Source organism: Patagioenas fasciata, chromosome 4 (genome assembly GCF_037038585.1).
Source record: "Patagioenas fasciata isolate bPatFas1 chromosome 4, bPatFas1.hap1, whole genome shotgun sequence".
Lineage (NCBI taxonomy): Eukaryota > Metazoa > Chordata > Aves > Columbiformes > Columbidae > Patagioenas > Patagioenas fasciata.
The window spans coordinates 15,017,115-15,089,203 of NC_092523.1; the positions used below are offsets into that span (position 1 = coordinate 15,017,115).

Genomic DNA, 72,089 nt, shown 5'->3' on the forward strand with positions numbered 1-72,089 from the left:
CTCAATTCCTGCTGGTTTTAGACCTAGAAAGGTGTGTTTGGGAGGAAAGTGCGACACAGACATTGGGCTGTTGGGCAGAGAGGAGCAGCTGGAGGCAAGAACATCCCTGGGTGGTCTGAGAGGACAATATGGTCTTACCAATGGGCTAAAACTGCCTACAGGTCTTTGCACTGTACTCTACAGCATTGTGTGCATGCATCCATTTTGCCAGTACCAAAAATAAATGAAAGCAAAGACAGGGAACAGAAACAGCATTCTTAAATTAACTTTGAAATGTGCAGTGTGTAGCAGGTTGTATCAAGACAAATTAAGACCAGAGAACTAAGATAATTAAATGACCCTTGTACAGCAGGTTGTTTCAACTCAGCCTCTTTAAAATCTGCCTTTACTAGTGTGCTGTTTCATCAGTGGTCTGCCCAATATAGTGAGATTAATGAGAATTTTGACCTGCTTCATCGCTTCTGTAAACAAGCAGATTCGATAAACTTCAGCTTGCTCATTGACATAATTATCTGTGTCATCTGGAGCTTGACCAAAGCCCAATGAAAATCAATGGAAAGACTTTCATCAGCTTTAGTGGATTTTTGAATCCTGCCTTTGGAGCTTGGAATAAAGATGACTGCGAGGAAGAAATCCACTTCTGATAATAAATATAATAGATCATAGTACCATATTTTGTTTTGATCAGTTAATGACTGACTTGTAAACACAGGATTGGATATAGACCTGATGGTGTTTCTAACTGTGTTATGAAGTGTCTTGATGGATGTTTGTTATACGGAAAATAGGAATAAAAATGAAATAAATATAATATTGCTAAAATTAGGTGACACAGAATGTAAAAGGGGGATCCATTTGCACTTCTTAATTTTAGTTTTGAAAGAAATGTAGTGAAAGGTCGTAGCAAACAATATAGCATTTTGTGTTATTAAATGTCAGTGATGTGTGCTGGGTAAGGGCTTTCAAGTTCTGTTGGCAGCTAAAGAGGCAGATGGGGTCTCAGGGCCATTCAGATATATAAGCATTGAAAGCCCTTAAATAAACCTTTTTTGGAGCACTTAATAGCCAAAACCAGCAGTAATTTAAATAAATCCTTGGTTGTTGAATATTGTTCTACAGTTTTAGGGAGGTGTGGGTTTTATTTTTATTTTATTTTTTTTTTAGACGGGACTCTCAGAAACTCTCAGTAATAACAGCAAACCAGACTAGTGCTTTTCTTCTAGAGTACAACCGCTGTTTAAAGTTACAAGTCTAAATTCCAGGTCTTACTGCAGAAGAGTAGTTCACTTTGAGGACTTCATGAATTTAATAAATTTTAACTCAGGGCCATGTTTTAGCAGTATCAGTGCAGAATAAAATGCACAGCAAAGTAATAACATACGAGTGTCTGCGTTGGAATCTTACTGTTGTTGGTTGAACAGTTTCCAGGAACAGAGATGGAAGACTATTTTTCTTGAAAAAGAAAATCAATTTGCAGCCGTTAGCAAATGTGTTCTAGTCTTAGAATCCTAATTTGACTACAGATTTCCATATTGCAAGCCTAATTATTTTATGAAATTATTTACTGCAACTAAAAATATTACTAAGGATGCCTGTTGAGACATCAAATTAACTTCAAAAAGCCAAGTAAGCTCATTAGGTGTATTCAAAAGATTAGCTGCATCCATTATCTGTTCAAAGTCAATTAACTGACTTTTACTTAAAACCAGAAATCCTTTCTACAACTGTGCCAATTTTTTTTTTCCAGTGATTACAAGACTAAACATATGTAAAAAAGTAATAGTTTCACAATACATTTCTATCTAGGTCTCTCCCCATCATAAGCTGCTCAAATCTGTCTCTTTCCAATGCAGCATGTAAAATCTGCAAAAGAAATGAGATATTTCAGTCCTCAAACAGGAGTCTCCAGGAATCCAGTATTCTGCCTGCATAGTCCTCCTCCCAATGTTCCCTCTCACTATGCTTGGGACTATGTCTGCAGATCAAGGAATTTAGTAAGATTTCTTTTGTGCCTGTAGTAATCTGAAACATTACTTTTTTGTTGCTTAATATTAGATTGGAGAGAGTAAATGACTACTATAAGAGCAATGAGACTCTTTGAACAGAAATGGTAGCTCACCACAGGGAGAGTTTAAGCGACACTTGTGACTCATCAAAGGGGTATTTGAAATCCATTTATTGCTGAAGTTGCCATAGCAGCAGGAAACTTTAAAACCCCATGGGTCTCAAGTATGAAAATATCTGTGATTCTGCAATGTTTTCTAAAATTCAGGCTCTTTTACATCAAAAGATTAATGGGTAATAAGTTCTATAGTAGTAGGCTTGCTGGAAGACTGTCCAAAAAAAACTACACTCTTCTCTCTTAAATGGTACGGCTGCTGCTCCCTTCCTGGGGGCTGCCCCTGGAGATGCCAGCAGCAGTTGTCCCCGTGTCCCTACCCCAGGGCTTTTCTCAGCTCAGCCACCAGCAGGGAGCACAGTGCTGGAAGGGGCTCTGGCTCAGCTTCGGTCTCTCTATCACAGGTCATCATCGCTTGCTGCCCTTCACCCCCAAATTAGTGATTGCTCACGGTCTGTCTGTTGAAAAGCTGTTGCAGGTGATCCCATCTCTGGTAGTTCAGAACCTTGTTCCAGTTTTCTGCCCTGACCATACTCTCAGCTGGCTTCTTTCTTCTTCACCTTAACTTTCATCTGATAACCTGAACAAGGGTTATGTGATTGCACAGCCCACAACCTTCACCCTCATGCTTGTGTCTGTTTCCCAAATCAAACAATTAAATAAATGAATAGAGGTCTATATGAGGATGAGTCCCCTGTAAGACTGTAAAACCTGGTCATTTGCCAGAGGAGCAACAACTAAATTGAACAGTAGCTGTTCTGCCTTGCTTGCTGCTGGCCCATCAAAACGTGTTCTGCTTGCAGAGGCAGAATGAGGCACTGCCATGGTGCTAAGCAGCAAGGGAGAGAGGCTCTTTCTGTGTATGGAGAAAAGAGATACTATCTGTGAGCTGGTGAACCCACTGACAAAGAGGGGTGCAGGTAGAAATATTAGAAATATTGGGGCAAAAGAAGATAGAAAAATGCAAGAGACTTGTATTTTTAATCCCCCAAGACTCAAGGTGTAAATTTCTGTAAACCAAAGGTGAATGTCTGCTGAAGAATTTATAATGTTACAGTAATACACTCTGATAACAAAACATGAAGGCAATCTTTACATAGCAGCAAGACTACATGTTGGCCACTAGAGAGCAATAGATAACCAGTAGTGGTGTGCTTGGTACAGCAAAATCTGAGCACCCTGTAGCCATGTAACGCTTTTAAAAATACAGATGCAGAAATTAACATCATAATATGAAATTAACATCATAATGTGAAATTACCCTCTTGACACTTCTTTATAGTCCTAATGCCCTGCAATCACACAAAATAGCAGGAGAGAGCACTCTGCTAATTAGCAGCAACCTCTAGCATATATTGGATAATGTATGTGCTTTGCTTACCCACCTGAAGCAGGAATGTATCATCCAGCATTAAGATCAGCTGCAGAAATGCAAAGCAACAATGAAGCTGGTTCCTTCAGTCTCAGAGTCCAAGCCCCCATTATGAGTGGCTGTAAAACTTTCAGAATTGAAACTTATTTTGCTGCTATTTTAAATCCTGAGTATTGTAATTGTATGCAGTTTGTGCTTACACATTTCAGAAAACAAAGATTGTGTTTTTCTTTTCTAAGTGTTCTGAACACTTACAAAGTAGTGTATTTTCACCCTGGAAGCCAAAATGTTTCACTCAATGTAAGTCCGATCTACAAAGTACATTCGCAGAATACATACCCAAAAGCAGGTCTTTCCTCTCCATGCCCACAGTTAAACAGACTGTGCTGTTCCATTATTGCAGCCTGTAGAGTGACAAACCATATCCACTTGACTATAGTTATGATAGTGTCCTGAAGGGGGACAGGAGCAGCTTGTATGTGAGGGTATTGCAATGGCTCAGGGAGAAATTCTGTGTGTCTCCAGAAAGTGTCCTTTTTCATTTTCAACTTGGGTTATCACTTCTGGTTTTCTTGGCTTTTCCAGTACATAACTTTTTTACTTTTTCTTTTTTTATTTGGGGGGGGGAGGCTTGTGAATTGTGAATAACACACAAAGCAAAACTGTTCCAAGAAGAGCTTTGAGGCTACCTGATTAGTCTTGTAGTCTGTTTCAGTTTTGCAGTTGAGCTGCAAAGCTGGAGCTCTACAGCAGCATCAGTCTGCCTGTGGCTCTCGTGGCTCTACAAGCCACTATCAGGATTTAACGTCAGATAATCTTGTCAGAGCGTGGAAAGGAACACAAGCTGACAGCAAGACAAGCAGCAGCAGAGGAGTAGTGGTGAATTCCTGGTGTGTGGGTGTCTCCCAGCACATGACAGAAGCAGTCTCACATGGGATAACGATGGTGCAAGGATGCAGGAAGGCCATCTGCTGTAGAAACTAAGACCCACTATGAAGTAAAATAGGCTACCTGCTTGGATGCTGCTTCTATTTGCCAACTAGTAGCATCTCTTACCTAGGTAACAACCCTTACCATTACTAAGTGATGACCCTCCCTTTAGGGTCCTCAGCAGGGATGCTCTCAAGCACCTAACTAGCACTGTGGGGTGGTGGGTCACAGGACAAATGAAGAAGGTACAGAAAACCTTGCAAGAGCTGGGAATTCAGGGGTCACCAAAGGCAACTGGCAACTGGCAAATGAAAGGGGAGTGATAAGGTGGTAATTGCAGCAGAATCACTCCTCGGTAGTCTAAATAGTTCAGGGCTGGAGACTAAGAGAGAAAGAGGAGCTATGATCAGATCTGATGGGGTCTGATACGTCTGCGCAGACAGCATTCACATGGCAGGGAAAGGAAAGGGAGTGGCTTTGAACACAAGGTTAGAAAATGCAAGGAAGGGACTGAATTTATGTAGCTGGAAAACATGCTTTCCATAACAAAGGCTCTTTGGCATGACATTGTTTAGTCTGGCCTTATTTAAACACTGAATACTCTATTTGCATTTGTTAGAGGCAATTGCCTTTCTAACTTCAGAGGAGGCTAACTACACATATCTACAGAAAAATGGTAAAAGTGCTGATTCCATTTTACTGATATGAAGTATATTAATTGCATTCTGGACTGTTTCACATACAGACAGATGAGCTGAAAAAAATATTTTGACTAGCAAACTACTTCTTGAATTATTACTTGTATTACAGAATATAATCTTTTACTTTAGGAATGTTTCTAATTTTCCTGGTTTTGAAGAAAGCGATCTGTTAAGTGTAGCTCACTGTTAGGCAAATTTGCAACTGGTCAGTGCTGACTGAGAGAGGCTAGGAAACAAAGTATAGAATTACAAGGGTAAATATTTATTCATGCGCATAAAGTGTCCCAGCCAAACTGGGTCACTCTGAATGTGGTTTTACACAGGGTCCTTATACCCTGCAACCATTCAGGTACAACACTATTTGCCTAAGACACATACTACCTGTTACTAATCCTAGTAAAATTTTGCAAATCAACTGTATTTCTGCAACCTTCTTGCTGCTTGTCTATTGATCCAGACATTCCTGGACTCAGTCGTGCTAGAGTTACTTATCTGTCATGTCAGATGAGGGTTTCAAAGAGGTATTAGAGGTACTGGGATGCTGGCTTTACTGGGGTTGTCCATGGGTATCTTTATCCTTTGTGGACAGCTCTGTTTTTCCAAGAAACAAAGTCCTTATTTCCAGGGCTGAGCTGTCCCTTAGCTTGTTTTACTTGACCATGAACAAGTTGCCAGTAAAATAACACTACCTCATTACATCACAGAGTATAATGTGAACTAATACATATTAACAAAGTTAATACTTTCATATTGTAAAGACTGATATAATAGTTAGGGACGTGAATTTTCTTAACACCACATAATTGCCTTTGCAGAGTAGCTGACACAAGTCAGCAAGTGGAAATTAGTGGCTTTTATGGGGCCCACAGACACAATTCCTACCTGTAACTGTTTACATTACGATGTACACTCATGATTTTTAGTGCTTTGTTATATCATTAGGCATCTTTTTTTCAGACAGAAGCTTACTTAGTTGTTCCTTACATGAAAGTTGAGAACAAAGTACCTTTGATCATCCTTTTTACCTTTCATTGAACCTTTTCCACTACTATTGTCTTTCCTGAGCTGAGGGAACTCAGAACCACAAACAGCTTTCAAGATGTGGTCAAATAATGAATTTACGCAGCAGCATAAGGATGCTTTGTTCTCTGTTCCCTTTTAAATCTCAGCATGCAGCTTGTTTTTCTGAACTCCATTAAGCACCAAAGTGAGGCTTTCGTAAAAGCGTATTTTAATTCCAAGATTTTGCTCCTGCACAATACCAGTCAGCTTGGAGCTCATTGGTTTCTATTTGAAGTTAGGATGTTCTTCCCATTGTGCATCACTTTTATCTATCCAGAATGTAATCTGCCATTTTACTGCCTAGTTATTCAGTCTCGTAAGGTTCTTCAATGAGTTTTTGTCCTTAAGACCCTGAATAGCTTGGTATCATCAGAAGGCTGTCACCTGACTGTCCAGGTCCTTTTGCAAGTCACTTGTGAGTATGTTAAGCAGATCCAAGACAAGATTGCTACAACAGTGCACCCATGACCTCTGTGTTACAAGTACTGCACACTCACTCCCACCCCCTGTGCTGCTTCTTTAACCAGTTATTCATTCCAAGACATTTGGTCTTCTGCCATCACTACTTCGACAGCCTTTGTCAAAAGCCTTCTAGAAATCCCAACAGGCTCTGTCAGCCAGAAGACCTTCTTCACAAGCTTTAAAAATGTTAAATAAACTAAAATGTTCAAAACTCCACAGCTGACAGTGTTGGTTTTTTTTTTTTACACCTCTGGTCAAAAGAGGTAACAGACTGTGGGTGCACGGTCTCATTCGGAAATAAAAAAAATCATAGTTTAGAGGATTATTTTCCCCCCAAAGTTCCTTGTCTGATAGCTTTAGCTTTCCCTTTTCCCAAAGAGCCTATCCCAAAATCCAAGATCCCTGAAGGTCTGTGTTCATTTCTAGACAATGGTAAGATTAGGTGAAGCCCTGTTTCCACTCATTCCCATACATAATTGATTGGAAGATACAACTTACTTGTGGTTGGGGTTCCTCTTATCACACAGAATCCATGCTAACAGAACAATCAGCAAGACAGAATATAACTTCGAAGTCAGGTACCAAAAACCTCTTTTCAAAAGATGCCTCTGGAAAGACTTTGGGCCCCATGTTAAATACAGTTTCCTCTTCAAGCATGTTGGTTGGATACTGCAGTGATGTTAAAGGCACTTTCAGAGGAAAAGATGCTGGCAGTTAAATTCCCTTTTTCTCCCTTCAAATTTGACTAAGATCAATTTACTTAAAGAGAAATTTGGATTTTTCAGGGAGCACATGAAAATACACAACCAGTATGCTACTACTGAACTGAGCAATCCCTGTGAAATGTATGTCCATGTCACACGCTATGAAAAAAAAAAGGTGGTATCAGGGTGAGTGTCGAGACTTATTGGGAAGCACAGGTGTCAGAACCCTCGAGGGACGGGCCGCGGGCAGCACCCGACGGCAGCTCTGGACATGCCCCCGCCTGCCTCGGCGCAGGTGCTTCAACGCCAGCCCAGCCGCTCGCACTGCGTGTCCCCGCGCACGGGTGACAGGTCCCCGCGCACGGGTGACAGGTCCCCACGCAGGGCCAGGCTGCGCTCCCCGAGGTGCCACCTCAGCGCCGGTCCCTCCCCGCGGGTCGGCGGGCCGGGCCGGGTTCGCAGCGCGCCTGCGCGGCTGCCGGGGCTCCTCAGTAGAGCTCTACACGGCGCCGCCGGCGGGAGCGGCGGAGCGGTGCCGGCCAATGGGGCGGCGCGGTGTTGAGGTCAGTTCCGCCGCGGCGGCGGGCGGGGGGTCCTGGTGAGGCGGCGGCGGGGGGCTCGCCCTGCCCTCGCTGGGGTGAGTACCTCGGGGTGGGTGGGAACTGTGGGCCGGGGAGGATGGGGCTCGGCGCTGCGTTGTTTGTACATCTGGAGGCGAGGGGAGCGGTGGCGGCTGGTGGGGTCTGTCCCTGAGGGGGCAGCCCTTGTTTCTCATCGCCCTCCGCGCCAGGTAAGGCTCCCCCACGCCCTGCCTGTTCCAGCCGGGCCAGCGCCGCGGTTGCCGGCTGCCAGCCACCCAGTCTGCCCGGCCCGCCAGCCCATGTGGGCGGGGGTCCGAGCAGCGAGCGAGGGCTGCGGGCCGCGCGGTGCTGCCCCCTGCGGGCCGGCAGCGGCGCGGGCGGAGCCACCGGGCCGGCGGCGGGCGGAGGCTGCGCGGCCTGCGGAGGGGCCGCCACCGGGCGCGGCAGCGGCGCTTGGCCTTCGGGAGACGGTCCTGAGGAGGGGAGGGAGGGAAGGAGGGAGGCCGCGCGTCGCCGGAGAGGCGGCAGCACTCGCGCGTGGGTGGCTGGATGCCCAAGGAAATGGAGTTTGTTGGTGCTGGTGGCGGGCGCTGCTGTCTCGTGGACGCCATCGGGCTGCTCGACTCGTCTGGACTGCGGGGCTGTTGTCCAGGTTTGTCATCTTGGTCTTCTTCCCGAGGAAAAGAAGCTTTCGGGTTAGTAACTGTGTTACTGAGCACAATGGAACATTCTGTGTTTTGTATGTAAATTGAGTTCTTTAGAGTATTTGGGCACAAGGTTCTCTTAATTAAATCCTTTATTAAACCGTGTTGCAAGAGAATCAATCTTAAAAAAGTATGACATTGGACACTTAGACATATAAAACTACTTGGGTTTCATCTAAATAAATGACCCATCGCTTTAATAGATGTAGCCCAACTATCCCAAAATATACATTTAATTTTAAAAGTCTATTTTTTATTAAGAAGACTAATGATGTTGTAGAGGATTTTGCTAGCATTCTGCTCTGCATTGTTGCTACAGTAAAAGGTGATAGTCAAGGCCCTTTTCTTGCAGATACTTATATACACGACTAATTTTAGCAGGAATTAAATCTGTAGAAATGAATTTTAGTGTCTACATGTGTGTTTTTAGAACTGGAAATGAAGAAATACATAGTTTTAATGGGACTCTCCCCCCTCTCCCATTTTCTTCACTGCCATACCTCCTTGCTTTGTTGCTTACAGGCCTTAAAGCTTAGACTAAGGTAATGCTAAATACTCGTCAGTGTGCTTTGGATATATGGAGAGATTTTTAAAATGGCTGTATATTGTGTTAAATACTGAAATGTGCAGCATAGATTTCAAAGTTGATCATACATGTAATGAAAAAAACTGTGTAAACGTCTGAGCACTCTCTAAATGACTGCTTTCGATGCAATAGTTATTTGAGAATGTGTTGCTTAGTTTGTTGCCAGAAGACCGCCAAGCAATCAAATGATATGTCAAAAACGTGTATCTTTCAGATAGGAATAAAGCTAGGCCTCAGTCCTAGGACCACAGAGAAGCAGACCTCCATTTTGGGCCTGCCTTCCTACAATGCCAATAAATGTCAATACATTGGGCATTTTTTTACCTATGCGTTTGAAAAATAGTGATTTACTTTTAGTAGTGTTTTGCATAACTTTATATTATAAGTAGTAAAAATTTTGCATGTAATTAATTTTTTACTGTAGAGTGAAATAACTGAATGTTTTGTAATAAAAGTAACCTCTAAAAACCTGATGTGTGGTCTTTGCTTGTCTTAATTCTCTGCATTGACATTCGTCCTTCATTTTGATGGAAAAACTTCCTGTGAATTTCAGATACAGAAAGTGTTATGACTCTGTGATGACATCTTATTGTGAGGCAAACTGTCTTTTTAACAAGAAATAATTGTAGATAAAATGTCTTTGGTGCATTTGAATTGTTTGGTTTTAATAGAAAATGAATTCTTTTAATTAATACAATACTTTATACTTGAGTGAAGCACTTTGGATCTCTCCCAGTCATTAGACCTAAAATCAGTGACTGATAACTGACAACTACATAGTGTGGTCAGTAGAACAGTTAACTCTGCTTAACAGAGATAGTCAACCGATGTTAAATGGGTGGTATATGGCATATATATAACTGTACAATACAGACAAGATGATTTTAAGCTTACACAGACATGATGCACAGTGTCTTCCAATCCTGTTTGAACTTCTTTTAGGAGATGACTTATATGGGCTTTTCAATACCAAAGCAAGCCTTGATTGCTCTATACAGTCTTAGAACTTAGTGTGCGAGATGTGTATATTTTGCTGAAGTAAGGTCTTACTTATTTAATCACATATGATAAATTCATGCTGCTTGTCACACCCATTTCGTTGATAGCAGTGTATAATTTGAGATAAAAAGGGAACTAGAACACTGGAAAAGAAATATTCTTATTTGAAATGATGAACTAAGTATTAATATATTTGAAGTAAATGGAAATTTCAAGAATATAGAATAATGGGAAGACACTAGCAATTCCTGTCTGACAGTGGCCACATCAAGAGTTTGTAATCTACTGCAGTGCAGAAAACACATTTGTTCTGGATGAATTTGGTCAGGCTGTGTAGGATATTTCTGCCTATTTTTCTTGATTTTAATTGGTCTTTGTTTTCTAACCTTTATGTAACTGTGATATCCACTGTTTAGAATGCCTTTTGACTCCTGCAGATCTATTGATCTGTCTTGAGCAGCAAGGTTCAAGATATACTAGTGTTGTGTGAAAGGTGGGAATATTTCCTGTTACTAAGTGCTCCACTCTCAATGTCACTGAATTGCAGGTGTCTGGTAGAGGAGTGAATGAGAAATTTTGATTTATCTTCTTTCTGTTGTCATTTTTCCATTTACCTCTAAGTTTTTGCTTCCATTTTTTTTCAAAACTAAGGCCTCTAATTTTTTTCAGTTTCGCCTAACTCAGGTACCTTATTGTATTTCAAATTATTTTTACAAACTTCTTCTGGATCTGTCCCTGTAAAGACAGGAACTAGAATTGCTTTTAAGACTCCTAGTATCTCTTACTTCATTCTTAATCTGTCTTTTGTTTGCCCTTCAGATTCCATGTAGGCTTTCAGTTCTTCCTTTAATAGTATTTTTTGATCGGTCTGTATGCTCTCCTTTTGATTGTAGTTTGAAAAATTGAGTATGTAGCTTTTAATTAAATCTTCTGAAGCATATCTCTGCTAATCCTTTAAATCTCAAAACAAATCTTGGGGGGAATTCCCTCCCCCCTGTCCCTGCTGGTATGGAGTGAATGGGTGCTGGATTGCACCACCTCTCTGTATACATTGATGGTCTCATTTTTCTGAAGTAACCAGAAGAAGCAAATAATATTTTAAAATATAATTTGAGTACACTTTGGGGCTTGTTTTATCAAAATAATGATAAAGTGGGCATGTTTGCATCAAACCTTTTCTTGTTAACTATTCAGCGTTCAGGAAAGACTGCTGAAAAAAATAGCTAGGGAGACAACGGCAGTGTCACTTCAGCATCACCTGGTTATTCAGTTCTTTTTTACCCTGTACTGGGTCTGACTGGGATGGAATTAAATTTCTTCGTAGCAGCCTGTAGGGTGCTGTATTCTGGATCTGTGGCTCAACCAGTGTAGATAACACTGGTGTTTCACCTGTTGCTGAGCAGTGTTTCCATAATGTCAAGATTTTCTTTTGCTCCGCCTCTGCTGCAGTGAGTTGGAGTGGGGTGGGCAAGAGATTGGGAGGACATACCTCTGGGACAGCTGACCAGAACTGGTCAAGGGGATAGTCCATACCGTTTAGCCTCATGCCAAGCAATGGAAACTGGAAGTAGAAGAAGGAGAGGGGCTTTAGCTTCCAGGGGGACTGTTGTTCACAGGGTGGCCAGGCATCAGTCTGCTTGTGGAAGGTGGTAAGTGACTTCCTTTGCATCACCTCAAACTGCCTTTGTCCAGATCCATAAACTTTCTTGGTCTTTTCCTCCAGTTTACTCCCCTTCCTACTTAGGGAATGTTGGAGAGCCAGCATGTGGCTGCTTGGTTGCTGGTGGGATTGACCATGGTATATCTGGAATGTGATCACAGTAACTCCAACAACATTTGGAAACTCAATTTTAGCAACAAGGTATTTGTGCAGGTCTGAATGAAAGCTTGGTTTTGGGGCTATATATGCATTTGTTTTCACTTTGATACATAAAGCTATTTGAATTAGGAAAGTTTAGAAGGATTACTAGCATGTTCTTTGGATTACCTCTGTTAAATTTTTCTTGTCTGCTCTTAGGCTGAGCAAACTGGATCTGTTTGGTAAATTAAAACATTCTTAAAATGTTCGACAGTTACTTGTACTTTCTCTTGAAGGTGGTGGATACTTTTTAATGTTGTCCCATAAGGTGAAGTTTACAGTATTAAAAACAATATGAAAAAACTGTCCATGTCTTTAATATTATCTTTTGTGATCAAGGATGTGGATGGCATAAAGTGCTCTGTGCTTATCTTTTGATCTGGTTCATATAGAGTGCAGTTTCAGTACCAATGGATGGCTGTTAACAGAAAAACAAAAGGCAAATACTGATATAACTTTGCCCTTTCCTTTCAAATGCAATTTTACTTCTGTCTTAAAGCTGTATAGAAATCTTCAAAGCATCTTTGGCCTGGATCTTGAGCTTATCTTTCTCCTGAAATAAAACAGTGGATCTCCTAGCCCACCATCATGCTTGTGTGTCAACAAGATTCTTCTTAAGTTTAGTAAGTGTTATTAGCAGGGGATGAATTGCCTATGAGAGACTACCAGAAACATTTTTTTTCTTTCCACTTTAGAATCTGGACAGTATAGGGCATGATGTTACCAGCATTAGAGTTGCTTGAAAATAAAAAGTCTTCATACCGTGTTACAGTAGTCATGTATACTTTCCTGCTTCCTAGGAGGCTGCCATTATTTGTTTTTCACACTGAGATACAGAGGTTTTTCACATGGGGTGTACAGCTGTCTGCATTGCAATGAGATGAGATTACTACACTCCTAAGAACTACATACTGAGGAGTTTTAGAGGTGTGCAGTCATCCATCTGCTAACGTGTGAAAAGGACATCATGTTGTCCTCAGTCAGTTTTCTAGCTTGATTTTACTGTTGTTTGAGATTACATCAGTATACTTGCACCTTGCAGAGCCCCATCTTTAGGGCAGCGTTCCCTTAGCAGTTGGGGATATTGGCAGATGGGGTACAGGGACATGCAAGGTAACTTTCTGGATCAGGTGCTTACTCCTGTCAAGCCATTGTGGAGATGCACCATACTGTAAAGTTTTTGTCATTCGTGCAGGATTATTGTAATAGCACACTGCTTAGGTCAGCTCAGCACTGTGCTTTTGGAGCCCAAATTGAACCCTGCTCTATGTACACAGACTTGGAGAGGAACTGGATTTCAGAAGCAGAAGCCTTCTGTGGGATGTATTGAAATCTAAAGGAATAACCTTGTGAAACAGGGTGTCTACATGAATGCAGATCTGTGCAACAGTATGTCTGTAAGTAATAATGTGTACTGTTTTTTCTGGGATTGAGTTAATTTTCTTTGTGGTAGTTAGAATATTTTATTTTTTAGCAGCTAGCTCAGTCTTTTCTTTCAGATTTACTGTGAGAATAATGTAATAACACACTGCACTTCCCGTACCTTTGCTCGGGACAGAGTTATTTCTTTCTTTTCAGTAGCTGGGTTGTGTTTTGGAGTTGGTTCGAAGAGTGTTGTGTTCCATATATAGCTGGACCCATCTTGTTTGGCTTTTCCTTCATTTTCCTTTTTTTCCTTCTGGGATCGTGTGTTCGAGACCAGTGCACTCTTGTCTTCTGGGACCAGCTATTTGACATGATGATGTTGAAATATGAACTGCTGTCCAGGTCTCCATTCTTCTGGAATCGGCTGTACAGGAGTGGTGTTTGTGATCACTGCTTGGGGATGGGCTGGGTATTGGTCACCAGGTGGTGAGCAGATGCATTCTGCGTCGCTTATTTTGTATTATTATATCTTCCTTTGCTGACCTATTAACTGTTCTTATCTCAACGTACAAGTTTCTCCCTTTCATTTCAATTCTCTCCCCCATCCCACTTGAGGGGGAGGAGGGGAGTGAGTGAGCAGCTGCGTGGTCCTAGTTGCTGAATGGATTTAAACCATGACAGAATGTTTGAATAAGAAAGATATTGACTAGGTTTTACTTGTTGCTGTTAGCTGTGGACTTGTTTTATATATGTCTTCAAAGACTAATTTAGTTATTAGTTTTCCAAATAATAGTGGTCTCATAGTCTTGACAAAAGCTTAAAGGCTGAGATCTTATTCATGTTAAATATAGAAGAGAGACAGTAAGAGTGCTGGAACCTGTGGGGCCAAATATGCTGCACAAGTTAATATTACTGTTTTACCTCTGCTTTCCGTTGCATTGTTTATTTTGCTTGATTGGCATATTCTGTATTAGAAGGATGGAGTGACTTATTTGTATGCTTGTCCACATATATAGAAGTGATTACACTCCGATGTCAGTAGAAGTGAAAGTGATTAATTTTGCAGCCGCAGATTGTTTTGACTTCATTACTTTGAGAACGTGAAGTATAAATCACACATAATTATCAAATAGCGTTCAAGACTGTTTGGATCTGAAACTTTGGCAGTGATTAGAATAGAACTTCCTTCTGTACTTAAGAACTTCTGTGCTAACTTAAAAATCCTTGTATTTAAAACACATAGTTTTGTGTTTCTAGTAACCATTGTAGTTGCTCTCCTTTTTCCTGCTGGGTTTTACAAATGAGTGGCACCTGCACTATTTCATAATATCTTTTCCCGAGTTCAGGATTGTATATGAACTGAGATCATATTCTGCTGCTTGGTTCTGTTGCCAAGTGTCTTTACTGTTGGGCTTATAAATACATTTCTTAAATGTAAAATTTTTCATGGTGTGAATATACTTTTATGAATTTATGAATATTTTGAATATGAGCAAATGTTGAACAATTATTTGGTACGTTTTGCTTAGAGTTAATGGTTTTATGTGCAGAATATAATTAGTGGTATATTAGCATGTTAACTTGCACTCAGCAATTCAGCTGTGATCCACTAATAGTTCAATTATTCATTGTATTTCCATGATCAGTGAATTGTAACTGACTTAATTTTCTGATTTTTATTCTTTAGTGCTACAAGTTGATTGAATAATATTAAGCACATGGAGTATAATACGGATGCAGTTCCTTGAGCACCATTTCTTCCAGAGTATATATTCTGAAGATTGTTGGCCTGAATGATTGATTGATTGATAAGCACCATACACAAGACTAATACCAAGAACAGATTTCATCTGTTGCTTCTGTGGTTGACAGAACTGATGCAGAGTCACGTCTTCTGAAATGCAGTTGAAAAAAATGAGGGAAATTTTACCAACGTTGTACCCTGGCCAAGTTAATGATAAAAATAATTCCTTAACAACATCCCCAAAGCAATCTTCTGAGGATAAACCAAATCCATCAAAAGGGGATGATGACCACAACTGCTGTTACCAAGGGACTGAGGCTGAGAATAGTAAGTTGACACTGATAAGCTGTATAAAATGCAGAAGTGTTCAGAAAATTTCAGTGCAAGATATAGAAAAGCATAAGAATCTTGGGTGGACTGAAGACAAAAATTTTATCTGCAAGAAGTGTAGTCATATTACATCACCAGCTTTCCATTTTGTTCCTGAGGGTGCCAGTGCTGTAGACTTTGAAAAACGTGGAAAAAAATGCCCAAGTAAAACCCAGAAAACATTTAAAGTTAAAAACTTTCTGCCAGGTAAATACTACTGTGATAAATGTAGATTTTCTACAAAGGATCCTTTGCAGTATAAAAAGCATGTAGGTCAACATGAAGAAATTAAATTTATTTGTTCCCACTGTAGTTATATATCCTACACCAAAGGAGAATTCCAGAGACATTTGGTGAAACACACTGGAACTTTTCCATATCAGTGTGAATACTGTGAATATGGTGCTGTTAGACATGACTATATAGTGAAACACACAAGAAGAGTACATGAAACACCCACAAAACGGCTGTCAAATGCTACCACAAACCACAAACAAAAGAAGTCTTGCTTGCCGAGTCAAAGCACTTTATTCAAAAAGCAGAAATGTGATAAAATTCCTTATCAGAATGAACTTTCAAGTTCTTCTTCAAATATGGTTTGTGAGATTCCAGATAAAGTAGCTAAGCCAGTCTCTTTGTCTCATGATGTAGAATGTAATGTAAATACAGCATCAGTCCAGGATAAAACGATATTGCAGCCATCTGAAATAAGTGTATGTGAGAATCAAAGTGTGGAAGTTGAGGTTTATTCACCAAAAATGGAGCCTTTACAACCTGGGATGCCTTTAACAGTAATTGCACCGTCTGAACTTGTAGTTCCTTCTAACTGTTTAGCTCAGATAGTAGAGATTAAAATAGTGAATGGAGCACAACAGCTGGTTCTCAAATTAATTCCTATGAAAGAAGCAACTTACAAACCTGCAAATGGTGCTGAAGAGGAGCTTGAGAATCAACGTATAGAACAATCAGTGGAAGGAAAAAGGACGTCTTCTGTGTCTCAAAATGAGTTGCTAACCATGGAAGTGAATGTAGACAAATTATCCAGTGTTAGTAACCAGCATAATGTGGATGGTATGTATGACAAGAATTCTGAATGTCTTTGTTCTTCTGATTCTCAGCTCTCGGACTGTAACTCTGTATCTATACAGAGGGATGATGTGTCAAAATTATGCTTTCATTTGGTGAAAGGTATTGATGTCCGTTCAGGTGTTATAGAACTTTGTTCTCAATCTCTGGTCATGAATAGTACTGAAAAAAAAAGTGATCATAAATCCTCAAGGTGTGAAGTAGATGGAAAAAATAACTTGCATGATGACTTACAACATTATGAAGAAGCTGTGGATATACCCCCTCCAAAATATGCTGCTATTTCTGAAGGTATAAGTTCCAAGAACATTTCAGTAGAGGCTGCTCAGGAGGGCAAAAATTGCCCTTCTTCTGCAGTCCTTAAACAAAAGGATACATTGCCTCCGAAGAGGGATGCTAAAGAATGTAGGAGTCTGCCAGTCAACTCTACAGAAACGTATTCGGTTGGTAAGAGTTTTGATAAAAAATCTGTTACATCTTCTGAAGCGGGAAAAAACTTTCATGTCACCAAAACTCCACCTTGCGAGGCCACGACTTTTGACTTCAGCAAAGTAAAGAGAGCTGAAACCATAAGTCAAAAGAACAATCTTCTTCTGGATTCATTAGAACTACAGAAAATGGAAAATAAAGGCAACCCCTTTGAGGGACCTATTATTTCATCTGTATTTTCTCTTAGCTCTGGGGCTGAAAATGTTCCAGAGGGTGTCAGGTGGGATGACACAACTTGCAGTAAGAAGACGGCAACGTTGCTGTGTAGAAAGATTGCTCAGCTCATGTCTGCTGCTGAATCCAACATGAAATCCATGCCTTTGAGATGTCACGCTTCTAGTAAAAAGGCGCTTTACCCTCAAGAAAATTCAGCAAGCTGTGAGAGGGTCGTTTATGCCACAGAAGTGGAGCAGTCTGAATCTTTGTCTCAAGTGCATGGTGAAAACTCTGTGATTAGTAGCGAAGAACACAGTGAAGATCAGCTGCTTACATTTGCAAGAACATCTAAAAGCAGGGTAACTAAAAATTCCCATGTTGCTACTCCAGTGTTCATCCCCAAAGGGACAGTACTGAGAGTGCTGAATGCTACTAGCAGTCAAAACTCAAACGGACTAGAAAACAGGAGTGAAACACCAGCTCCTTCTGCATATTGCAATGAAATGTTTCTGCCTCGCCCAGTTCCTGTGAGTGTTTCTGAGACACTTGGCAGTAATTTGCCATGTTTGCATGATCAGAGCGAACTGACTGCACAGCCCCGAGTTATATCACTCAGGCAAAGACCAAAGCGAGAGGCAAGTGCTAAAAATAATAGCAAACAAACTGGTGTACCATTTCAGAAAAACAGTAATGTGAGTAAGCAAAGCAAACCCTATTCAAAAAGTCAACCAGGTCCCAAAAAAAAGGTGAAACGAGTGGGCACCAGGGAACTTCCTAAGAGGAAAGCAAGGACTCGGTCAGACACCAGTTCAAGTTCAGACATGTCGTATCTGTTGACAGCAAGGCGTCTTCGGCTTGTCCCTCTGAGAATGAACCAGCTGATAAAGTGCCCTCGTCGTAACCAGCCAGTTGTGGTACTGAACCATCCTGATGTTGACTCACCAGAAATAATTAATGTCATGAAGACTATCAACAAGTATAAAGGTCAAGTCCTAAAAGTAGTTCTATCAGAAAGGACAAGTAGGTGTCTTGGTGCCAGACGTTATCGAAACCGTCTTACTCTTCAAAATGGTGAGACAGGAAGTCAAGTGAAAAAGGAGAATATGCTAAAAATGAAACTAAAAAAGACCCATAAAAACAACTACCAGGTGGTGGAAACTTCACCAGCTGAAACACTTCAGTGTATGTTTAAGTGTTGGTTTTGTGGAAGAGTATATATGGACCAAGAAGAATGGGTAAGTCATGGACAGAGGCACTTGATAGAGGCCACCAAGGGTTGGGATGTTCTTTCTCTTCCAGCAAAAAAGCAATGAGTGCCGCAAACTTGCTTGAAGGAAGATGGAAATAACTGCTTTATTTTGCCAAAAGATCTCTACTCTTAGCAAAGTGGAAGAGGAGAGCAGAGCTATAGAGATACAGAGAAGCTGATAGTGAAGATTAAGCACTACTTTGCACTCTCATGTTTGAAATTTGTATTGGAGGTCAACTTCATCTGTTCCATAGGAGAAATTTGAAACGAATTTGCTATGCAAACATCTTTCTAGTTACCATTCTTTGTGCTAGAATACTGTGCTGTAACTGGTTTGTGCTAGGTCTTTATGGATTAAAATCTTAGACGATAAGATCTTTGTAAATCTAACAGGGTTTAGTTTGCTTTCTTACAGCATGGTGTTTCAGAGATAGAGCATATGTGTACTGAAAAGCACCTTTGATCCTCTCTGGGCAGCAAGTACATTATAGATTTTAGTGGCAAATTAAGCACCATGCATAAAAAGTAAAACTTAGATGTGAGTACTCCGTTTCACTGAAACGAAAACACTTCTGCTGACTTTGGAGGAAGTACAAGGGTATAAATGAGGATTCTGTGGGATCAAAGTTAGTCCCACTAGGTCAGATAGCACTAAAAGTTTAGTTTTGTTTGGTACTTAGATTTAACTAGCCTGTATTGTGTAGGTGTGAGAAAGAGAGCAGAACGCTGTCAATTTTCTGTACCATCCTTGTTGAACAGGCAGCGCTGGAGATACCATCAGGCTTGGACTGATCGGAGCGAGAAACTTTTCTCCATATGGTCTCAAGGCTGTTCTGAAATGTGAGGGAGTAATAGCCAAACATAAACCCTCTTGTGCTGTGTGTGTGCAGTCTGATAGAAACGCATTTGCAGAATTGGGCATTTGGTTAGAACTCTAGCTGGTGCATTGATGCTTATTTATAGGGGGAGCATGCTGAAGATGAAGACTTTTAAAAATGAAAAACCATGTTGCACAGTGTTTACGTTGCCAGTGTTGAACCAGATTTTCAGTGCAATCTTTCATCGTCCTTAAGAATTTGGATGCTGTTAGAATATATTTTTTGTAGGCCTCAATTCATAAAGCATGTGCCTAGTTACATATTTTTGTCTAACCTGTATCTGCTGACTTCAGTGCAGCGTAAACATTGCTCAGTTGCTTAAACACTTTCCTAAATCAGGGCCAAATTTCAAGTTTTTATTGAAGAAGAGCGATGGATAATACTGAAGTCTAATGTTTCTGTAAATGAACAATAAATGTTTGTCTTCATCTTGTCAGTTTAAAATCATTCAATGTTCATATAGAATGAACTATATTGAAGCACATATTTACAATTAGAATAAGTTCTTACATTTTTACAGGTTAGAAAATCAGTACTGACTCTAATGCTGGATGTCTGTTATATGTTTGAACTGGGACTACTCTTGGAAAAACTGGTAGTTCCTAACTCTTTTTGCCGTTGTTGCGTTTTTGTAAACCGTTTAAGCTGGGAATATTTTTTTATCTACTCCAGTGGCTTATACTTGTTTTGATAAAGTATGTTTTTTATCTGTATCGAAATGTAAATATTTTAAAACTACATCTGACTGAGGCTTATTTTCAAAACTGGTTAAAACATTGCTTTCTAATCATTTTGCAATACAGTGTTAAAATTCTTCAGATAGTTGGTGCTTTGTCAGACCTTTTTCATCATGTACACACGGACCATTTTTGTATCATTTGTATCAGACCAACATATTCCAACTTCCTTTTATCTGTTTCGTCAATAATAATGAAATGATAGTTCTCATTTTGTATTCAAATAGAATTATATTTTTTTAGATGGGTACAGTAGAGGGTTTTTTCACTTCATATACTTTGATGCAAACATAACAGTACTATTTGCATTTTTGATTGTGAAAATAGCTTCCACTTCAAAATTCCGGCATATCACATAAAATAAATACGAAAACTGTTAACATAAGAAAAAACATGGTTAAAATTCCTCCTTTGTTTTAAATCCTTCAGTCCAGGTTACTGCTTGAATTAATTTTGTTTCTGTAGAAGCTACTAAATAAATAGTTTTAAATTTGCTTCGCAAGAGTTGTCACTGACAAAATTAGAACATTGCTCGTGAAAGCTGTACTGAGGGGCTGGGAACTGTTGATGCTCAGCATTATAAACTCTAGGTGGTTTAAGTACACTAGTAATGCTTGTCTTCTGTAAGCAAGTCTACTGTTCTACTAAGTGTCCGCAAAGCTTTGTATGTCACTGCCATAATCTGCTATCTAAATTGTTAAGCTGTCTTTCTTCAGATTTAATTTAGAAAATATTTATTTTTTGTTCTAACATGAAAACCTTTGGCAAGTTACATTTTATGGTGGCTATGAAGCTCCTGAAGCAAATTACATTATGCCTCTTTTCCTTTTTATGAGCTCTGACAAACTCTACTTAGCAGCTTCTGTTTTGTTAATTCTTATTATTAGATAATGTAATGTCAGAATACTTCCCTTGAAGTTTAAGAGTCTCAGTTGTTTGAAATAATTATAATGAATGTTCTCTTGCATTTTGATGCAGGTTGCAAGGAAATAACAACCAACTGCTAAATATTTTTAGAGTTAGTTTGTGCCACTACATAATACATTGTAAATTGTGTTGGAATATCATGCTTTGGGCTTGAATGTTTTCATTCCTCTTGTTCCTCTTCTGTAAGGATAAAGTAACTGAGTTTGCTTTATTCCAATCACCTGGTCAGACTTCTGGATATGCTTAGAAATGAGGGCTATGTATACTTTGCAGGAAAATACTGAAGTTTTGCCTTTCATATTTATAATGAATTTAGTTAAGCCTTCCAAACCTAAATTATATGAATAAATATTATCATGTCCTTTGCTGGAAAAATATCACATTGTTGTCTTCTGTGATACACACTAGAACATGTTTTCTTGCTGAGTTTGAAGCATGTCTGCTGTTCCTGCTGATGGCTTTTATCTCTATATTTGCACACGGTATGAATTCAAACAGACTGTTTGCATAATGGTCCTACTGTGTAAGTGGTTGACAGCTCAGATATGGTGTAAAGTATTGCTACTTAAGCTAAAGAATAAGTGTTAGTTAAGTAATAGAATTTACATAATGAAAGCTAGCTTTATAATCTGCTCCAATATCTATGAGCACCAGCCGACACCCACTGACTTCAGTGGCTGCTGAGCACAGCTCGTTATTATGCGAACAGATAAGCACACTGAATGAATTTGTTATACAGTGGATACTCGGTAGCATTTCACCTGTATTTTTAAAAGCAAGAGTATAACTTACATGACTGTAGTATGCTTTAATTAAGTTTTGGTACTAACTGAGCTTCAGTGATGTTTAGGGGAGCAAGACTGGGTTTGGTTTTTGCCTTTTGGAAGGTACAGTGCAAGAAGAGCAAATTGATCAATCTTTGTTAAAATTTCAGGAGTTGGTCTCTCTTAACACTTTTCTGTGAATTAATACAACGGCGTATACCTTACCTGTATCCTCAAATTTAAAAACAAATACAATAAAAAAATATGGGAGTAGATCTGTATTTTCAGTGAAGTGTTGTTAGTGAAGCATCTAGGATGTTTCATAGTATTATGGGGAGCTCCTCACTCAGGCTAGTCTGATTTTTGAGACATATAAATAATTTTTGTGTTGACATTAAGGCAGAAAACATCTTTTACGCCACTTGAATGGATGTGTAAGGTAGCATTGTGCTCTCTGGCTTCCTGATTTATCCTTTCCGTCAATGAGTGTGATGGGAACATATTTGTAGAAGTCAATGATTTCTTTCACAGAATTAAATTTCTGAGGGGAAAAAAGAAAAATTGTGATCAGTGGCCAAAAATGAAATTGCTGGATGGTTTTATCAAAACACTAAAGGACTCCCAAATGACAATATTAGAAATAAGTAATATTTAGCATAGAGTTATGATTAGATTAGGGGAAGCAATCGTAAAAGGAAAAGCACCAGATTTTAATCCTCGTATTTCCTTTGTGTCCCTCTGTCTTGTGCAGGAGAAAACAGCAGACTGCTTCAGGGAAAAGGGGAGCATGTCTAAGCCCTGGGAATGCAGTATGACCTGTAAAAGTTTGTGGTGGCAAGTGTGAGAACAGATTTTGAAAAGATGAAGCAACTATAAGTCATGACGAACTTCATGCTGTCAAAAGTTACCCTTCAGTAGCAGTACATAATACTTTACACTGCAAGTTTCTTTGTACCTTTTTTCTTATTGAGTTAATGGATAAAGTTGCTATGAAATCCTATGCTATGGAACAAGAAAGGTCTCAGCAGGGTTTTACTTTCATTCTCTGCTGTTCAAAACAGTGATATCATCCAGGCCCATTCTGAAAATTATAAAGGTGTGGTTTGAGAGGCCTGAATTGATCAAACAGCAATGGAAAGCTATCGATGGTATTTATCCTCATATGTCCTGGTGGGAGTCTCTTAGTCTTGCCATTCTGCTGGTTAACAGTTTTAACTAGTTCTCTTAGCTGTGTGTAACTTGTAAACTCTCATAATGCCATTAAACTGTCATCACATCACTGTTGCTCTTCCTGAGCTGTTCTTTGACTCACTGGTAATAAATCACTAGAGCTGTACACAGTAATGCAAGTTTGCTGTGACATTAATACTTATCCTGTATCTACATTATATCGCGTTTACCAAAGGCATCGACATTCATTGTGTGTGTGGTGGTATCTCATGGTAGTCTCTGTCACCTCCACCTGATTCACACCTAGTTGATAACAAGAATCTGATTAAATCAGTGATTTGGTATAACTGTTCCTGTATTATTTTAAGATGAAAAATATTAGATCTCAAAACCAGTGTGCTAATTTTTGAAGTTTTGTTTTTTGAACTTGTATACATTTGTTCTACTTTGCCATTTTGTCTTTGCCTTATGTTCAAGGTCACTATTGCTACTATAAGACTAGGCAAAGCTGGTTTGTATTTTGTGTCATACTAAAGTAATCCTAACTTTTTTTTTTTTTAATTTTAAGTTTATTCTTTATCAGCACCAGTTTGTTTTTTGTTTGTGTTTTTTTTTTTTTTTCTGTTTTCTAATGTTTTTTTACAGGTTGGAAAGTTTAAAAGTCTTACTGTAGTTGTTAATATGCTTTGGAACTTCAACTTCGCATCACTTGGCTAACGTTGTGTTATATTCATCACTGTACCTATCAGCTGTGGCTTTTTGGTAATGGGGCAAAAATGTCTCAGTTGTTACTTAGATTTTTTTTTTTTTTTACATATTTTATTTCATCCTGTACTCCTGCTTGAGTTAGTGGGATTTAAAATATTGACCTCTGAGTTTCTTCATGGCTGCTAGAACATGAAATTCACTTAGACATTGTGCCACTGATGATTCACAACTCTATGTCTTTGGCCCTTCTAATGAAACCTCGCAGTTTGTTAGCTATAAAATCGCCTAAGGACTTAAAGATGAAGAAAATTCAGTACTGCAGAATTGTTCATTTCCCTTCACTGTCTGAAGAGACTCAAACTGATCTCTGCTGTCCTAGAAATGTCCTGTCTCCTGGTCTCCAGACTGTTCTGGGAGATGGGAATAGGGTCTCAAGGATTGCTCATAGAAGCTGTAGTTATGAATTGCCTTGGGGTGGTGGTGGGACTCTGGACTATGTTACATATCCTCAAGGAGATCAGTTTGTCCCTGAACTGTCATTCAAGCCATGGGCAAGATGTTTACCTTGTAGACATCTCAGTTGAATGTACTAGCATCCTCTGACAGGTGTCCACTGTGCCCATTTTCCTGGTGGCAACTTTTGATGTAACACTGTCAGTGGGAGTGCTCCCTCATCTAGTCTTAACGAGTCAGACCAGTGTAATGGCTGATGAAGGTACTTGGAGCTGATCCATTTGTCTCACTTGGAAATGAACTGAGTTGAATTGATGTGACTTGTATGACCAACAATTTGAAAATAAAAGTAGCTGCAAATAGTGATAAAGATTGGTGAGGGTGGAGGAAAGATCTCTGGCCAGAACAGCGAGATCCAGAGGTATGTGTTGGGCTGTGCTCTGAGCTTCTGTGTAGAACACACACTTTGCTGAAGGGGAGTCAACTCCTGCCTTTTACTTTCAATTACTACATCGTGAGTTGAGCCCACTACTGCAGACATGCTAAAAACTTGTATTTTGTGTGTGACAGATCTAGTTTTGCGAAGGTGATAAGAAAAATATTAAATTTTTTGTCACAATCAGCTTTAAATGTGAGCAAGTTTGTTTTGTTTTTGTTTTTTGGTTTGTTTGTTTTTTGGTTTTGTTTTGTTTTTTTTTTTTAATCTTCAAAAGAACTGTTTATATGAAAAGCAGCAGCATTACATATCTCTGGATCTTTAATACTGAAACTGACTGGAGTGGTGGAAGGCAACAGCCAAGTAAAGGGTGCTCAGAACAGCAGTTTTGAATGTAAATGCCTGAATTTCTCATGTGTCCTATTTGGGGGTCGGGTCTGGTCTGGCCTTTAGTGAGCTTAGTGTAATAATATGAAATATGTATGTGGATATGAACATCCGTGGCTAAATTGCTAGCAAAAGATATAGCTCTACTAACAGTTAATGTGGTTTTTTTTTTTCACGTTGACATAGAAGTGACAAAGTTTTAAAATAGATACATGGTGATCAATGCATTTTTCCCACCTTATGGCCTTTAAAGGCTGTATGAGAGCTGATGATGCACTCAAGAAAGCTGAAGTAAACACATTTAAAAAATCATTAAGAAAAAGTCTTTTTTTTTTGATCATACAAAGTCTTAACACCTTGTAAACTGTGTATGAAAAATCAAGAGTTGCAATAGGATAGTGAAACCTTTGAATAAGGATGTGTAAGAAAAAAACAAGCTTTTAATGGATGGAAAAAGAGTAATCCAAAAGTGAAAACGTGCTGCAGAAAATCAGTAAGATTGAACTTCTGAATAAAACGAACAACTGTGTAGAAATATTAATAGGTCTGCACCTGTTTGTTGTTTAAGTTGTTTTCTCTTTAGCAGATGAAGAAGAAATAATCAGCTAATCTAGACAAAGCAGCTGGCCTGTCTGCATTGCATACTGCAAAATGTGGTGTAACAAAGGGAGGGACAATGGAGAGCACACTGGAGAGCAATTTAACAAGCATTGGAAAATTATAGGCAGCAATTTTGCTGTAACTCACAGCCTTGCAAATTGTTGTCACCCTCCTGAGAGAAGAACTTCAAGCAAGGTGCAGAAGTAGAGGTGACAGTTTTCAGGGAAAGAGCATTTTTGGGGAATCCTTTCAGAGTGCCTGAGATGGAAGTAGTTCTGCTGAGCGAGGTTGGTGCCACTGATTGTTCATTATTGCATATGTTTTGTGGCTAGTCTAATGTTAATTTTATTTTCACGTCTGCTACTGAGAAGAATGCACAGAAGTGGGATGCTGTTATTTCTTTCAGTGGCTCCCTGGTACATCACTGACTAGTAAAGCAAGTCTGAGATTTTTCTGTTGTAGTTCATCTATGGGAGGATTTCTGACTTCAAGAGAAACAATACTCAACATTAAAAAAAGAAGGCTTAAGGTAACATGTTCTGATTACAGATTTGGCCTGGTAGAGCCAGGTCTTAGATACACTGTTATTAACTAAGTGCTTGAAATCCCTGTTCTGGAATTGTAACTTTACGATTTGAATGTTGTCAGTTCAGACCCACTGTTTAACATATGTACTTTTTGTGCAGAAGTTGGAACAAGCAAAAAAGTCATAAGTTTTGATATTTCCTGAGATGGGAGGGATTGTGTTCTCCTTCTTTTTCGTTCAGTAAAAATTGTCCAAATTGTTTATGAATTTTTCAGGTAATTTTCCAGTTGCCTTAATTGTGAAATCTGTTAAAATGATGAATGTTTAGTGTTATGTGTACAGAACACCACAGAATAAAGACATATTACATTATCCTGTAGTGTACTGTATTTCAGCTTGTCAGCTTTTTTAGTCAGTCACTGTTTCTAATCTGAGCCTTTTAAGAAACTGTTTTTTTCAGTAAGGACCATTACAGCAAGGCTAAACCATGTAAGAACCACTGAAAACTAAACTTGCTTTCTCCCTAAATCATTCTAAAACTCCAGGAAATGTGGGAGACTTGGTTCAGAAATGCAGACAATGTTTTACAGAAGAGCAGTGTTTTCCTACAGCAATGCCAGCGTGATGGTACCTGCAGTACAGTTCTCATTCGTTCTACCCTTTCACCTCAGTGTGCTTGAACAAGGATGTTTTCCCCTCCTTACTAAACCCCAGTGTTCCTGAAGAACAACTTCCCAGTAAACATTGCCCCTCGTCTCTGAAAGTTCATGAATCCTATCCCACCATTTCTAAGAAGAATCCAAATACAAGTCTTGAACTTGCCCAATTTATCGGGTTAGCTTGGGTCAGTTTTGTTTTCAATTTTTTAAATTATGTCTATAGAAAAGATAAGTTGTTGACACACAGAAAAAAGATGTAGTTTAAGGTTCAGCTACAGAGGCTTTTGCTGCTTCACCTTATTTGGATTTCTGTCTGTCATTTACATAGCTAATGACACTCCTAGTAGTTTGTTGCTTTGCTGTTTTGCTGTGCAGCTGGTCCTCCTTTATGCTGAATTTCATGCTCAGATGAGCATTCTTTGAGTTTCTTTTAAATTGTTTTTAGAGAGATGACTGTTGCAGTTTTCACATTTTTTTCCTTATGTGAAAGACATGCAGGCATGGTATTTGTTGTTTAACCATGTAGGTTATCATGAATATAATTGAATTTATTATGTAAAATAGCATTGCTAATCTAAAGGGATTTTCTAATTGAAATTTAGCATATCAGAAAGACTGGTGGGGATTCACAGGATTTAATCGCTTTTGAATATCCATGACAACTTTAGTCTCATTCTATCTAAGATATTTTTCTCCTTTTGCTATATGAGAGACAATTAGAGGTTTTATGCAGCATTAATAGCGACAGGCCATGCTGTCAGATATGTGAAATTGTATGTATTTTAAAATATCTGTTGATATTATAACAAGTTAAAAATATGCTAAAATAGTATGTATACCTGGAAAAGGAGGACTGTTTAACTCTTTACTCCGCAAGTGTTTACTTAAAGTAGGTGGAAGTATTATTAGACACTTCTTCCCCATGAGGATGGTGAGGCCCTGGAACAGGCTGCCCAGAGAAGCTGTGGATGCCCCATCCCTGGAAGTGTTCAAGGCCAGGTTGGATGGGGCTTTGAGCAACCTGGTCTAGCGGAAGGTGTCCCTGCCCATGGCAAGGGGGTTGGAACTAGACAGATGGTCTTTAAGGTCATTTTCAACCCAAACCATTCTATGATTATAAGTACTGAGGAAATTTTTACATTGATTTAAATCTGAATTTGACCACGATATGCAAAATTCAGGTTTAAATCATTATCTTGAAGTTACTTGGAACTTTGAGTTGTACTTGAAATGAGAGCATTGTAAAAGAAACTTTAATGAAATAGCCGATTTGTTATGTGGGAGAGTTTATAATAATCTTTAGTATTAAGAGCTTGTGAAGTGTGACATAAAAGCAATCGACTATGAAGATGGATGGGATTTTACTTACATCATCTCCTCTGAGCCCTGTTCCCAGTGCATATTGTTGACTCTCTTCCAGAAAACGTACTTTAATGTTGTATACCCTGCTTCCGTAGTAGACAACCAAAACATATGGTTCAGCATTTGATTTCTTTGAACAATCTCTAACCAAGAATGTTTCATCCTGTATGACACAGATTTGAATTATGGATTGTATGGTTAGTTCACAAAAAAGCCCCTGTAAGCTATTCTGAACAGTTTACAGACATTTTCTCCAAGAGTTTACATCCCAGGTTTTGAGATAAGTTGTACTTACAGTGTTTTCCAGTAACAGTGCCTTCTCTGCTTCATGGCGATCATAATCTCCAATGTACCATTCATATTTGTTTAAATCCTTAATTTTAAGACAGCATAATCAGTGTATAGGAATTAAGCACAGCTGGCAGAAGCAAAATGCAGTGCAAACAGATTATATCTACTCTGCATTTTAAGCAAATTTAGCACAGTTTATAAAAATAATTGCAATGGGTCTATATCGAGACACCCTGTTAGGAAATCTGAATCAAATGAGACATGAATTCTTACCTGTGGTTTCAAGAGCTCATATTGGACTGTTTTCAGGGATGCTGGATACCCACAGCTTTCAGACCATTTAACTTCTTGGGGAAATATTTTCAGTAAACAGCAGTTCTTATGTTATATGTGTGCCCTATAGTGATAACCCAATTTTCTAAAGCCCATCTCTTTATGAAGCGAAGGGTTCTTTACCTTTTCAGTGGGTTGGGTAGAAGGTTGCATTTCCCGTTCTACAAGTGAATGTTTTGATTTGTTTCTGGGTGCTGTGTATGGCGTAGGAGATGGTGACCTCTTCACTGACAAATTTTCGGCATATAATGTGGACCCTGTAAAAGTAAGTTCAGAAGGAAAAAAGCTGTATTTTTAAAACTTAAGTTACAGTTTCATTTTACCCTATCGCTTTTACTAAGTAAGTCTGAGAGCAGCATTTGCAGCATTGTGATATGAACCTTTAAAATGAAGAGCTGTCAGTTATGACTGGTCTTGCGCTAGTGCAGCACCAGTGCTTTCAGATTCATGCCCCAAGAGATTTAACACATTAGTTTCCTGATGTTTTTCAACTGTCATTACTCTGCCAGGTTCTTTAGCACATAAGCATAGCAAAAAATATATTGAAGATAAGCTACTAATAACATAGCAAATGCTAAGTAAAATAATAAATATGGGACTTTTGTATTTTAGAAGTGTAACAGTTCATTCTGTTCTTTCACCTTTTGTGTTGGATTGGAGCTGCTGTTATGTTGAATCATATTAAAGCCCCTTGTCATCCCATTGCAAGCCAGCATTGTTTCATCCAAGCTGTTGAAAACTTAAAGGATTCAGATGCTGATGAATTTCAGTCGGCTCAGTGACTTGTTTCACTTAACAAATTTAGGACCAAGACGTGAGGTTGGTGTGGCATTAAGTAGAAGACGAAGGTGGTGGCCCCTGCTGCATGTTCCAGCTCCGCACTGCGCTGCTGAGGAGGCAGCTGACTGAGGGAGTTTAGGTAGCTGAAAACCATCCTCCCAAAGCAAATATGATTACCGTCTGTAGATTAGGGCTGCTGTTTCCGAGCTAGACCCAGCTCGCCATGTCAGTGGAGAGCCGTGTGGGTTCAGGGGATGGGATGGGAACGCAGAGTGTGGGGTAATGTGGGAGGCTCGGGCTGAGCTCCATGAGGATGCAGCAGAAACAGCCTGGGATATGCAGTAGTGGACTTTCAGTGTATAGATCAAATGCACGTTGCAGGAGCACAGCATGGGGGGAGAATGGTTAATTGAAGATAAAAACCCATCATATCCTGCTCTACAAAAGAAAGCATTTTTGTTTGTTTCATGCAATGCCAGTGGGAGAAATGACCAAGTGACTATTGTTAGAGTAAATGAGAAAAATGTGGTTATCAATGCATCTTTTCCTTCTGGTTACTGTCACAAGAGACAGCAGTGTTTGCCAAAGCAGTATTTCATTGTGCTTTATCAATTCTTCATGCTTTATCAGTTTATTATTTTTCTGTCCATACATCACGTATGACAGAATATTGAAGAAATTTGACTTGGGAGACATTATTTTACAGAAGAATAGTAGTTTTCACTGCGTTTCACAGTCTCACACATACATGTACCATGTTCTGATTTATAGCAGCATTATGTTTGTTTTTAAGAGTAAAAAACATCCACTGATCTCAGCAGATAAACAGCGATGGTCCGTTCAGAAATGAAGTCACTGTTCAAAGGGTCTGTGACCAGACATCTACGCTGTGTTTCTGTAACCACTTTGAGTTGTCAAAATGCAAGTATGTCACTGTTCAGCTTGTTGCATCCTGATTTTGGCATTTGTGTTCACGTTGCGTTTCTGGTGGCTATCCCCAGATACTTTGTTTTTTAAAAAGAGACCCCACAGCCAGGACCATGTTTGCTTTGTGACTGGTGCTGTGTATGCTCTGTAATTTTTTTTCAGGTATGTTTTAAACTGTGGGACAAGAAGTTGAAAATTATCTCTCAATGCTCATGGTCTGGGCCTGGTTAACAACAGCTCAATGAGAAAATAAGGAAGAAAGTTTTATATTTTTGAACAGAAAAACATTGTTTTCAACAATAAAAGCTAAAACAATCAGAGAGAAATATTTACTTACAGAGGGTAAAAAAGGAATTTAGTATAAATTTAATGAAATTAGTATTTCTTCTTTAAATATTTTTCTAATCCTAACACGGGCTTGAAAGGAAACATAGTATAGCATGTGAAAAGGCCAGTTGTTTGTTCTGTCCCTGTTGTTTCATGAGTGTGAGGAATTTATAGAGGGAAAAGGAGATTGTGCTGTCCCAGAGAGCCTGAATGACCCAGAGCAGTGGTTGGGAGGATAGGAAGTGCCTGAAGTGGAAATGGCTGTGGGGCACCTAGGAAAAAGACCGAGGGTTGACTGAGAACAGCAGGAACCAGAGACCTACTTGAGCTTTGTGGATTCTGTGGAGACAGATTTTTTTTGTAGGTATCCAGAGGAGAGTATGTGGAATTGGACCCCCAGCACAGGAAGGATGTTGATAACCAGAAGTGGCTCAGTGAGGGGCCACCACTGGAGTCAGGGAGCTGTGAAACAAAGCTGGGGGAGGTGGGCTTGTTTAGCTTGGCAATGACCGAAGTTAAGGTGGGTCCTGCTTGCTCTGAACAAACAGTCCATATGTTCTTCCTGGTGTTATTTACTTTTACCATAAATTCACATTATGCAACTCATAGGCTTCAGCACAGTGTAGGGGTTTTGATATGAAAGGGCATTTGCAGGGGCACTTAAAGGGAGAACATAAAAGTATAGTAAGTGTAGTCAAGGACAGAAGGAAGTTACCAGCGTGGATGATTCCTATAGCTCCTCAGTCCCCAAAGCCCCTGGGTATGAACTCTCTTTTTAAGGAATGGACACCCAGTGTGAGGTAGCTTGGCTAGTGCATTTTAATGACATTCAAAACACCAAATAGACCCAGGTCATGTCATTTACATGTACTCCATCTAAGATATAGATACACCTCTTTATCAGTGAATCTGTTTACGTAAGACAAATAGAGTTTCCTTTATTGCATCTTTTATCTTTCGTATGCATTTCTAAAAAATAGAAATGGTGTTTACACAAGAGAATCATAAGTGTTTTCTTTTGCTTACACAATTCTTATAATGAAATTTGTTTAATAAAGGGATTTTGCTTTTTAGAAGTCTGTCAGTAGATGCTGGGGTGTTTTTCTGTCCTGGGTTTTTAAAACAGATGTAAATATATTGAAAGGTAGGGATGAGCCACATGCAATGTGGGGTTAAACACTAATGAGGCTGTGTTTTCCTAAAATAAATTACGTAGAGGGGCTGGTGGACAACAGATACAATATGATATGACAGCAAAAAATTAACACAACTTGTAACAGTCCTTGTAGAAGTATTGTCTTTAACATTAGAGAGACAGTGTGTGTATGAATGTAATGAAACTGCTGCTGTGTGTGGCATTCAGTTCTAGCAATCTTACGGAAATCCAGGGCAAATGAGCAGAGGGATGTTGCCATGGTGCCTGGGCAAGCTGTACCACAGGGTGTTTCTTGGCAGGGCACCCACCAGTGTTAGTCTTGGCTTCTAGTATATTCCCTTAGCTGAAACTACACCGTCCAGTCTTGGTTCCCACCATAATTATTTGACAAACCTGATAGTGGCATTTATAAATCCTTCCCTCTAGGAATCTGGGATAAATCCTGACCAATTTATTCAAAGATCAGTTTGTTAGTTTACACAAAGGCATTAAACCCATAGCAGCTGCCCTGTAATGTCCTGAACATCTGTAGCTTCCATTTAGCCCAGCTGATTGCATCTCTGCCTGGAGGAGCAGAGGCGGCTGTGCTCACAGCGTGCTCTGTCTCTGTGGTGTCTCTTTGTGTGCTCAAGCAGTTTGCCTTCCCTTCCTCTCCCCATTGTCCTTCAGTAGCTTGTCCCAATCCCTTTCCTTTTCTGGGTGTGGGATCTGCAGTGGTCTAACACTCCTATTCCAGGTTGGGCATTTCTTAGCTTGCACCAGGCACGGGGTATAGCCAGGCAAGGAACTCTCTGCTTGTTTCTTCACTTCAATTGACTGTACCATTGTTTTACTTGTTTTGTGCTTGCTTTATTCAACAATCCCTTTGCACTAACTATGCAGAGTGAAAATTCCCAGTGCAGATGTACACACGGATCCATTTCTTATTTGTCTACATCTGGTGTAGTTTTCAAAGCAATCTCTAGTTCTTACCTGAGCTGCGAACGTTTTTAGAGCTCCGTGTACATTGAAGGCTGGGAAAAAGCAATGAATGAAAATAACGTCAGAAAAGTACTTCTGTTAGCAGCAGTATTTAAGTAAGAGTCAAATTAGAGATCAATGGCTGGCTGTGCTTCCCTAGAATAGCCCTTCCTCCACTAAAGATTGCAGCTTTGGGCCTTCCTGGGTTTTGGGTGGTAATTTTGTATTTAGCATCTTTTTACAGTTTTCTTTTCCATGAATTTCACCAGCTGCTTTTTGAAGTTATATCAATTTTTGCTCTCCACACGAGTATTTGGCAAGAGTTTCACATTTTAGCTGCATGTGTAGTGAAGCGCAATTTGCTTTCATTAATTTTGAGCCCATTCCCTGCTAATTTCACCTGATGTTCCCAGTCGTTTTCTAGGAAGACCAAGGGAGCAGTTGTTCCCTGTCCTTTCTGATTTTCTAGACTGCTGCTGAGTACCCAGCTGCTATTTTGTTGTGCTGTTAATTAGAACGGTTACACTGGGAAGAGCACTGACCAAATAACTTCACATAACAGAGCAACTGGTACCACACAAGAAGAAACATAATACTTGGGGTCACACATACTGTCACATTTACTCCAGACAATAATCTTGGAGAGATGCCATCGTAGTAAACAAGGATAGTTCAGAGATTCAGTATTTGTCTAGGAATGATGTTAAATCATTCATATACTTCCTAATACTTTATCCTATACTTTTGTGTTTTGTTGAGTACTTTAGGAGGATGTAGTTTTAAATGCATGTTTAGAAAAGAAAGATTTGTGTAGGTTAGAAAAGAAAAATAGGAGCAACAGTGGCAGATTTCTATGGAAGAATAATTGGCCTTTGAAAAACCAAGTATGTTTCCTTGTATATACAAAGTTGAAAATAAGGGGAAGAGGAAATGCTGAGGCTGGAGGTGGCAGAGCTTCTTTATACAGTATATTTAACGCCCTATCATGGATAGGGGGGCAAAAATGTAATATAGTAGTATGCTATTAAAGATAAAAATTGAATGTGCAATTACAACAGCTTGAAAGCAATTCCCAAAGACAGTTATTGTCATGCATCAGGGCAAAACATATCACTACATGGCATCAGAAAGTGATAGCATCTTTTATTGCATAGTGAAATCTTATTTTCTAGGACAGAATCTTTAGTCCTTGAAGCATCCAGTGCAAACTCAATAAATTCTTACATTCCTACCTGGCTTCAGAATGATGCTTTGGTGTGTACTGTTGTGCTTGAAAAGATGTTTCAGCTTTCTTCCCCAAATCTGTAACTATGAATAAAAAGAATAAGAACTTCTTATTTCCACTTACGTGTAACTTGACTGTATCTAGCAACTCCAGTGAAATAAATAAACTAAACTAAATTCCTGTATGGCAGTTCACTAAAAAAACCTAGCAAGCTGCAATCAGTCTGGCTTAAATGAGTCAACTAATTATTTCAGCGGGAAACATTTATACTAGCACTGAATGTTACAGGTTTTGCTGATGCCAAATATGGTTTAAGATAGTGGTAAATAATGTGGAATGCAGAGGGTTCATAAATCCATTTTATAGCGCAGGATAGATACGCAGCAAATGCATTAATGCAGTCAGTACTATTTCTAGCTGAAAATCAGGAAACTCTGCCTTAATCTGTGCAAGAAAATGTCAGAGGAAATTATGGAGTCATTAACACAAAAGTGTAAACAGCATAAAAAACCTGTATCTATCTTCAAAGTATTTCAGAGTAACGTTTTTTTCATGGACCTTCATGCATGCATACACAGAAAGTGGCTTAAGTTGTTTTTTTTTTCTAAAGCTGTACATGTATCTGAAGAATTGACATGTTTTTTAAAAGATAAGGATTTTTTAAAGCTTTCAAAAAACTGTCTTTCAAAATTACCCTCAGATTATGGGAGAGGAGCAAAATGAGAAGGGTGATGTTATGTGTGCAAATCAGATTAATCTGGTCTTTTCAGGATATCTTTCCTTCCAGTTTTGTTTGTTTGTTTGTGTGTTTTTTTTTTTTTTTAATTCCAGCACTCTTATTTTCCCCAGAACCTTAAGATTTTGATTTCCTAGAAGAAATGTGGTATCCCAAACAGCTGTACTTAATGCCAAGTTAGATTCCTTTTTTTCCCACTATGTCTTCCACAGCAGTTGGAGTCACTCTGAATCTCTCATTTCTCAGCAGATATATACCTGGGAGGTGTCTCTTCCTCATTTAAACACAAAGCCAAGTAGCCTGATGCTACATAGCAGGATAGATGTCACGCTCCTGTACTGATTACTTCAGCTGGAATTTTAACGATAGAATATTTTGTTCTTGGAATATGAAAGACAAGAAATTAATATAATATTATTAAATACTAACCTTGTTCTCTTCCAGGTGCCTAAACAAAATGATAACATAGACAGTAAATATTTTTCTTTTGATTATCAACTTACCCCAACAGACTCAACTATATTTTAATTTAAAAACAATTTATAGACATCATTCATTAATACCCGATCACTGTCAAAACCTCAGGCTGACTGCTGATCTCAGCCCACTGGCAACAATGAAAACTGAATTTTTAGGGGTATAAGAGGACATATGGCTTACTGCAATGATCACCATTTCCTGATGGCTGTTGTGCATCGGTTTAACCTGATACAGCTCGATGTGCTGTTAGCCTTTATGGCCACAAGGGCACACCAGTGGCCCGTGGTGCCCAGGTCCTTTTGAGCAGAGCTGCTGCCGAGGGGATTAGTCCATCCCAGGGCAGGGTTTTGCATTTGTCCTTTCCAGTTTCAGGGGGCTCCTCTTGGCCCTTTCCTACAGCCTGTCTGGGTCCTGGTGAGGGACAGTCCTGCTCTCAAACCTATTACCTGTCATTTCATGTCTAAAACCCTGACAAAGGCACACTCTTGTTTCCTCCTCCAGGTCACACTGAACCTATTTATGTATTCAGATCTATATGAATGGGAAGTGATCCAAATTGAATTTGATCTTTTCCATATTCTGAGATATACAGTGTTTCTCCTTAAGATATAGCCGAATTAAGAGCCTGTTAGGAGCTGCAGTATTTGTGCAGCTGTGCAGTGCCCAGCTAGAAATATGAATTACAGATGTAAGATATTTGTTGTTCTTGGGGGTGTTTTAACATTTGGTTTGTAATGAGTCAGTATCTAGGACAAGACAAAGCTTTTTGTGGTAAAATATTATCTTTCTTGCCAATATATAGTTTTCTTAGCATTAAGTGTTAATTACAATATTGCAATCAAACCATCTTTTGTAATGATCTTCCAAACTAAAAGATTTTCTAACCATGGGAGGAGTGAGGTTTAGGACAGCCTCCCACTCAGATCGGTGGAGAAGAAAAGCTCAAAGGATTTGAAAGTTAGAGCTAGACTAGTCTATAGATTTGCACTACAGCTCACTGTGGTAGGAAATGGCAGGGCTTAAATAGTATAGAGATTCCTTCGTTTCCTCTGTTCCCTTGCAATGAAATAAAAAATCCCCAATACAGTAGAAACATATTAGTGCAGTAAATAGAACATTCAGTAAGAAACACAAAATGCCATAAATTATAACCTATCTGAATTTTAAAAAAATCCTTTAATACTCCACTTTATTGTAAGAACTGTATCTCTTAATCCATCTTATATGGAAACCACTTGTCATAACTAAACCCCTTTATTGCTAAACCCATTTCCTCTGCTTTACTTCATTGGCCTGAGTAGAAAGTGAAGGAACTTGTTAAAAACATTTTTATAGAAACTGAGACCTGGAAAAAAAAAACATAACTTGCTGTTAACCAGTCTCTCTGTAAAAGTTACTGCTTTCTGCTTTATATGTGTGTATAGGTGCATTCCCAGCATCGCTTCTGGCTGCAGCAGCTGGTGCAGGGTGGTGGTGGCAGGGCTGCTGTTGGCCGTCCTGGGAGGAGAGGTGGTCAGCTTGGAGGTGCAGGCAGGGAGGGAAGAGCCCTTTTAGGCTCTGTCAGACAGGGGAATTCGAAGCCACTGCTGTTGTTGAGAGGACACACGTCTCGGTGATGCCTGCAGCTGCCCTTGGTGGAGCTTTGCAGACCGACTGTGAGCTGGAGCATGGAGCCAGTGGGAGATGAACTGGGGGATGTTCTGGGGCTTATTGGGCTGCTCGTGGCTCGGGAGGTTTGAGGCCATAGCGGAGTGTGAGCTTCAGCAGGAGGGCTGTGCTGTACGGGGCTGTGCTGGGCTTCAAGGACGGCGAGGACCAGCATCGCTGTGGCCATGGTCCCCACCTTGCTGGTGGGGCTGGGGGAAGCCAGAGGACCACACAGAGGCCTGAGTGGCAGCGTGGTGGCCCCCTCGGTGGCTGCTGGAGCTATTTTGCAGGCAAAGCTGCAAAGTAGCTGTGGTGAGGGTTTTTGCGGGGCTTGTGAGAGGCCCTAGGGAAGGAGACAGGAGAGGAGAGGGAGGAGGGAGCTGGGAGATAGTAGGTAAGGTTCATTCTGGGTATAAATTTTGTCAGTTTTTTATTTCTCTTCTTGAAAAGGGTCATGTTATTTTTGAGGTAGCCTCACATTTCCATCAGAGTAATACTGTTACTGCTCTGTTAATCTTATAATTTCAGTTTTCTGCTTTTAAAATCTCTATGAAATCTCTGTTTCTCTGAAAGAAAGTATCTCTCCTGCTGCTCATTGTCCATAGGCATCCACAGCATCTAGCAGTTATGAGATAAACTTTCATGTGGATACTTGGGAAAGTAGCTTTGCACTGTGTGTATGTTTTTATTTCTGCAAGCGACTTCAGAAACTGACCTTACCATTCACAAAGTAGTGGTGTTGGAAATGCTACACACATTAAAGATAGATACCTTTATGACCTAGAGCTACTATGATTCTTATAGTATTTTTTACTTATTAGGCTAAAATACTGTTAGAAGCAAGGCTGTGAAGCCATGGAATGTGTATGTTTTTTATGGTCATAATATACACAAAGATGATTACTTACTTCGTTTATTTCCTTAACAGATAGATGTCTGGAAAAGAAAGAATTATATGCAAAACATTTCATTACCATAAAATAAAAATCACTTTGAGTACTTAAATACTTTGATTACATCATCACTGAAAATTAACAGCCCTTGGAAAGGGAAGGATTTTATTACTGCTATAGAAATTCAGAGGCTTGTTATTTTTTTACATAAATTATTTGCAGGAAAAGGTTATAGACTTCCATAAAAAAAGAATAGCATCCACTGAATTAATTATGGTAAATGAGAAAAGTCTTTGTTAAAGATTTATTCTGGGAGGAAGGGAAGAGAGATATGAATGATTATCAGCTTTCTTCACTGCTTTTCATCTCATGCCATAATGTCTTACTATGAACTTTAAAGTCAGCTATAAATGGAGGTAAATTCCTTGAAGAGTTTAAAAAATGAAACATTCGCAGAGGCACAATGGAAACTGTATAGGAATGGAGGTGCAAACCAGGAAAGGAAGAATAGAGAATGCTCCCCATAGTCCTGACTCAAGCAGGTGTTTAGGTATTTTTCTGCCTTCTCCTTATATACTGATCAACAGAAATATCTTCATTTCCTGTAAAGGATCATCAGAAAATATTCCCCTCGGAAAGGGACAGTGTATTGAGTCTGACATTTTTTGTTAGATGTCCTGGGTCTGATGAACACTTATGTTTTTTTAGCAGGGTGTATCTCATAATAAAGGAGATAGAAGACTTGGTTTTAGAAGTTATTCAGCAACACAAGGCATGGATAGGAATCTAGTAGTTTTTTTTGAAGGCTCCAGGATTTAGTCCCTGCTTAGCTTACCTCCTGGGCTGAGAAACTATGACAGTGAGATGTTTTGCTAAATCAGTCAGAAAGAATGTGAAAGGAAGAGGTGGTATAGAAAACCCTGGGAGCTGTTTTTCAACACTTGTTCGACAAGAAGGGTCTCTTCCTTAGAATCTTAGAATTGTTTAGGTTGGAAAAGATGCTTAAGATCATCAAGTCTGTTAACCTAACACTGCCAAGTCCACCACATCTACACGTCTCTTAAACAACTCCAGGGATTGTGACTCAGACACTTTCCTGGGCAGCCTGTTCCAATGCCTGACAACCCTTTCTGTGAAGTTTTCCCTACTATCCAATCTAAACCTCCTCTGGAACAACTTGAGGCCTTTTCTTCTCATCCTATTGCTTACTGCTTGGGAGAAGAGACCAACACCCCCCATGCTACAACCTCCTTTCAGGTAGTTGCAGACAGCCATAATGTCTCCCCTCAGCCTCCAGGCCAAACAGCGCCAGTTCCCTCAGCCACTCCTCATCACACTTGTGCTCCAGGCCCCTCACCAGCTTCGTTGATCTTCTCTGAACTCTCTCCAGCACCTCAGTGTCTTTCTTGTCACGTGGGGCCCAAAACTGAACACAGGGGCCTCACCAGTGCCAAGTACAGGGGGATGATCACTTCCCTGGTCCTGCTGGCCACACTATTGCTGTTACAAGCCAGGATGCTGTTGGCCATGTTGTTCTTCAGCACAGGTGCAAGACCTGTGCTGAAGACATCAGTATGGAGGGTTATGGAGGCAAGAAACTTGAGAATGATCTGTTAGGAGAAATTTTGAGGGAGGCTAAGAGAAAGGAGAGGGAATGTTTAGGGTTTGGATAGCTGGCATTTGTGTTAGCTTCTGCAAGTTGTTAGCGTGGTCTCCAAGGTCATTATTTGACATGTGAAAGCCTATATTCAGGACATTGGATGCATGGCAAAGCTAAGCAATAATAAAGGTGTGCTGGCAGGGCTGGCCACCATGAGGGGACATGGCACTTATATGGCCTGCTTTCCACAGGCATGTTAAAGTTTAAATCTCACCAAGGCTTCTGAGATACATTCTAGGATCCTGCACATGCCTGTGTTTTCTATGAGGCTATTTATAAAGTGATGTGTTTAATTTTATAAGTCTTCCAAATCTTGTTGGAAAACAGGGCTTGCACTCCTAAATCACATCTGCGGTTTGACAGCTTTGTTTACAGTGTAGCTGATAACAGCCGTACTCCTCCACGCTGCGGCTCATACGTCTGTTTTCTCCTTACAAAGCTGTGGCTGGGCTGAAGATGGGCGAGAAATATTTTGAGTGAAGTGCTTGTATGGGAAAATTGTGAAGTGCCTTCCCCAGGTCATGTGTGGTCTTAGCCTGTGCCACTCCTCTCTTATTCACATGATTAGAAAACCTAGCACAATAAAAAAATCAAACAAACTATTAGAAATATGTTGATATCTATAGCTGCAATGAGAAATGGAATTCGGTCGTTTTTGCTGCTGCCTTTTACTTCTAGAATAAGAAATGGCATGTATTAGTATTACAGAATTTGGCCTTTTAGTGGAATCTTTCAAGTCCAAGTGCTCTGCATACTGATGTCTGCTGGCAAACGTGGCTTATGACAGTTCTCACAGAGCTTTCAAGGTATGTGCTGCCCTTCCAAGGGATGGTATCAGTCATGGGATTTGGAACTTTGCAGCTATAGGTCAGGTCAAACATCTGAATATGAAGCTACTTCATATTAATAAAATGATTTAACAACCAACAGCTTTTGGAACCTAAGCCGTTAAAAAAATTAAGCACCATTCAGGAAAACAAACCAAACCAACTTGTACTTAGAGCTTGGTCCTTAAGTATATAGTTAACCTACAGTTAACCTAAATTATTTCATTGATTTGTAAGCTTTCCTCTCTCCATGGGATTTGTAGTGACCTTGTAAAATGAAGTGAAATACCATCCTGATGAACTGAAATTGAAACAACTTAAAGAAGGATGTGATTGACACAGCTCAGCTGTGCCCAAACTTCAGGCTGCAATAGGTTTTCATTGAGAGGCATTTGAGCATTATACTCTGTGGCCCCTGGATATTTGCCATTCCTCTTCTCACCATCTCCATTTATGAATGTGCATTTTGATTACACAGCAAGAAAACATACGCATCTGGTTACATGGCAGCAAGCACTGTACATAGATGCTCATCTGACTAGATTCATGTGTTGTGTGAAAGAAGCAACCAGACTCGTAACCTGACATATGCATAGGCTTGGTCATACAGTTGGACACAAGTGGTTTGTGCTTCAGGACTCAGTGCTCATCCACACTGCCATGTCAGGGTGCAAAATGAGCCTGGGTGCCATATGACAGAGGAGGGCAAGATGGAAAGGACAAGAAGCAACTCGTAGTCTGGATGTTTTGGCCTCATGGGCTGGAGAAGGACTCTGGCTACAGATTAGTAATTTCTTTCACTGAATGTAACATCCTTGGGCTGAGGAGTGTATTTCTGTATCTCTGGTGTAGTCAGTGTATTTCCCCATCACTTGATTCACCAACTGTGCTAAGCAAGTGCAATTGTTTCCGCTTAGAAGTGGTTGCAAAACTTCTAAATTTCAGTAAGAAAAAAATAAACCTTAAGCAAAGGGTTCATGAAAGTTCTGCCTATGTTTCTATTCCTTTATTTTTTTACCATTATTTTGGCAGTTTTTCCTGTAAAAAGTTCAAGTGTCACATTACACTAAATACCACTTCTCTCAATTATTTGCAGCTGTCTAAAGAATAACTGTTTTTTTTTTCTTAAGTAAAAGCAGAGATGCAATGGAGGTAAAGTCTTGTGGTTTGACCGGGAAGAGTGTTTTGCTTCTCAGGGAATAAAGATGAGGAATGTACCCATACCTTGTGGCTTTTGCTGACGTTGGAAAGGTGTGAGCTTGGCTGAGCGTTTTCCTCGTGTGAAAGAACTGGCTGCTTATCTTCGGCTCAGGAGGAAGGGGCTGATACTGTTTTGGCAGTGTCTTCAGAGGCCTACAGAAGTCAAAGGAGAATTTTAAGAACTTTTAGAGAATAAAGGAAGTGTAGGGACTGTGGTGTAAGTGCAAACTCAAGGAGTAAAACACTGGAATTTTACCAGGGCATTTCAATGTATTTGTGCTGAGCTTAGCTCAGATCCAGGAGTTTCTTGGGCCCTTCAATAGCAATAGTAATTTTGGATAATATTCTACATTTGTAAGACATTACCATGCTATGTTACGTGCCATGTAATACTGCTTTTGTGCGCTTCACCAGTATGTGCCAAGTACAGCTTTCCAGTGTTGATATTTCTGGATATGGCTGTGAATGAGGCCCAGCCAGGGAACACACTGCAGTTCAGACACAGGAAAAAATGCTCTTCATCCCAGAACACTCACAGCTAACACGTGCCCAGTGTTTTATGGCAGATGTGGGGATGCTCTGCCCGTGCTCTGAGACCTTCCAGTCACAGCCCAGCTCCAGCTGGGAATTGTAGCACAGACAGCTTGGGTGAGCAGAAGTGGAGGTGCATCCATGCTGTACTGCAGACCTGCCCCTCAGCAGTGGGCTCCTGGGGAGGGAACCTCATGCATTATCACGGTACAAACCAAAATTAAGTCAGGTGAGAGAATTAAGAGCCATTCTGGCCACTGTAATACAAATGGAAACAAATAGTGAAATTTTGTCGAGTAATGGAATGAGGATGTTCTTATTTCTGTGCTTTTATAGTTTTGAATTTGTGAAGCTACACTGTCCTTGTACAGTCTTATTTCATATTTTAACTTAAGGAATAACCCGAGTATGTCTGTAATGCTAATAATATTTTAAACTTATTTATAGCTGTTACAGCAGTCAGTGTCAGCATGGAGGAATATGCTTGTCAGTCCTGGATCACCTTTTGGAAGGATGTCTCAATTGTAGCACTTATTGTTTGAAGTTGAAAAGACCAAGGGGCAAGAAGTGTGGTGTGTTTTGTTTTGTTTTGTTTTTATTTTTTGTTTAGTTTTTTGTTTGTTTGTTTGTTTGTGTGCTTTTTTTGGGAGGGAGGGGGAGGTATATAATAGAGAAATATTTATGTGGAATACAGCTTGGTCCATCTGCTGTGAAAGTAAGTGGCAATATTCCAGTTCATTTTTATGGATACCATTTAGATTTGTAGCAAAAACAATTGGCAGAAGGATTCAAGAGGCAATGAAGTCAATATTATCACAGTCAACAGAGCCTAAGGCACCAATACAAATTGATGAAAGATTTTTTTTCCCAACAGTTTATGTCTGAGTTGAACCCGATTCAAGATTTCTAGGCTTTTGACTTGGTTGTAGGCTCAGCCAAGTTGTTTTTGAGGATACAGACCTGAGCTCCTGCTACAAATACTTACAGCTCATGTTTTTTTCTCCTTGATTTCATATAAGAACCTAAAAAAGTCCAAATAGAGCCAGGCAGTAAAGGGATGCCGGCTCACTTCCAGTCATCTCATTACAATGAGCGGTACAGATGGATGTGAACGTTCATTAGCACTGAGTTCCCCGAGGACCGCAGGTAAGCGACCTCTTAAGTGATCTCACCGTGGGGGGGGCACAGGGTCCTGGAAAAGAGAGGAAACAAAAACCTGTGTAAGCTTTTTCCCTTGTTTTACTAAGAGAAATGTAAAGAGTTTAGATTAAGCAGACATGCCTGTGTCAGCAGTCAAAGGGTTTATGTACTCTACAGCACAGAACATCATACTTCAATATGCCGTTTTAAAATCACTGAGGGGTAAAAGACGTCTACATAAACCAGGAATGCAAGTAAGTGGGAGAATGTAGGACTGCAGGTGTGAGTTCTCTTATCCTTTAGATAGTACTTAGCAAAATTGCAACCTGCTTTTAAAAAGATATTAAATGGCAAAATGACCTGTAAAAATTTTAGTTAATGACAGATTCTGCTTACCTGGGGTCCATGTATTTTCATTCTTTCTCCTAAAAATAATTATTAATAATTGTTAATAGAGTGCTACCCATATAATTCGCAAATAAAAGTATAGCTTTGTTCTGGTATTGTCATCGTTACTATTGGCACTCCAGCCCCATCCCCCTGCCCCCGGCTCTACCTCCAGAGCACTTTGCTTCAAGGTCATGTCTCTGTCCCCACAGCATTCATCCTGCCTGTCACATCTGCATCTCTGTAATTTTTCCTGCTACTGCATGGGGAGCATTAATTTCTGTGAACCTAGAAGAGTCTGGAAGCTTCGGAGGTTCAGTGGGAGATTGCTGTGTGTGGGAACGGAGGCAAGCCACAACCTGGACCTAAGGCAGAGGTCACCAAAATGCCTTTTCCCTCTGTTAGCTGTTCTGCACATGAGGCCAATGGACTCTGAATGAGGCTTGTTGGAAGTGCACTTGGTTTGATCTGTACTTTATTTAGCGTTTTTTTTAAGGATGGATTCACAGGTGGATTCAGGTGCAACTTATTATCAACCATTTGTGCTTTTCTCCATGTAAAGCACAAGACTAAGTGGACTCAGATAATTATGGTGATTAGAGTGTTGAGAATCTTCCTGTGCTGTAGCCAATACATCTTTTTGATACCACTCACAAACATTCATTTCATAGGTGACGTAGCTAAGACTCAGTTAAAGTGAAAGCAGAATAAACTTTGTTTCACAGGGCAAACTTTGGTTTTCACTTTGGCTTTCAGATCGAAATATCTGAGGATGCCATTTATTCAGTCATTGTAAATCTAAATATTGTTCAGAGACTTTACAAATATATGCTTATCAGGTTGTTTGGGATGCGTTTTTGTCTGTTGATTTTTCTATACAGAGATTTATAAAAATCTTGAAAAGTAATGAAAGTTAATATTTTTTTTGTTTTCAAAAAATATGACAGATTATTTAAATGAACATTAGGACATCTTACTAATAAGACACCTCATATCTTACTCTAGATTAGATTTTTATTTTGAAAATATTTTCGTGAGTTCTACATACTGAAAGCCTAATTAATGCAGAAAGTGTTATAGTATATCTTACATTCTCCTTCAAGTAAACCATGACAAATTGCTCTGGATAAAATTAAATGTTTAATGTTAAATGTTTAACAATTCTAGAAAATAACTGTTGACAAAAATTCTGTGCTGTTTATGCCATCTTGTGGCAAAGCCACTTAATAGCACCGGGCATGAGAATTAATGTTGAGATACGTTTAATGACAGTGTAGTTATTATCTAAACATAATAGTCCTCTACAAGCACTGTTGGCTCAGGATGTACTAAAATTCATATAAGTTGCATTCTCAAAGTGCAGAGGTTAATTTACTTGCCTGCGCTTTGGTTTGTCTTTCTTAATGTCAACACACATCTCATGGAGACAGACGCACATGGAAATCCAGCATACTGAATCATGGGGGAACTTGAAGCTTTATCTAAACTGGCAAACTGTCAGTGGGTGCTTGCCTACCAAGTTCTGCAGATTTTGAAGCTGGGTTACTCGAATTTCTCTCAATTCAGCTTTCTTGCAAGTTACATAAGGATTTGCTCGTAAGAGTCAATCTAAACTTTCATTTTGCAAACTTTCTAGTGCTTACTTTCTCACAATCTGTAGGAATTATTTGGCTCTATGTTTTGTATTATAATATGAACTAAAAGGAAAAGAAATAAAATCTGTTTATATGGAATTCTTTGCGTTATTTTTCTGGATGATTGAATATAATACTTACTCTTTGAAAATAAGCCATTACAGCAAACATGGAAAGGATCATATTTTCATGGCTTGGCAATTCCTTTCTTTTTGACCATAATTAGCTTATGGTTCAAAGATTTGAAAATGGTAAGTGAAATAATATTCCTTTTCAAGGTTAACCAGATATTTAATCCTTCAGTGGCTGACTTCATGAGATATTGCTACTTCTAAAGTATGTGAAATATAAAAAAGTATATAGAAAAGCATATAGGAAACTGCTTTCAAAATAATCTTATGATTGAGTAAAACCATCAATTAAAGGATTTTAAATAGTTGGACACCTCATTAGATTCCTGAAGGATAAGATAGCAGTTTGTCTCCAATTTCACCATAAGAAGCAAAACAGAGCAAAGAAAAAGCAAAACTACATTTGTGATTCAAAATTATAGGATTTTGAAGTAAATTTACAGTTAAAGCAGTGGAGAAAAAAATAGATGCTAGGTGAAATACCACATAATTAAGTTGATATTAGTATTTAAAAATAGTTATTAGATGATGCTTTACAATGTATTCATGCAAAATGCCTGAGAAAGGGAACCAAAAAGCGTGATATCTTAAGAAGGAGAAGTAAAGCATAGCAGGGCTCCTGCAACCTTTTGGTGGAACAGTTCAGGAGACACGGGCTCCACCCCACCCCATCCCCCTCGTGTCCTTTTAATTGCAGGGAAAAGGAAAACCTGTTTTTTAAAATGAATGCCCTTCCCCCTGCTCCTGACTCTGGCCCCCGTTCCCTTGAGGCACAGGGATCTTATGATATAAAATATATCTCCTTTTGTAAATTATGACTTTGATGTTAGCTAGTTGAAACAGTATTGCAAAATTTGCAGTGCAGCTGCCATTCTGAAAACCATGTCTATTCTATCATCTGCAATCTCTGCTTATGTACAAAAGCTAAATATGGAAACAATGATTTCTATTTCTGATTGCAGAAATGGGTAGATTTTTTTTTTTTTAAATTATTATCATACCTCTAACACTTGGCACGCTCCTCTCCTCCAGAACAGACATGTGTTTCTGTTAATAGAACAAAATAAAGATGTGATGTTAGTCATCATCCTTGAAACTATGGCTAGTAGAAACAGTGCTGGATGCCTTTAATGCTCGGTAGATCCCCAGCAGCCACCAAGTGAAAGCAAGTGGTGAGGGCATTGGTGCAGAGCGCAACAGGAACAGCTCACAGGAACTCGTGCGACCTTTGTACAATCAAATGTTATGTGGCTAAGACTTCACACAGACTGCACTTAACTCTAAATGATATTACAGAAAAGGGGAAATCTCTTTGTGACTGGGGTTGAAGATCTCTACTTACAGCTGAGAATGGAGGGGGCCTAGCTGTGTGCTGGCTGTTCACTGGGGAAGTGGTACCTGAGGGCCTTAAACAGCGTTTATCTGTAAAAGAGGAAGAAAGAGCAAGCCTGAGTAATTCAGTAATATTATGTTTTAAGAAGAAGAGGGTTTCATGTTCCAAATATGTTTTTCAGGTTGGATCTTGCTATTTTTATAACATTTTAATTTTTTCATCTTCAGAACTTAATCGGTATTTTAGTAGCTGTATTGAGGACATAAGCATGGGCCTGGTAATAGCTTTATGGTTGACTTCCTCACTGTGGTAAAAAAAAGGTAAATAATAATCCTGCATAGTCTAGTACACAGTTAAGACAGACATTTAGACATTAGACCCAAACTGTGGATAGATTAGTGAATTTGTTTTTCACTTGAACCTTTGTTATTGGCAGTGCCATTGCAATGTCCTGGTTTTGCAAAGGGCCTGGGGTGTTTGCTCTCTAGAGAGCTTTTTAATTTTTACTTTAGCATTAATAAATACTGCACCCATATCAATCTAAAAGAAATGCACAGGTTGTACACTGGTGTGTGTTTTTGAGTCATTGATTTTATATCTCAAGGGCATTGTTATTTGTCTAGGAAAGAAGGCAAAATGGGATGTTAGCATTGAGTTTTGTCTTTCTGAAAAACGTTTTCAGACCTTTCCTTACTCTTGTATCCAGCCACGTTGTAGTTACTGGGGATAACACAGAGGAAAAACAACAGCTTTTCTTCAATGTGCTTGCCCTGAAACTGCAGACCAAAAATGGTGTCTTTTTGGTATTTCAGGACAGTCTTACATAAAAAACCAAAAGATGCTGACTGCTGCCTGAAAGTCTTTACTAATAACCAAGATAAAAATAGCATTTGATATTTAACTTCAGATTTCCAAATAAATGCTCAAGTGAGTCTTTGGAACGTCATGTAGAATATCTGAATGTTCAGATCTGCTAACACACTGATAAATTTACTCACATTAAAAGCATCAAACTAACTCCCACAAAAATCAGTAGAAAAATATTTGCTGATTTTGATGTGAACTGGAGCAAGATTTCATACGTCTACATCTACATCTACATCTACATCTACAACTACATCTACATCCATACATATATTTTCAGATATTTTTGATTTCTGATTTCCATCAGGTAGGCTTTCCCCCCAGTTTTTTACTGATTTAAAGCCTCTATAGAATTTTTGTAGTGGCTTTGAGCAATGCATAGTCAGGATGATATTTCACTTTCAGAAACGGGATATTAATTAATGTTTGGGTATTAAATGTGACTTAGAATGGATTTAGTAAACCAGAATTTGATTAATGCAACTATCTTGCAAGGTTAAGAATACTTGAGAAATATACTCAAAGTAATTGCTTATTACTGCTATTGAAAGTGGCAGAAAGTGCCTTTCAAAAGAATACTACACTTCTTCATCTGCAAATTATCATCTGGAGGAAATTTTCATATATTCTTTAATATGTTTTCCATCTTAAAGGTTTCTAGGCTTGAATAGCAGTGGGCTTTTCTGAAACGGCTGTGGGTTTGACCAGTCAGGACTTTGCCCATTCCAGGTGGAATGGGATCATGGAATTTCTCACATGAGGGTAATATTAAAATTAAAAAAGCAGCATGTAATTATTAATTTAACATAATCTAATGGAAATAATTGTAACTGTTGAGTATGAAGACGCAGATAAAGATCTTCTCTTATTCCTGCCCACCAGTGTTTTATTTTTCAGTTCAACCATTTCATTTTAAAAAATACCCAGACTGAAAAACCTGAGGCTGTACTGTTCCTGTTTATCTAGAAGTTTAGCTCACTTTCTGCAGTCAGCAAAAGTTACCTGCATATTCAGATTCTTGCAGAGGTTTGGCAGGAAGGATTCTCAAAGCATGGATGGCCTCCAGAGTGGAAGAACTCACAGTCTCATAATCACCTTCTTCCTCCTCAGATACCTTGGAGAAAGATTGTAAATTGCTCTTGCCCTTCATTGTCAGATCTTTGTTCTGGATAGAAGAAGAGATGCACAGTGAAGTTCAAGATTAATTTGAGATTTGGAAATATTTGATTACCAGAACCAGACATTTTGGTGCACAGGAAATTTTCTGATGGAAATTGGAGGGTTGGAAAGTAGTTGAACAAGGGTTTTGAGGATCTGAATTTTTGGTTTAGATTCAAAAACTAGCCATTTGGGAGATGGGTTAGGTCTTTCTCTGAATTTGGTCTGTCATCACTCTTGAAAATATGAGAGTGTTTAATTTTATGATCATCGCAGAGATTTGAAACTGTGCCTTTCATGACAATATTATCCATGTGGTATTTGTACTGTACTGACTGTTTGCATATGTTACATGCAGGAGTATATTAACTAGCTCAACACAAATGCTGTGCTTTAAAATAAAAACATGCATTGTTTTTGAGAATTAGAGCTAGCAAATGTGCAGTCCAAGTGAACACAGTAGCAAGTATGTATTGAACAGTGGAGTCCACAGAAACGTGGTGCTGACAGTGACTCAGGATGTCTCTGGATGTGTCTATGTGCTTGTACTAGGTTTGTTCAGGATTATTATCTGGAGTCCTTTTCCACTCTTCATACTCACTGCTACACGCTGGAACATGACTGCTGGCTTCCTTCAGGAGATGTGCACAAGTAGTGCAGAGCTGGGGTTACTGCCGAGTGAACTTAACCGAGGGCAGCCAGAGGCTTTTAAGTCACATTTTGCTACCTGAGATGGTATAGGTGCATCCATGATGTTTGTTTTAATCTCTTCTTGAACTCACTAGTAATGGGGAATCAATAACTTTCTGAACTGTCCTTTCAGTTCACGCTTTTTCTCTTGAGTGCTGCAAATTAAACCAATTTGTTTTACCCTCCAAGGACACTGAAAAAATTGATGACTATCTGCTTTATTTCAACCCTTATCATGCTTAATGCCTATAATTGTATTTCCTTTTAGTCTTCTTGCTAGGCAAGTACAAGTCTCTAAAGCTTTCTCGAGTTGTCAACCAACTTAAAAGATCCTCATAACTCCAGCATTACTTTCCTGTGAACTCCCTCCAGGTTGTACACATGGTTATTAAAACATCAAGCACACCTACAAAAAGTGTTACTGACAGTACATTTCAGGGTACTGCCTTTTTATAACAGTGCATAAGAGAGAATACCCCCACACCCTAGACAGACCCCTGCAAGAGACCTGGGTTTGCAGGCTCTTCTGCTGCAGAACTCTTTCCAGTGCAGTAGCAGGGTGGGTATTTTTTTCAAACAATTGTGCCAATGCTTCACACATTTTCACCTAACCCAGGTTTCCAGGTTTCTGTCTGTGACACTGTCTTCTGGGAAATGTCAAAGTGCTAATAAAAATCAAGATATCTTGCATCTACTGTTTTCTTTCTGCCCATTATGGTCATATTTCTGCCAAGACAGAAATTATTTTGGTGTGAGGAGCTGATGAGATGTTCCTCGTGTTCACATTAGCAGGTTTTTTTACATAACCAGACTTATTATTTCCAAAAGATGCTTTCAGAGTGACTTTGTTTAATAGTCTCTCCAGGTATCCAATGAACCCTCAGGATTTACTTTCTTTCTTGTAAGAAATGGATGTTACCAATGTTCTTTTCCATTGCTTTAGGATCTCAAGGCTCCTTGGGGAGTTCGCAAAGATAATTAATTAATGTAACAGAAATTACTTCAAATACTTAAGTGCTTTAGCATAAGTAAATATTCTCCTGGCTGTTCTTTCCTTGTTCTGCTCTGCACTTTTACTGCCTCCTAGTTAGTATTAATTCCATATAGTTTCTGATTGTAATTAACCTTTCTATGAAACCTGAAGCAGCCAAAGTATTGATAGCATTCTTTAGTCATCCTGTACTTGTTCAACTTGCTTATTAATCAATAGACCTGTACTTTCTTTTTTCCTTTCTCTGACTGATAAGGTATTTACAGTCTTTTCTTCTGAGCTGCAACTCAAAACCAGCTTTTAGATACAAATGGGAAGATGTTGAAACGTGTGCTGTTTGCTTTTCAGCTTTCATTTGCATTGGTTGCATATTAAACCATGAGATTTATGACTTACACACTTGTTCAGCTTGACTCCTGTTCTTTTCACTTGATCTTGTGATAAAGACGTATTTAATTTTATTTTAAGTGGAGAATGCACTAGTAGAGTGAATCACTAATATAGCTCCCACTATAAAAAAAATTCTCATATATGCTTCAAAATTCTCATGCTTCATTTTACATTAACAAGCAGTGAATATTACATTTTCTCTTACCAGCATTATAGGCAAGATGATATCAACACACATCAAGAAGTGAAAAAAAAAGTAAAATTTTAGGAACAACAGTGTGATACTTACAAAATGGTAAGTATTAGCAGGATTAGTCCTCCTATTTTCTGTGTGAAACAGAAAAAATGTCAGCAGGTGTCATTCTGGAGAAAATTATACAATAGCTTATATAAAGCAATAACAATCCATCAGCTGCACAGTATTTTTCAGATGCTAAAACAAAGAAGACGAAGCAAATCCATCATGAGTTTGTTGACCTATGCAATGCATGAGGAAGTAGCTGTGTGGAAATGGGATTCACAACCCCATGTCTAAGCCTGCCCACAGAAACTACTCAGAGAAGGATGTACTTGGACTCCTTTCTCTCTTCTGAATTTTGCTGCTTGGTGCAGAACTATAAGGTCTCACCCTGGGCAGCCTGGGAATACTGGTCTGGAAATTCCTCTTCTGAATAGAGACATATCTTGTTCATTTAGTGGCAGAAGAAAATTAAACCTCCTGCTTTCACAACTGATCTGGAAAATGAGTTGTACTGATCTCTTTTCTGTAGCAGCACAGCATTTGCCCAGGAAACTGGAGTCCTGGTTTCAGCTTGAGAGGCTCCAAATTCACATTTCCCCAAAGTGAGAACACTCCAGCTACCAGGCTATAAACTGTTCTAGGTAGTGGCTGTCTACCTATGGACGTTGTCTCATGGTATATCTAGGAGAGGATGAGTTACAGAGCCATAGAGCTGGGGAACAGGAAAGTGTATTTACTTAATCTGCTTTACACATTTAATCCAGTGACTGTTTGATGCAAACCAGCCAGGGTGTCCTTGCCCAGAACGTGCTCTTGTTCTGCTGAAGCAATTCTTGCTTAGGCCGCCTGTAGCCTCACAGATCTCACATCTGCGGCTACAAAATAGCCTGATTTCAAAAGCAGAGCATGAAGTTCATCTATTAAGCCTAACCTATAACATATAATTGCAGTGTGCTCTAATGCTTTGGAGGAAGGCAGAATTGTGGACTGAGACCCTTTTTTGCCAAGGACAGAATTAAAACCAGATCCACTTCTTGCCTGGGTGTTGTACCTTCTGTGAGTATGTGAAAGACGGGCAGCATCCCACAACCCTCCCTTCCAGCTGTGTTCTGAAAGAAGCCAGTCTTTACCTAAACAGCCTCTTTAGATTTGTGCTGTTGTTCTTTCATGGTCTGAATACTGCATGAGCCTGGTATTGCAGAGTTTTGTATGCCCCAGTAGATGGCATTGAATGTTCATTTATTCAATATATATATATATTATCTCTGCTCAGAGGGTCATTCTTGAGGGGGGAGGGAGAGTTATTAATGCAAACTACTTGTCTGATTTTTCTGTTTCATTATGCTGGTGCAGATCAGAAGAAAACCCAGCTTAATCAATAGTATTACTGAGGAAAAGTGCTGCAATGAGAGGATAATTAGATGGTACCGATATAATAATGAAAAAAAGAAGGCAGTGTCTTAAATTGTAGCCTTTTTATTTCTGTTGGTTTAAAAAATGGTCATTCTATCCTCTGCAATAAGAAATGAATAACAGTGGTAAACATCAAATCTATTAGCCATGCATTTCATGGCTTAATGCTAAAAGGAGACTGTTTGACACAAGCCTTTGGGGTGATTTATTGCTATCCAGCATCAGTTTACAATTTGATGTCCAGGTTAGTTTATAATCTATTCTGTTCCACTAGGATCACCGGAGTTTGGAGGAACTCCAGCCCTCCCTCTCCTTTTCCTCTAATGCCTTCTTTGCATGGACAAGTGAAGACAGAGGCAGTGTTGCTGCTCTCCTGCTGACATTCCCTTTAATGAGGTGAACGCCCAAATATTTGCTCTGTGCTAGCTGAGGAGTACAAACCAACTAGAAACCGCTCCTTGTGTTATTTAAAGATATTTTGGTAGTGAAGATGAAATTGAATTCTGTCAGCTATGCTGTACATATGCGTCCTTCAGAATGAGAAGGGCTGTGTGCCATTGGGTGGAAGACCATTGAAGAGGCTTACTGCTTGGGAAGAGACTGTTTCTACTATATAATATATATATATATGTATGTATATCACCCTGGGACATCCAATTTCCTGCCTTCTGTTGTGCTGACTGTTGTGCTGACTGCTGAGGGCAGAATCTTTGTGTCAGGTAGTTGCAATCAGCTGGACCTTCTGACATCAATATTTTTTTCACTGCAAGTTAAAGACGTAGAGCTGGCAGGAGTCAAAATCTTCTCAGGCTATAGGGACTGATCATATTTTATTCAGTCTGAAACATTTTTGTTGCTTTGCTACATCCTTTGTGAAATTAATAAATGGAGTGTATCAGTTATAACAGTAGTAAGGTATTGTATTTCTATGGCATATACGTGGGTGTGTTTCTGACAGTTGACAGAGAACGCCTCATGTCAACGAAAAAAAGGGAAGAAATTAATCTATCTTTAATTCCCAAGGGAATAAAATTATGTGCATTTTGTGTCAACCTTGCTTGCTTTTCATAGTGGCCTAAAATAAATTTGTTCAAAAGGGTGACAGGTTAGCAATTTGTATATAAAAAACCCAGCGTCAGAAACATAGCACTTCGTTAAATGAGAAAGCAGAAGGTAACTCTGTTCCCATTGACTTTGGTATGAGTGCACAGTGGTTTTTCAGTCACTGTTTGTGGTTTTTCAGCCAGTGACAGAAAGTGATAAAATATTGTGGGTTATATTTTAATAAATCTTGTGATCCTGACAGGGTGTCTCCTAACCACTTCAGTAGTGGAAAAAATGAGGCTGGAAGTGCTGCAAGGAAGAACCTGCACAGGAGTTGTCAGAGTCACGTTTTTTCTGTCCAGCACAAAAGTGCCTGGTAAAAACTTGTCCTGTTAAGCATATTGGCATCTTCTGTTAACCTCGAGAGGTGTTAGGCAAGATAAGTAGAAGCTTCCTGAATTGCATAAGTTTAATTCCAAGACCAAGCAAAAGCCTAGGCAGGCTGCGCTTCAGAGACTGTGAAAAAGTCTAGTGAATGAATGCTAGTTATGGCGAGCTATTGTGATGTGGCCAGCTATCTGTAAAGAATGAAAGTCTTGCAATAAGATGACACTGTTGCATTTTATTTTTCCAGAACTGCTTTTTCCAGTCCTAAATCTTCTGTAATAGATTGATATTAAATGCATTTAAGCAACTTCACATATTGCAATAAACATATGGTATACCAAATAGATTTTTCTGGCTAGTTGTGCCCCTATTTAGTTAGATACTTTTTGTGCTTTGCATTAAATATCTCTTAGCTCAGCTACAGTTGTGAAATATGGTATCATTTTCCACTGGCTTAAGTAGGAACAGTGTTTTACTTATGAAATCAATATGATTTAAACATGTGCTTACTACTGACCATAATCTGTCGTGGAATTGGATTTAGAGATCCTGTGTCATTTTAGAACGGCAAACAGTAAAAAGGGGGGAGTCCTTCATGAGTAATGGGAGAGGAAAAAGGAAAGGTCCCTTAGTTGCCTTCTAGAAGTCATCAGCCAATGTAATATTTTCAGTCTCCAACAAGGGGATGATTTATTGATGGCTTTTTGCAGTGCACAACATCACAAAGCCAAAATTTTTTGGGAGCACTCTGGAATTAAACACTTTTTTGCTTTCTTTATTAGTGGGTATCCAGTTTCCAATTAGTGAATATCCATTGCTTTTCCTTATTTCTTACAATTAATTTTAATTTCTATGACCTTACAATCCTTTACACCTTGCATGTTATGACTGTCACTGACCGAGTAATAAGTATGATAAAAAGACATGCTATGGCACTTCCTTTTTCCATACTGAATGAATTTTACCTTTTGGATGTATATCCAGATTCATTGCTGCATGTATGCTTGGGCAAGATCTAAAGACATTAAGAAAAGGAAAAGAAGTCCACTTTAATATTAGAAATTTCCATTGTTCTATGAAACTTCTCAAAGAATTTAGTTTAACAGAATGAGTGAAAGCTTCAAGATTAATAATTAAATTTGAAAAATTATTTGGCCCATTTGGAAATTCAACAATCTTGAGTCAAACCTTACAGTTTTGTTTACTTACAGCTCCAAGTTTGGTGCAGTTACAGAGAGCTCTGCTCATACCGCAAACATTCATTTTAGACATAAATATTGTAACAGCCTTATTGATGCTTTAGCATATTCAGTAGATTGTTCAAGGGATGAATTTGCTTAGGGAGACAGGAGCCAAACCTCTCTTAGCACGCAGCTGTGCCACTGCACATGGCTCCATTCCCATTCTTCCAGCCAGCAGAATAAGTATAACAATTTCCTCTAGTCCTGATGTGATGTTCTTCCATCCTGCTATTACTCTGCCATAGGGAATATATGAGATATATTGACTCTGGAAGAAAACTATAAATGGGCCTTGACCTTACTCTGATGCCCTGGGTGATGGTTCTCTCGCCATTACCCTCTTTACCTCCTGTACCTTAGCTCTGTATCAGCCTGTCCAGCAACATTTACGGATCGCTGCAGTAGCCAGTGTTCAGAAACAAGAAGACATATTTTGCAATGAAAACATGGCCAGAGATCACATTAGGACTGCATTAATGCACACTTGCCTTATCCAATATCTAAGCATCCACCCTTGGAATTGCCTAAAATTTGTGAAATACCAACACAAATCTTTGAGTTTCAGCTGCCCCATTCTTAGAATTACAAAATAAATTAGTTTTGCAGCAACTTTTTGAATAGAGTGAAGCTCAGTGGTTTCCTGTTCAGAGAACAGGCTGCAAACCACATCAGAGTCGTCTGGTCTTTCACCGTCTGCTGCTTAGAGCGTGGACACATCAATACTAAAGCTTTTATTTCTGTTACTTATCAGTGCTTTAAAAAGTAGTTTATTTACTTCATTATTTTCGGCAAAGTTGCATTCTTGCTGTTTGAATCTGTTGGGTGATGTAGTACAGTTTTCTTGTTAGCTCTGACAGAACTGGACAAAGTTTACTGACAGCAAGTGGCAGTAAGTAGGGAAGAAATGTGAGTGCGAACAGAGTTGAAAAACTAATTTTCACATCTGGAAAATGCATATATGTAAATTATTTCCTTCTTCTCTACTTCAGACATTTCCGTTGGCTGAATATTTTGATGATTTTCTTGTTGTTTTCAACTATTTGGAGAAAAGAACAACGGTTTCCTGACGAGAGAATGAAAAGCTGGAAACTGAATTCCTGCGTCCAGTCTTTTGGTTTCTTTAGAGTAGGGTCCTTGTTAAACTCTTGCACAAGTGAATAGGAATTAAAACCAAGGGGCACCTATCCAAGATGTCTGTTGCTACCAAAATACCTGTGAGACACTGGTTATGTATCTATCAAAGCAACAGGGATCAGTTCTCTTATGCTCGCTGGCTCTGTTTGCTCCTGAGAACCACTTAGAAACATCTTCTTAATTTAATCACGTAAAATAATACTTTTCCACAAATCCTTGAAACAGTGAGTTGATCTCATCTTTCACACTTTGACTACCAGAAACTTGAGTATTTGCAGCAATTGATTTAGGATTATTCCCATGGATTGTAAAGATAGTCATGTTCTCTTGAACAATGTCACTTGGATGCAGTCCTACCCAAATTCCTGAGTTTCAATTTTTGTTTAGAAATGTGCCCCCAAATACTATTTAAACATAAAAAGAAAAAAAACCAACATGTTCTTGAAACAATATTTGAATGTGCACATTGATAATTAATGTTTCTAACTGTCAGTGTGGAAATGCTAATGAGCACAAATGCAAAGATTCAAATTTTAGAAGATTGAGAACATATTTTATTTTCTGCTGTGGAGTTAGAGCAGGAGGTATGATCGAACAGTTGCTGTAATTATAGAGGATTTTTGTTAGGTGGTTAAAATCTATACTGCTGATCTACCTCTGTGGAACATCAGGAATACAAGCAGGCAACTGATTTCTGTAATCTCTATGCTCTTTATTACTCACGTATAATTTTTTTGTCCTTTAAAAGAACAATTTCATTCTTTGCAAAACTCTTCCCTCAACTCCCCCTAAGGGAACATGTATTAGAAATGCAAAAGTCTATTGTGTATGAATATTATACATACAGTGAACATACTTTTTTTGTGTTTGAATTTACTGCATTCCTCCCTGACCCTTCTGGTGGTGAATTTCCCAACATGCACGCGCAGTGGGACCTTCTGCAAGTTCTCCCTTGCCTGCAGCAGGGAACTATTTTAGTCTGTTTAGTCTGTTTTTTGTCTGTGTGTGAGGTGCAGCACTGGGGCTGAAATCCTCTTTCGCTGGCTACTTCCATGAATCCTTCAGAACTACATACGCGTTCCTCTAACTAGTAGCATAAACATAACATAGCAGAAACAGCTCAGAAGTACAGGATTTGTCAGCAGCTTATCATAGGTTCGGACTATGAGGACATTTGGCACCTTTTGGGTGATCTATGTTAACAAAATCCTCACCTTTCCTGAAAAGACTGCCAAAAGTATTTTTCACCATTTTTGCTTTAAAATACAGCTATTCCATTTAAAAATCTCCATGTCTAGTTCTAGGGCCCAAGCATTTTTCCTTCCCAGGATTTTCTTCATTCTCTGGTCACTGCTACAACAACATTGCTCCCTCCATCTGTAAAAAAGTTGGGATTTTAGCTGTGCAATTTAAGATACTTTAACCTCTTTTAACTTCAGGGGAATGTGTAATTTAATTTAATTGTCTATGTTCTGTAACTTTTCCCATTTATGATACTCATTCCAGAATGACCAGGTGAAAACCCCTAAATGGTGTGTCTGTGATAGTGCAGTTTAGTGGCACAGACAGAGCAGCAATACCCACTCAGCTCAAGATTCAAGTTACATGATATATGGCCAGGAGATATACTGGGGAGAAAAATCAAAGGTAGGCTTAATTTTAAACGATGATTGACTAATATTTAACTGCAGACAAATTGTAATGGAACACCTACAGAAATAGACATGACATTTACATTAATGTCAACTGAATTAATCTTGGTGGGTTATGTTGCAATAAATTATGATTAATTTATGGTGATTTGGATGTATAAAAGTTGTTTCAAAAATCTCAAAGATTCCTGAAACGATCAGGTAAATTGTAGGACACTCCATTTGAAAGTTTATGTGATTCACAGCATTTAAGGGGACAATTACTAGGGTAAATTTTACTTGCCAGGGATAAAAGGTGGCTAAGACAATAGCTGAAGTACAGATGGTTAAAACACAGACAAGCCCATTTCATCTTATCTTTGTTCTTCTCTTTTATTCTGTTTCAACAGTGAAACAACAACAATAAAAGTAGCTACCATATTAAATAGCTCTCCTCTGACTGCAATACTTTACATGAAACTGTTCAATATTGCCAGATGCTTTGTTTAATCAATTACTAGATTCCAAAGGCCCTACCATACTCATGTCAAATCCTTCTTCATGAGAGACTGTAAATGCTATAATTTGGCCCAAAATATTCAGAAGCACATCCCCATTGGTAAAACATTATTGCAGTTATCTGTTTTTTTGTAGTTACTTATTTTTGCAGTTATTTGCATATTTATTTGGTTTTGTGGTAATGTTTGAGAGCTCCTGTCATAGAAGAGATCCTCACTGTGCCAGATGATTCACAATCACAAAGCCAGTTCCGGTCAAAAAGATGCATAAAACAAGAGAAAAAAGTGGATGCAACTAACAAGTGGTGGTTAAAACAAGCAGCTGAAGGAAAAAAAAGTTTTGCTAGAAGGAAAGGAGTAAAACATGAAGTATGCAACTCTGTGCTGACTGTAGACATCTGAAGGGGGTCAGTCCATAGTTTGAAAATCCAGGCACCTGTCATGCCCATGGAGAGAGAAAACCACCTTTATATCAGTACTACTGTTGAAAGAGGTCAGTATTATATTTTATGGGCTAATACAACGGAAGGATCCTACTATTTATCATTCTGATTGTTGCAACCCATGGCTTATTTTCTGAATAAATGTTTAACAGGGTGATTAAGGGGCACTACCATTCAGAAACCAGCTTGTTTCTTGAAGTGGCGGCTGAAGGCGGTGTGTGCACTGCACATGGCAGTGTGGTTGGATTTTGGGGACTTTGCAAGCACAAGGTTACACGGTGGTTTGAAAGTGCATTGTACTGTTCATTTTGTTTCCTAATATTGTATGTCTCTATAGATGCTGTTACTTAATAGTAGGGTTTGGGTTGGGAGGAGGCTTAGCCACCTCTGCTGTTGCCCTGATTAAGCAAAACTGAAGTCAGTAGGGCAGAAGTAATGTTTAAATCTAACAACAGATAACATTGTCAAAAACCCTAAGGGAGTGCATAGCAGAGAGTTCACTTTCAGAAGTAAGAGAGATCATTAACCTGGCTTGATTGGTCTATCTCACTATTGAAGATAAGGTCGGATTTGGAAGCATCCCTGTACTTGCAGTATGCAGCTGGAAGCATGAGGTGAACACTTTCTTCTAAGGAAAAGTGAAGGATAGCTATGCACCATGTTTTGTATGAAATCATCTTGTGATTAGAGGAGGTTTGTTGTTCAGTACCTCAATTATTACTGCTTCTGCTAATATTTGCTCTCCACTGAAAACACAGGTACAGGAACCTGGGATGGACTCCCATGCCCCGGCTGAGCAGATGCACCTCTTGGCTCTCCACTCACAGCCTGCTCTGCTGCATATGATGAAGGAGGGGTGGATTTTCTGTATGATGGTCGGACAGATGACGAGTGCATCTCACCAAAATACCCTGCAGTTCCTATTCAAAGGGCTGAGGGAGCTGGGGCTCTTTAGCTTGGAGAAGAGGAGACTGAGGGGTGACCTTATTGATGTTTACAAATATATAAAGGATGAGTGTCACAAGGATAGAGCCAGGCTCTTCTTGGTGACGACCAGTGGTAGGACAAGGGGTAATGGGTTCAAACTGGAACACAAGAGGTTCCACTTAAATTTGAGAAGAAACTTCTCAATGAGGGTGACAGAGCACTGGAACAGGCTGCCCAGGGAGGCTGTGGAGTCTCCTACTCTGGAGACATTCAAAACCCGCCTGGACACATTCCTGTGTAACCTCATCTGGGTGTTCCTGCTCCGACGAGGGGATTGGACCTGATGATCTTTTGAGGTCCCTTCCAATCCCTAACATTGTGTGATTCTGTGATTCTGTAGGTACTTTCTGGAACGGAGGCTTCCTTTTCCCGGACACCATACCTGCATGCAGAAGGGCAGTGGGAGAGTTTCACTACTCCCAACATCCCTCCAAGGGGCAGAAACCAGAGGTGACTTTGGGAGGTGCAATGAGGAGTGCATTTCCAAGCAAGGCTGTCCAGGGCCTTTAACAGGCTGAGATGGACCCTCTGTACTCTGAATTACCTGTGGTACAACATCAGCTTTTAAGTTCTTTGCGGCAGCTTTAGACAGGCACAGAATTGCCTTTCTAAGTACATGAGATAATCTGCAGTGCACTGTGCTGTCTCTGTCTGGAATGGATTTAATTTTCTTCAAGGCAGCCCGTATGGTGCTGTGCTTTGGATTTTTGACCGTGTTTTGGCTGTTGCTGAGCAGTGCTTGCGCAGCACCAAGGCTTTGTCATTTTCCCATTCTGCTCTCCCACTGAGCAGGCTGGGGGTGGGCAAGAGGTTGGGAGGTGACACATCTGGGACAGCTGACCCCAGTTGACCAAAGGGATATTCCATACCATATGACATCATGCTCAGCAATAAACAGCAAGGGAAGGAGTTTTTTGGAGGTAGCCACCACTCAGAGATTGCCTTCATACCACTTGTTTAGTATGTGATATATTTTTTTTTTCTTCGTTTACTAAACTGTCTTTGTCTCAACTCAAAAGTTTTCTCACTCTTGCTCTTCCATCTCATCTCTACCTGTCCCACGGTGGGGAGGGAGTGAGGGGCTCTGCAGGTCTCACTGCTGGCCGGGTCAGCCCCACATGTGCACAGGTAGGCAGAGCCCAGGGGAGGGAGGGAAGGGACACTTGACCTTCCAGCTGTCACAGGGGTTTCAGGATCACGGTGTTGACGCAGGCATGAAAGCATTGTCTAGGTCTGAGGAAAAGGCCTGACCACTTTTCTGAAATATGTCCCAGATACTGCCCTAAAATGGAGCACTCTTTTGTTGCTTTTAATTTAGAAAGGTCAGTTTTATGAATCAGTGATATGATCATCCACAGAAGCATTGTACTCAGTGTTGTGACCTTAGAAAAAAACTCCATAAAACAGATGCTTATATGATAAACATATTTAAACTACTACAGCTGTGGGCCCTCAAAGTACGTCACGTAGCGGGAGACTAGTTCTGGGTTTTTTACCAGAAGTACATGTTAGGAGCATAATAATAAATATTAAAGACTATATTATCTTAGCACATTTATGTAACTGATCTCTTGCAAAACTATTTAAAAATTACGAGTGCCAAAATTCATTTGAATTATTTTATTTTAGAAAAGAGTGCTCTAGGTTTCTGTAGCAACCTTTAAATGATATGTATAAACACACCAACCAATCAGCATAATTGCAGTTCAACAGAAACACAAATACAATGAACATTAATTAGCTATTGTACTGGTTAAATGCAGATTTCAGAAATGTCAAATAGAAACATTTCCTTAGTGCCAAACTGCATTAACAAGCTGCAAAATGCCAGCTCTTTGCAAGTCCACCTACAAAATATTAAAAGATTCTAAAACTAGTTCTAGCAGGGAAAGAGGCCCCATGGCAAATGTGTTATGAATTGTACTTCTCTAGCACTGGTTAATAAAGGTATTCAGGCTGACAAGTAGGATACACAGAACACACTTTTATTTGTATTGCAGCCTCTTCTGGTTTGGAATGGCTGTAATGGATCCTAGCCAGGTGACTTTACACTGCATGGAGGATTAAAATGAGAAAAAAATGATAACCCATTGTGACTGAAGAAAAGGATGGCACTACACTAGGGCATGTCTCAAGCCAAAAGAAAGAAAAGAGAAGAAAATACTTTAGTCAAGAGAAGTAAATACTTTACTCAACCTTAATTACAAATACTCACAGCTATTACTGTTGCAAAACTCAGATTAGTTTTTTGTTGTTGTGCGTGACACCACGCTGTGCAGAGAAATGCCTGGAAAGGATTTGGTGTTTGTCATGGTTTCCTTCCCACAACTCTTCTGTCGAATCAGACAAAACATATTCACGCAGCAACAGAGTGTTCTGGGACACTTTGAGCCAAATGCTGCAATATAATCTGAACCACATTGCAAAGTTTCCTTGGAGAGGTGTAGCATGAATGAAACAATATGAACCATGAGTTTGCCTTCTCCTTGCCTTACCCTTCCCATACGTCTCGTTAATGGTATACAGTGCACAAGACAGTACCACACAGCTTCATTAAATTTGAATATGTGCTTGTTTAAGCATAGCATCTGCCATCTCAGCCCACCCAGTTGAGATCAGCGTGCATTTAGTCAGGTTTACGTAGTTTGAACTACTAATAAATTGTGAGGCAGTGGCTTTCTGGCTGAAGAGATGCTGTCAGGAGAGACAGGGGCTGTGGGTACCTGAAGGGTAACCATGGACTTTTGACACTTGGAAGGATGCTAGTGGAAGGCTTTGGTGCCTGTGGTTACTGTTCATATTACTGTGTATGTTTATGCCAAGCACTTTCTTATCTACAATAGCATCTCTGCCATGGTACAGTGTAGAGGAGGGAGATCAGGCAAACAGTGGATTGAAATAGAAATGCTTATTAAGTGCAAATAAAAATAGTCACTCAGTGACTTCTGCTAAAGTCACCTGAAATATGTATTCTATGAGAAGATGAGGAAATGCTTAAAGGAACCAAATCCGTCATGTGGATAGGGTTTTCACATTTTTCAGTCTGAGCAGCTAAATACTAGAGTGAGTGGGCATGACTGAGGGAAGTCCTTAATGCATATAAAATGGTTGATAGTAACATAATAATAAAAATATGCTCTTGAAATGCTGTAGTTTGTGACCATAGAAATGAGAGTCATTCAATTACAATGCCTCATCTGAATTTGGTCCTGAGATTATATTAACACTTTGGAGAGGTTTAGGGTTGCATCACTGTGGCTATTTTCATTTTCACATTTCTTAGCTTCTGTGCAACCCCTTGGGATTTTTCACATCTAAATGACAGAGTTTCTTCTGGAATAAAGAGCAAAGATGTGAATAAGAAATGAATGTGTTTTACTTGTTCATGAAGATCCCGGTGACACAGGCAGTGTCAGAGGACACACAAAATTTGAAAGCATTCCATCTAAAGATAATTCTGCCTGCAATATGTGTCTTTCATAATGTTCATATATATAAATTTTAAATTATTTTTTCTTTTGCCTCTCTCTTATAATCAGTATAGTTTTCTGACTTGTTCTGTGTTTTTACTTACCAAGTTATTTTTCCTGGCCTTTTAAGTCCGTACATCAGGATACATTGCTTATCTCTGCCCTTGCATCTTGTAATAAAGAATGCAAATCCCTATTACCCCGGGAAAGTCAGAGGGAAAATATTTAACTTCTTAATTCTCTCACTAGTGCTTGAAATCTTGGGATTACCATCTGCCAGACCTTTTAGGGACTGCTGGGTGTGAAAAAGGAAGCCAAACCCTTCTGGCTTTCCATTTGCCTAGAGAATACCCAGGTATCCCAGCCTCAGTGGTCGGAGAAGCCGGAGGTTTGTTATCTCCCTCCTTCACAGATGAGCAACATTCTGGGAGCAGACAAGCAGGTGATATCTTATCTCAGGGGATGTGATGCTGGCTGCAGCTACTTGCCAGAGAATCTGGGGAGGTGCTGTGCGACCCAGCACTGCCCAGGGTGTTGTCATTACGTCTGTAGCCCTTTTTAGCTTATACCAGAGTCTGGCAATCTTCCCTGTAGCCCTAGGCAAACCTGCTGCTTCAGCAGACATTTGACTGGGGGTTAAGTGCCTGGATCAAAATTCCCTCTTATTCCTGTAATGCTGATGGTTTGCTGCTTCTGTACAACAGCAAATCATAAAACAACCTGAGCAGACCTATTGCACATGACAGGCAAGTAACGAGATAGAACTCAAAGAAAATGCCATTTCTGTCCTTCCTTGGTATATACCGTCAGGAAGGAGCTAGTAGGTAAGCAGCTTTTAATTTAATTTCACTTTGAGTCAAGGTGGAGCAATCTGTGTATGAATATAATGCAAGTGCTTGATCCCTCCTCACATACATAGTGTCTAACCTAAAATATGACTCTTAGTATCCAGCGAGAATAAAATTACCTTTCTAAGGTAGGAGAGAAATATATATCTAGAGAAAAGGACAGCATATAGTGAAGCACTCCAGTTTACACTGTAAACCTATATCCTTAGTACCTGTGAACCCAACATCATTACACTGTAGTTACAGGTTGCCAATGAAATCCACTTTATAGGTGGATGAAAATAATTTTTGCAAGTATTCTCACAGGAATGGTTTCCATGCTGGATTAGAGGTAAGTATAGCAATCATTCTTCCAAGTAAAAATGAAAGCGAGCAAGTAGCTTCATAGCCGTCTCTTTCATTTATATGGATACTGTTGGAGTGTTTGAATCATCAGCAAATAACAAGTAAAAATAATTATTTTTTTTAAATTAACTCTTTGTGTTTTGTTAGAAAAACAGCCATCAGCATTTCTTTAAGTTCTTGACGGAGGAGAGCAAATATTAAACCAGTGATTTCTATACGGGTTTGACCGGAAAAGAGTTTCTGTTAATTACCTGTACATTTCACAGAATATTCTGCTGTCTTATTTTAGCAACCTGTAGAACTCATACTAAAAAACCAAATATAGGAAATGCTACAATTTGGGAGAAAGAGAAGGGGCTTTTCTGAATAGGTTATATTTGCTTATTTAAACATTCATATCACTTAGATTGGGATCCTGAAATATAAATTATGTGTTTAAATTAACCTGCTCTTGATTCAATGCAGTCATTCATGTTTGAAAAGACTGGCTTTTCTCTAGGTCTAGCTAAGTGCCCCTGAAAATTAAAAAAAAAAAACAACCCTCCTGCACTTTTTTTCCCCCTCTTTCTCTGTCAATAATCCAATTTTATGTGAAAACCCATGTACTTGACCAGTCCTGGATTGCCATTTGTGTCTATTCCTGACTAATCCCAGATTAACCCTCTTCTTGCTTTTGACCACTGTTGTACAGTTTTACCCTTCCCTGGAGGGTATAAATTCTACACAGAAGTCACGGCTCGATTTCTGCTCAGCGCTGCCAGCTGCCCACTCTTATGGCTCCTGGGATTTCCGTTCATGCTGCCCAACAGCTACAGACACGTATGCAGGTGAAATGTTGGATGTCTACATGAAAAGCTTACTGAAGGAGAGGGACTGGAGTGGAACAGACCATGCTGTTTCTGGAGCCTTTGTGAATAAGTGCCTGATTCTGGTAGCAAGACACACTTCACAAGCAGCACAATGTTTCTTTCAGAAAAGATTTCTTAAATCATCACTTTAAACTACAGCCTAATATTTAATCCTTATCCCAGTTCTTCTCTCCTTGAAGGCTATTCAACAGAAGCAGAAACATCCAGGAAACACAAACAAACAAACAAACAATTCTGTCAATAACTGAACTGTCCCAAATGTCTAGTGTTCAGATGCTGTACCTAGTGAAACCAAATGCTGACCTCCTTACTCAAATTAAACAATACAAGGTTAGATGTCAAGGAAGCATGTGCAAAATATCTGCAAAGAAAAACTTATGCTGGGAAAGGCAGTCAAATGAAAACTGGTAGGCTCCACTGCAAGGAAAAGAATACTTCAGCAGTATCTTTGGTGAAAGCTGAAAAGCATTATGCTAGGTTTTAAAGTAATGTTTAATCCTTTTACAACAGATGAAAGTTTCATTCAATAAAATACATACATCCAAAATGACCATTTTTGGCATTTTTCCCCATTAGAATATGGAATAGAATGTAGAGAAAGAGGTCTAGGAGAATCAAAAAGAAAGTGATGCTTTTCCTCATCTATTTCAATTACCACTACAAAATTATTCCACAAACTCTATACCTTGATCAGTATGCGTATACAGTTTTTCAAATTAGTTGCTTTCTGTTAATAAAAACATCTATTCAGAGGTTTTGCATTTGCATTCATGTGCATAGTGGTTTTCTTTTTCATTCTTGCTGTCAAAATGTTAATAATAATCACAGAAATATTATCTTTTGACAGCAATCGATATTTCTTGTTGGAGACAGAGAGCTGCAAAAGTCTTGTATTTTTCTCTGAGGATGTCACTAGCAGCATCATAAGGATGCTACCGAAAGGAGAAAGAACACTTTGGCAGCTTAAAGGCTGTCAAGTGTAAGTAGGTGCTGCAAGAAGGGGGCATTATTTTACTAACATGAATTAACATACTAAATAGTGGTTTATAGTAATGCACTTTTGTGTTATTAATCCTGTAATACAGTTGTCTTTAATGTTTCTATAATATATATTACAGGAAAAAATGAACAAACTGAATTTTCATGATGCTAGGTTAGTGTGAGGAGCTACTCCTTCCTTCCTTGCTGGAGAGAACATTATTTCTTTAAAGATGTGCTTTTTTAAATAGAAGGCTTTGCATAATTTGGTCAGTTTTTCTTTTTGTGACAGCAGACTCAAGAGTTCTGCACTGGCTATATAGTGCCCTCATAGTTCCAACTAACCCACTGCGACAGCATTAGTGCAGGCTTTGCCGCTTGCCCCTGCTGATGTTTAAAATGCTACCAGCAGAATTAGTTACAGGGACAAAGTCGGTGGTGCTGCCTCCAGGCAGCTTTGCTATGATGGTGCATCCAAAGTGGTCACCTAAGCAAAATCCTGTGAAAGACTGGCCAATTTTTGGTCTAGGTCAACAGATCACTGGGATCGCTAAGGCCCAGATGTTTTAGTTTCAGCTTCAAACATAATATTAGTAAGATCTAACACGCAATAACCTCAATTACAACCAAAACCTCTTCAGAAGGCGGATCCACATTCAGTATTGGTCCCTGCTGAATTGACCACTGACACACACACACACACACACACAATACATTTATCTGAAGAAATAACTTTAGCCATTCCCCCATCTTCTCTTTTAGCTGATCTGCAACTTATTCCTGTTCACACCCAGAAGAAAATCACCAAAAAAACCATTTTCATATTTTGCCTTCTTAGTAAGGTAAGCTGATACCTAGATTTTCATTCTCAGATGGCAAAAAAATGTGTCTTTACCCTATAGACACTGCAAGACAGTCTATTCTCATCCTCAAACTAAACACAACTTGTTCACTCAGCCAGCCACAGCTTATATGCTGGCCTTGACTGATACAGCAATAAACTGTACCTTTTACTATATCACTTATTCCCTGAGAGGGACTCAGCCTTAACTATACTTGAGTGAAACCTATAGATCTAACCACACTGCTTCTGTCATCCCACATCCTGATTCTGTGGGGTTTGTCTGACACAGTTTAAAGCTATCTCCTCAATCTAGGTCTTGAGCCTCAGTCCCAATTCTGAACCTTAAAGGTAGCTCAGGGACTCTTGTAAACTATTCATCATCATCTACAGTGAGGGCCCTGAAGACACTAATAGGCTTTAATGGCTCTGACAAGCCTCACCTGGGGCCTCTTCCCACCCTGGCTCATGGCCCAAGAGCCCCATTTCACCTCACCTGGGGCCCATCAGACCATACCCAATGAATGATGACATAGAAGTTTCAGTCACCAGCTCAGCCACAGCCATGCCCATTTCTGGTCATGGACCCTGTCCATTCAGTCACCAACCCACAAAAGGACATCCCAGTCTGACCTTGAATGTGCTCAACAACCACTGGACTGTGTCTCACTCTGATCACCCCAATCAGACATGATCATAACCCTGACCAGAAAACTGACTTCCCAGCTTGGTCTTGGCCCTGTCTCATTGCCGTGACCTTGTCTGCTCCGGACCACTGGCTGGACCTGGCTGCCATCCCCGAGTATGCCCTACTTGTCCCACTGGGGTGGTATGGTGGGCCCAGGCTGGCAAGGCCCCTGCCCCAGTGGTCCTGTCATCCCCCTCTGCTCTGGATTCCTTAGAGTGATTAGCTCCCTATTGTGACCAATTTAATGTTTTTAATAATTTGCAGTGAAAAATCTTCAGTTTCTAAAAATAGAACTAGATTGATGTTGCATGTAATAATGGAAGCAGCAGAAATATCTGGAAATTCCAAGTCTGTCCTAAAAGCTTAAGGATTGATGCCTGCTAAAGCTTTGGTCTCCCAGCTAGGGTTCCTGTCTTGCTTTTCAGAGATAGCATCAGCACTTTAAAAATAAATACATTTAAATGCTCACATGTGAATTGAAAGGTGAAACTGTGAAATTTTAAGCATGCAGTTTTTGAAATATAAAGGTTTAGTATGTGAGGGAAAGCAAATGAAAAGGAAATCATGAATGTGTTCAGATCAAAACCACAGGAGCATCGGATGCTCTACCAGTTGCTGGAATGCTGACCTCAGTAAAGCTACAGCAACACACACAAGCCAGGTGCTGTACTACAGAGCAGGGAGAGCCATAATGGCTTTGAGCTGCAGGTTTTCCACTCCTCCCTAATGCAGGCTGTAGTTATGTTGGATGTATATAAACTGCTCAGAATGAAGAATTAAAATGAAAGATAATATTACATTGGGAAAAAAATGGGTAATCAGCATTACAAGCATGCCTTTGCTTTGACATAGTAAAATAACATTAATGTTTAGTACCGAAGTATTAGAATTTTTGCCCGCTCTCCCAATCATGGACCATCTAAAAAAGCATTTCCCAACATCTCATAGTGATGCCTTACATTAAAACTTTCATCATTAACTGGAAAATCCAACCTACTTTTAATAATAACAGATGGCTATGAAGTGAATGCAGAGCTGTATTTCACTCGTGGGCCTTTGTGGCTATTCAGAAGCCACTTGAGTTACACACTCATGGTTAATAACATCAGCTGAGCCACTGCAGTTAATTACAGCATTATGTTTAGTCCATAGCTCTCTATTATACTTTAAGTCACAGTAAAAAAAGGGCAAGCATATAATCCCTCCAAAGACATTGTACTGTCCTTGTTAAAAAGACTGAAAAAGCTTCATAGCTGTAGACAGAATGCAAACGCCAGTATGGAACAAGAGATACTCTTTAATGTCTCGCACAGGGCGGCTTAATTGACAGTAATTCCAGGCTGGCCAGATAGCAGACACTGTATTGCTCCTTATTGCAGCTTGGTAAATGAAGTGTTGTCTCTTGGCCACAGGAGGAAGGGAGGAATTGGGAGATGTAATGACAATGTAGAAAGTGTCTCAGGAAGCATCAAGCTCCCTCCAGTTTAATTTAGTTTTTCTTCCTGATTTCACCCCATTCTCTACTTCTTTGTCTTCTTTTCATAATAAAGCCAAATAAACCAGAATGTTTTGTTCATCAAATACTAAAGACAAAGTAAAATAAAGCTATTTCACCAAGGAAATTTTAAGGAGTTTTTTTTAAGAGACCTTTTCATCAGCAGGGCTGTAAATTATTGACTTAGCTTTTTCATTAAAAATAAATAGGCAAACTCTTAAAAGTAGAGCTTCATTTCAGAGGCAATAAAACCCATGACTAAAAAATTGAATTGACAGCCCCCAAAATCCCTGTTCTTGAGACACTTTTCCACTCCTCCTGTTGGCTTAATACGTCCTGTAGAAAATGGACTAGCAGGGAGTTTCCTTTTGTGTCCCTTGTCCATGTCTAGTTCCTCTCTTTATACTCCAAACTCAGAAGGAGAATGACAGGACTGCATATCTGTGGATCAGGAATAAGATAGAGGATCTGTGGATTAATCTAGAAAACACTGTTTAAAAAATGGGACTCTTTTTTTTTGGCAATATTATATCTGTGCTTTTCCCCGGTGTGAACTGAGCTTTCCCTGAATGCAATGTCTCTGTGGTGAGCAGCTCGTTCTCACCTGCCTTCCCACAGTTACAGGGTGGCAAAAAACGCAGTCTTGCTCTTAGCTCTCCAGGTGCCAAGCTGTGTGCTTGAAGTGTTTTGGTTGTTTCTGAACAAAGTCTGGGGAATGCTGCTATCTCTCTATCTAACACTGGCCTTTTTACAGTGAACACTGTACTTGCCTGGGTTGTGAAGTCATTCCTCAGTATTTTGAACAGTTCTACCTGACATGCTAATAAAGGCAAATCTTACTGTCAGCACCTTACAAAACTAGAATAGGTATATGCGTGATCCTTTGGAAAGGAAGGCCTCTGACAAATGTAAATAATTCACAAATTCTAAAATGTCTACTTTATCTAAATAATTTTTTAGAGTGTAGCTGTATTTAAAATTGCAAATTAGTATTATAGATGGCATCTAATTTATTAAAATGTGTACATCCGTAAAACTGATGCTGGAAGCTTTTGGATCATAAAACCTTGTGTATGTTGAAGCTGGCATCTTAATTCGAGCTCTAGTTCCAGCTGTGGCATCTATGCCTTTGAAGTACTCACAGCTGGGTTTGACACTCCTCCCTGCAGACAAAGAAGCCTGCTGTCTCAAAACATTGGCTTTAAATTTGCTGTAGCTTAGTTGGAACTTGACTTAAAGACTTGCTTCTCATTGCTGGGAGACACCTCTGTATCTACTTCAAAAGTAAGTGATACCAAAATATCTTCAGTCTCAGGTGTAGTTAAAAATTCTCTCCCATAGCAAAGGTAAGGCAACAGCCTTAAAACACAGGTTAAAATTCAGTTTATAGCTATGTTACAATTAGGTGCAAAGACCTTAGATTAAATTTGAGCCTCTTCTCCATGCAAAATGTCATTTAATCAATTGCAGTATTTCTCATGTACCTCTCACTCCCTTATATGAATACCTCTGCCTGCAGCTCAGCAGGAGTTTTTTCAGAACAAGGGGAAAGTAATCTCTCTGGGTTCAGGCTCCTTGGTTTGAAACAGCAGGGCTTTCTCTGCTGAGCTGCCCCTACCTGTGAACACTTCAAAAGAGCAGTCACAGCAGGGGCTGTAGCTGAAACCGAAAGTGGTGGTTTTATCTAACATGGGAGGTTTCGTAAGTCTTCAAGCTCGGGGCAACTTGTTCATTTAAAAAATATATTTTTAAAGTGATACATTGCACGGCTGTTATAAGACCTTGAAGAAGATAATAGTAGCCACACGCTCTTTCCCTCTGGCTAGCTTTGTGAGAAAATGAAGTAAAAAACCAGAAAAGAGGACGAGTGCACTGTTCCAGAAACTCTGTGTTAACCCCATTTCTATACTGCACCCACAGAGTGACGGTATTTGGAAGGGTGAACCACAGGGGTTGTTTGTTCTCTTTGATGATATTTTATGATGTACAAAGACAGTACCATTTTAGACATTATTTTCCTTCATGGTCTTGCTTAAAAATGTTAGGAATACTGGGTTATGCCTTTACTTTTTGTGCTAGAGTACTGACTGGGGCAAGGCTTTGAGAGATTTCGGAAATGTCTTTGCTTTAGAATGAAAGTGAGTGTTGACTTTAGCATAGTTTAAACTCATGAATTTAAAGGTGTTTAGGTATTTATTTCCCAATTATTTCCAAGTTAGAAGGAATAAATGGTTTTGTTTTTCTTATGGTAGGAGGGAAAGGCATATGCACATCTTATGTCCTTTTGTATTATTTTACGGACTATAACTCTGATAATATTATACAAATGCAAAATCACCTTATACACGCGGGTGTTTTTTCCACATGGGTATTTTTCACAAAAATGATACTGGTCAGGGTCAGAGGCATGTGTTTTATTGCCAGCTGATCTAGGGACTACAGTAGTTCATTCAGTGTTTACTGATTTCCTGTATTTATAGAAAGATGTGTGTCGTGGTCCAAATTAATGCATAATTATAATTTTGGAATTTGTTTTTTAAAACCTTCAAAATGATAGACTCACATTGGGTGAGCCCTGCCACTGATCAGTAAGTCTCAAAAAGGTAGGTAAGCTAGAACTGAGAGCTGACTAGCTACATATTTGATATCTATAAAAGCTATAAAAAAGTATATATCTGAAAA

The 72,089-nt window shown here is 39.3% G+C and overlaps 2 protein-coding genes across 2 annotated transcripts; one reads left to right on the forward strand and one right to left on the reverse strand.

The window, feature by feature from the left end:
- The first annotated feature begins 8,367 nt into the window (after nt 1–8,367).
- ZNF518B (zinc finger protein 518B) lies at nt 8,368–21,453 on the forward strand. Its single transcript, XM_071808577.1, has 2 exons — nt 8,368–8,626; nt 15,131–21,453. The coding sequence occupies exon 2, from the start codon at nt 15,343–15,345 to the stop codon at nt 18,598–18,600; it is 3,258 nt and encodes a 1,085-aa protein (XP_071664678.1). The 5' UTR covers nt 8,368–8,626; nt 15,131–15,342; the 3' UTR covers nt 18,601–21,453.
- A 144-nt stretch (nt 21,454–21,597) lies between these two features.
- CLNK (cytokine dependent hematopoietic cell linker) lies at nt 21,598–59,783 on the reverse strand. Its single transcript, XM_071808341.1, has 15 exons — nt 59,649–59,783; nt 48,608–48,770; nt 46,751–46,830; nt 46,410–46,455; nt 43,653–43,681; nt 43,289–43,308; nt 41,610–41,738; nt 37,914–37,941; nt 35,308–35,326; nt 34,150–34,225; nt 32,930–32,970; nt 28,891–29,024; nt 28,439–28,516; nt 28,151–28,306; nt 21,598–22,383 (listed from the first exon to the last, which is right to left on the reverse strand). The coding sequence occupies exons 1-15, from the start codon at nt 59,781–59,783 to the stop codon at nt 22,237–22,239; spliced, it is 1,281 nt and encodes a 426-aa protein (XP_071664442.1). The 3' UTR covers nt 21,598–22,236.
- Nucleotides 59,784–72,089: the final 12,306 nt, after the last annotated feature.

Coding starts and splice junctions, on each gene's coding strand:
- CLNK (XM_071808341.1), bottom strand. CDS start 59,783: ATGCACTCGTCATCTGTCCGACCATCATACAGAAAATCCACCCCTCCT. Junction 43,682..46,409: donor GAGCGTGCCAAGTGTTAGAG/GTATGATAATAA, acceptor AATTATTTTTAG/GAGAAAGAATGAAAATACAT. Junction 41,739..43,288: donor GACCCTGTGCCCCCCCCACG/GTGAGATCACTT, acceptor TGACTTCTGTAG/GCCTCTGAAGACACTGCCAA.
- ZNF518B (XM_071808577.1), top strand. CDS start 15,343: ATGCAGTTGAAAAAAATGAGGGAAATTTTACCAACGTTGTACCCTGGC.